Raw genomic sequence first — 72,089 nt, forward strand, 5'->3', positions numbered from 1 at the left:
ATCCTCCATATTGACTGTAGTCTTTATCTATAATGTATGGAGTAAATAAATAATCAGTCAGCTTCCTAGCTGGCAGCATTGTTATGCCAATACTGAAAGTAACAGTTCAAACACAAACATCACTCACCCAACATGTCTCCTCTGTGTTTATTTGAACTTCCTGTGATTCCTCTGTGAACAGGCTCACTGGGTCCTGAACGCACCACGTCAGTGTGATGAGAGTTTAACGGGAGAGAAAGAATTCAAGAAATATAAACATCACTGAGATTACATCTGCACGTTATATCTCTCCCCTGGTTAGGCAGATTTAACCGTTGACTAAAGGGCGCTTTGGAAGCCTGGTGATGGTGGTCGCCCTGCTGAAAAACGCAGTCTAAAACTAACTTTAAGTCAACCTAACATGAAGGTAAGAGCTGGAGCTGAGGCAGGTTTTAAGCCTCCTGACAAAAAGCTACACCGCACCCACCTACCTGTAAGTCAGGTCAGTCACAGGCGTTATTATCAATAATATTTAGCATTTATCAAATCAAAACGGATATGTCATAAAAAAATTACCTGTGCTGATAAATACATGGCAAAAAGCTTTTTTGAATGGGTGTGTGTGTGACTTCTGGTGCTTCTGCAGCCAGCCTCTAGTGGACACCTAATGAACTGCAGATTTTTGCACTTTCGCATTTGCTTAATTTTTCACCACCGGAGGTGGCCGTTTCGGTTTAACCCGACTGATGCAGTTTGTGTAAAAAATTAGACTCCATTAACAGTGACCTTTGCTTGCTCCGCATTCCTTCCTTGCATAACAGTATTGCTCTCAAAAATGACAAAAAAATGTAAGATAAGAAATTGCTCTGAAATCAAAATTTCTGAGACATATTTAAAGGCAGGGTTGGTCATTTTCTCCAGATCCAGTTTTTCAAGATTTTGGTTGAAATTGTCTTTAGGTCCTGACAGAAATTAATAACTTATGTGCTCTGAAAAAGGAATGAAGAAAATATGTCATCTGTAGCAGTAAAAAGTTTGACCAATGTCTGCCACGAGGTACCAATCTGATGACCCAATCACGCCTCCCTGTCTCCCTGCTCTGTTCTCTACCACTTTAGTGCACGAGCCATCACTGAAAGCGTGAGCTGAGGTCCGCTTCTGGACCAACGGCGCTTTTGCATGTAAGTGATGGGCGTGGCTTTTGAGGGAGCACAGAGGGGAGGGGGGGTGGGTGCAGACGTTGCACTGAGGGAATGCTACTTTCAAAATCATGCTAGTTTTCTAAATTTACAAACCCTGCTTTTAATATTAGTGAAACTTATCTGCAGCCATCGCTAAAACTCAGTGTGTCAGAGTAAGTAGAAAGTTTTAAAAAAGGAATAATATGCAACAGACCATGGAGGGGGCAGACGGGTTAATGAGCCTGTGAGTCTGACTGAGGACAGAGCAGAAGGTCTCGGCTCAGGACGTCAGCAGCGTCGCAGGTCTGCAGAGCTGAGCAGCAGTCGGGGGTTGAGCAAGAAGTCTGTTATCTCTGCCTGGTCCAGGCCTTGTGGGATTAATTAATTAAAGTTGTGCATGTTTTGATTCTGACAGAGAGGGATGTGGGGAGTGACAGGCAGAGGAAAAACAAGAGGAAAGCGGAGAGGAATGGAGGGCCGTCTCAGGAGAAAGCCGCCTGCATAATGACATGCATGTCTCTTTGTCTGCCTCCACTCAATCCCCTGGCTGCTTCCCTCAAAGGTGCACAGCACGGGGCAAAGGGAATAATTGATACGGGCTGGGCTGTATTGAGTTGTTGTGTTGCCAGATCATAGCTCATACCCAGACCTCCCGCTTGCCTCGCACACCGCCTCCACGAGCGCCGTCATTAGCAGGAAGCCGTTACAAACGAGTGGGCCGCACGATCACAGTTGGGGAAGGATTTCTAGAAACATTAGTTATCCAGGGATCAATTTTGCGTGTGATTAAACACAGTTAACTAATTATGGCGACAGCATGAGTTATGATTATGGGCAAATGATATAAATTACAACACAGCGCTGTAAAAACCCCGGCCTTGATTTATCTGGAGAGGAGATCATTCTGGGGGGCAAGGAGAGAAAAATGGTTTCAGCAGACATAAAACATATTAATGCACGGCTGATGAACATCTAACGGAGACGTATAAGTCATCGGCATGTTAATGATGCATGGAAGGATGAAGAGTAAAACAGGAGAAAAGAACAGGGACTCAAACTTACCTGACAAACGTATTGCTTGAGTAAAGACGTAGAATCGTCTCTTGAAGCTCTTGATCTCAATAAGTGTCATTCTCCATGAGTTTTCATAAACACACATCTTATTCAGATGTTTGGGGTGATTAAAGCTGAAGTCCCTTTTGAGTTAAAAGCCATTTTCACTAATGCACCTCCTGATCTGGTTGTTCACACATGCACCTTACAGCAGGGGACTAGATCTCGGTCAGACTAGAGGGTGGGAGGTCTGATAAATAAGCAGCTGTGGTCAGAGAGATTCACAACAAGAATCATAAGCCGTTTCCACATATACACTCCTCCTAAAATTATTAAAATTGAGGTAAGACGTGACACAATCTTTACAATCTGAACTAAAGAGTGGAGAAGAACATACTGGAGAACAGGAAACATAATGCAGCCGTTTAATTACATGCACAGAGATTGTAGCGGTCGGGTACATAGACTCTATGCACCATGCAGCAGTCACAGGATATAATCTTCAGTCCTCCTATTGGCTTGAGGGGAATTCTCCGGATAATATCCTGCTGCGTTCTCACATCAGCTCACTCAGACTTACTGCAAGAAAGAATACTAGGGGTCTGGAGTTCTTCAATAGTTTTCTGCTACTTTAATGACTTAGCTACAGGTGTTAACTGTTTAGCAATGAAACTTTTTGCAACCCCTTGTTCCTCTCCAGCTCCACCCTCGCATCCACGTAAGTTGACTTCTGGCTGCAGAAAACCAACATGGCAGCAGCCGGTGAGCCGAGCTCGAGGTTTCATGCAAAAACAATCTCTTGGTCCACTGTTTGTATTCTAGGTCTGTAACGTAGCACCCCAAAACACAACAGAGTTTAACCATCTCGTCTTTGTTCCGCGCCTAATTTGCTGCATGTAATTTCATTTGATGTTCGTGATGAGAGGGAGGTTTTGTAAGCAAACACTGTGATTTGTTTAAAGTTACTTAAAACTCAAGTGACCACATCGCCTAAGAGGCCAGAGGCGTTTCATTCTGCAGGTTCCTCAGGAATTTGTGCATAAATGTGTCCAGCCCTGAATCATTTAAAGATGGATTATTTTATGTTGTACAATGCTTTCAAACATCGTTCACATTTCTTCTCCGCTCTGCTCTCTTTGTAGACGGTCGGATGAAATAAAGGACTGAGCTCAAACAAACCAGCAAAGCCCTCCTCAGCATGTTCCTCCTGTTTCTCCTGTTTTCACTCTGCTGCAGCCTCCGAGGCGCGCACTCTCTCTCTTCTCTCTTTGAAGACGAGTCCCATCAGCTCTATTAGCACATCATAATTGTCACCTGACTAGCTCTGCCAGTCTCCATGGACTGCACAGAGAGTGTCTCCCTGCAGGATTGTATGTACAGTGTGAGCTCGCATGTGAAAAAGTAAAAGTTAAGTTCTCTCACACAGACGGAGGGTGGGGGTGGGGGGTGGGGGGGTGGCCTGTTTCCTTCTTTACAAGCCTTTGAACGCCATTGTTCTCCTTTGCAAATAAAACTTAATGAATGCCTTCACTTCTCGCTGTGATGAATTATTCAGTTTGTGTTGCTACAGCTCTCTGAGGCTGACTGGTGGGACGACTGCTGCCAGAGGAAGTAAACAATGTGAATCCAAGGCCCCTGGAATCTGTTCCCAGGAGACCCAGGGGATGTTTATTTGGAGGGGTGGTGGACTGCTGCCCCTCTGTGTCCCCTCAGATCGGCTGAGTGTTTACAATGGAGCTGGATGCAGAGATGTCACATCTCTAAGGAATATCAGAGGCTCATTCAAAGTGTTTGTCTCCCTTTGAAGTCAGAGCTTGTGAAACAAGCTGAAATCTAGTAAACACACAGTTTATCGACAGGGGCAACACACAGACACAAGACTACAGAGGCCTTCAGCCGCATTATGCATGATCATTAGTGTCAGCTTTTTATATCCATATTCAGATGCCTTTATGCCTTTGAATGAAACTGGAAGATGACCATTCAGAGAAATTATGTTTTTACGCCGTATTAAAGGAATTCATTATTTTCCCGAAGCATTCTAAGACGAGCCCGTCTGTGCTCTAAAGCCTGACATAAATACTTTAGTGCTGAACGTATACAGGACCGGAGCTGCAACTAAAACAAACGGTACCATACCATTTGTGGGACAGTGTGGGACAAGACTAGTTGTTGTTCGTGTTTCTAAGTACTGATGTAATCTGAAATCGCTCTATGGAGAGCTCAGAATCCCTTTATACTTTAGTCCTTTGTGTTTTAAACCTGTGTCTTTGTCTCGTCCTCTGTTACTGCAGGTTTCACTGTATTGCATATCTGCACAGCATGTAGCGCTGGATTCAGTCCCACGTGCAGCTCCAACAGAGATAAAAAAAAACTGTCAGCAGTGACTGAAGATTCTCATTTTCACATTTTCTCATCCAAAAAGTCACATTAAATATTCTTCTTTGGTATAATCAGAGTACCACAGATTCAATCTCCATGTTTCGGACTCAACCAGTTGTGTTTCCATGACAGCAATGAAACCACAAAAAAACAGCTTATTGTCTTTCACCAAGCCAAACATCCATTCAACCCTCCGATATAATTCTGCCTGTTTTTCAGCTTTAACAAAGTTTCTGATTAGCAGAGATGCTCATCTGTTAAAAACTACACAGTCGTGGTCCATGATCCATGAGATGATGCAGACTTGTGTCGGTCATGCAGACAAACCAGCTATAAATAAACCCAGAGGACCTCCGGGGTGTTTCCAACTTTATTCAGACGACGTAACCAGAGGATTAAGTGGCTGTGAATCTTCCTGTTGGCATAGAAAATAACTTGTGAGCTCTTAATTTTTTCCTTTGAAGACAGTTTAGCCAGAGTGAAAAAGTTGCATAAATATGTGTCAAGCATCATGTACTTGTTATGTTATGATGCAGCAGCCAGTATGTCTGCCTTCTAACTTTAGATTCTGGTCCTGAATGCTCTGGATTTGTTTGGACCAGAGAAGGTAGGCAGTTTTAAGGCACCCCCACACAGCCGTTTTGGACGCCCCTCGGTTTGCCAGATATGAGAGTAGTTATCAGGTCAAACCAACAGGTGTTGCAGTGATGGAAGCGGTCAAGAGAAGTGGTTCAGATAGAAGTGATTGTACCCGACCTAAAAAGCCTCTGCATGTTTCTAATAAGCTCCACGAGCAGAAACGTGCTCAAACTAGGATCAATATTGGAGATGCTTTTGAAAAATGGAGAGAGGTTAGAACACAGAAAGGTTTACAGACCGATGCAGAGCTGGATAAACACTGAAGCTTCAGTGTCCACCACATGGCAACCTGTGAGAGCATCGACTCTAGAGAGGAGGGGGCGGGGGAGGCAGCTCTCAATAATGTTTTGAATTTGGACTGCAGTGCCCATTTTAAACACTAGGTGTCAGAGTTACATATTGCTCCTTTAATAGAGATGACGTACGGCCATTGAATGTTCATGAGCTAGTTGGACAGGCTCGTTTCTTCAGCTCTCCCTAGGTGGAGACTGTGATTGTTGTTAAAGGTTGTTATTTACTGAGTTTTTCAGAAACTCAGGAGCCTTTATTCTTTGAAAATATATTCCACTTATGTGAAAAAAGTACACTGGATCAAATCCTATTGAAAAAAAAAACATGTAACTTACATTTCATTTGGGGTTAAAATAGACACATTTTACACATCTTTTCCACAGGCGTCATCACTTAAACCCCATCAGTGCACTAATCCGGACTAAGCTATAAAAAGAGTCGTCCTTCGCTGTAACAGACTGAGCTTTAAATTCAGTCCATTAACACAAACATTAACGCCGTGCTGACTAAGAGGAGAGGAGGAGATGTTCCTTCTGCTCTCCGTTTGGTTCAATTTAAACTCAAACATTCTGAATCAGGTCATCTCTCTCACTGATGAAGAGTTCAGATATGTCAATAAATGCTCTACCTGTCTGAAGTTACTGAGTTGTGATGTGTTTCTGGTCTTGGGCATTAGATTCCAGCGTGCATTCACTTCTCTTCAATTCAAGAGATAGAAGCTTTCGATGGTCATCACAGTCATCAGCTGTGAGGGACGAGGTCAGATTTGAACCCACGACCGCTGAGACAAGGACTATGGCCTCCATACATGGGGTATGTGAGGTAACCTCTAGGCTATCCAGAGGCCCGCTATATTCAAACTTTTTGACATTTGCAATAAAAAGGAAGTCTGGGCCAGAAGACCATTATTGCTACTCGCTGGCTGCATAGAGGGCCCTGAAAAAGAGTCTGAGAGAAAGGCTACTGATGCCCCAGAACAATCATTTATTGCAGGTATCATGTGTGAGAAATGTGGTGCGATGACTTTCACACATTTTGTATTGGTGGGCTTCTTTCTCCTACAGCATGTTAACACCTGTACAGATCTTTATGACGGTTTTGAGTGCAGATGTCAGCGTGTGTTTTCATTGTCTATGTGTGTAGCTACACGCCGATCATACACACACATATCATGAGTCTTTCAGCTTCAGTGACGAAGTGGCCTTTTTACAGTTGGTTTCCATAACAACAGGAGTCCTTTCACTCAGGACTAAATGCCATCTCTCTATTTAGTCACGCTTGAAACATGTCGTCAAGCCCCGTTTATATAATCAGGAATAGATACTGATTATGAGGTGGAGGATATAATGAACACAGACCCAGGGAGCGGGACTTTGTAAAGAGCCACAAACGTGATCCGCACACATTTGAGAGACCGCTTCTTTACCAGTGCACCCAGCAGAAGAAGCTTGGCTGTTACTGGAGACGAGAAAATGCTATCAGAAAGGAGCTGTGTGGCTGCTATGAGACTCCCACAAGGCTGTAAAATGGACAAGGTGTGACCAGCTGGAGACGACTCGATGTGACGTAAACAAAAAAACATCACAACCCTACGAGCGGGCACTACAGCGCTATGGGCCGTCTCTTCTGCTGGCTGTGCAGAACAACGGAGTTCTTCTCCAACGCTGTGCACACCTCGGAGCAGGTGTGGTATTGGACGCAGCTCTCAGAGACACTCCAGTACAGAGAGAGAAAGAGCGAGAGAGAGTGAGGGATGGTTTGAATAAATATCTGAAATAACTCTGGCACTTGAGAACGTCTCGCTCATGAGGAGAACATTTCAGTGTTTATTCTCAGACATTATAGAAATGTTAGAGAACAAGGCCGGGACGCCTTTTGTTCCTCAAGTCTCTCTCGAGATGTTTGCTGACGCTGACAAGGATGTCCATTTATGTAGTCTGAGTACCTGCTAAGTGCTTCTCTTCACTCATCATCCACCTGCTGAAAGGAAACACAGGAGCCAGATTGGAGTGTTTGTAGAACAGTTTTATGGTTTGTGAGTGGAAGAATTGTTAAAGGCAGGGTTGGTAATTTTCCTCCAGATCCACTTTTTAAGATTTTGTTTGACATTGTTTTTAGGTCCTGACAGAAATTAATAACTCATGTGCTCTGAAAAAGGACGCTGAAAGTATAAAAACATTAACCTAACACATGTTGAAGAAACTCATGTTTTGTTGTGTGCGATTTCCCCTTAATTACACACCTGGATAAACACATTTTGAGTTGTGTCTGACATTCAGTACATATTTATTCCTGAAGATTTTGGATTGTACCGAGTGAGTGCACATTCTGTTTTTCCTGCATTGTTCTTTTGTTATCTTACCAAATATTTACCGTCAGAATTTCTCTAAATGATTCCAACATTTAGATTTGGTGGTTACCATAATGCTTCCTCTCCTGTCTTTAAACAACACATTTTGCAGCCCCTGTAGATTTCTTTATCATCACTTCCAGAGCTGTTCCATCTCTGACCTGATAACCTGTAACAGCCTCCCACAGAGCTTCACATGGATCAGCGTCTGTAACTTTCATACATGAACAGCTGATATCTGTGTGTTGGATCTGTGATCAGCAGGAGGAATGTTACATTTCTGGTTCCTCAGGTAAACCTCCTCCGGTGAGCTAATGAGGATGTTCTTCCACCTGGAGGGTGGACACACATGCTTAACGACACACATGCTTAACGTCTTTGCTGTTCTAATTATGAACTGCTGAAAAGTCACACCAGGATTCAGAGCAGCAGGACTTATGCTGAGAGGATCTTTGTTTTAATGAAGCTCACAGCCGGTGATCTGATGGTCAATATGTCTACATTTCACAGGTTGACTGAAAGAAATCCTCCTCCTTCTTATATTTAGATTGCATAGACACACAAATGTTGAACGTAATGAGAGGGGGATCAGATGAAGAACATACTGTATAAATGAAATACACAGATTTATCATTCAAAAAAATGTGGAACACAGAACTTTACTTTACTCTCACGAACAATGCGTAAAGTCATTTTCAGTTTATTGATTTTTTTCATGGTATGATCCTGCAACCGACCAACACCTGAGAACGTAAGTTGGATGTGCATGGGGTATCCTGTTGTTCATATACTTCTTATGTCGTAGCTCATTACAGAACCTTTACATTAATTTTGGGCTTTTTGTGCCTTTATTTGAGAGATAGGACAGTGGATAGAGTTGGAAATCAGAGAGTGAGGAATGACATGCGGGAAAGGAGCCACAGGTCAGATTTGAACCAGGGACGCCCGCTTGGAAGACTACAGCTTCCATACATGGGGCGCCCGCACTAACCACTGTGCTACCAGCGCCCCAGAACCTCTACTTAGTTCACAAAAGTGAAAGTGAAGTGTAAATGAGTTGAAGCCCAATCGCTCAAATTGAACTGCAATGCAACCCATAAACATCCTGACACTAGGATCAGATTGTGGTCTGAAAGAAATAACTTCAGCAAAACGATATGAAACATTATGCTGACTAAATCACAGCCATTTTCACACATGCAATCCTGGATCTTATAGGGACTTTCATCAGAACTGCTCCTTAAATCCTCCTGAGTTCACACATGCACCTCACAGCTGGAGACTGTGAAAAGATCTGCTGCGTTTGGTGGAAATGTGGCTAAAATCATTGATGAAATGTAACTTCAGTATTTGATAAGCTGTGGATGCTTCACTTCTGAGAACATATTTTCCTTCTTAGTGATGAAAACCTCCAGTTCAGTATTTGAACCTAATGTTTAGCCTCAATGTTTGGAATGAAATCTTAACCTGGTCATCTTCTCATACAATGAATCATCTGATCTGCCGTCAGTTCTGCTGGAATTCCCCTTCATACAATCAGAGTCTGTGTGTTGTTCATGCTGCCCTCTGGTTGCCCTGTTGTTCTTTTAGAGAGTGAATCCCCCGAACACACTCCTTCACCACATCACAGTGTGTGAAGAGTCGGGGGGGATTTTCTCTGTCTGCAGACATCACATGGTTCTCAGCTGTGACAGGAGGCTGCGGCAGCGCTCAGATCGCAGAGCTCCCGCGTCCTCAGCTGGCCTCCATCATCATCATCATCATCATCCACATTTCTTCTTTCCTGGTTCTTTTGCAGGCTCTGGAATCTCACCTGTGATCTCATGGCACAGGTCACAACGGGGGGACGAGAAGAACATGCAGGTCGGTGTGGATGAGAAGGCGAGCTCAGAGCTGCAGGGGACTGAGAGGAGGAGGAGGATTCATCAGAGGGAAAGGACTGAGCTCTGAGGTGATCTATCCAAACAGAGGCACAAGCCTCTGTGCAGCTTCCCACCCGGGCTTGTAAAGTTCACAGATTACTTCAAGGAACCAAAAAAAGACGACAAGGCGACTCCAACCCCACACCTGCTGACTGCACTGAGAAGGTAACCAGCTGCTTCATCTTCACTCCTTTCCTTTACTTCTGTCCCACTATTAAATCCTCTTTTTCTTTTAAATCACAGCAGAAAACAATCCTGCCTCTTCCCTTATTAATTGCTAATGTGTGAATAATCAGGATTAATCAGATAAGGCAGCAGACGTTAAGTAAAGATTTTTTTTTAAAAGGAGAATTATTTATTTAACGGTTAGTGATGGAATTATTTGAAAGAAATTAGCTTTTTATTTTAACTAGTGTTTAATCATTAAAAAAGGAAGCATAATGTATGCAAACACATTTGAGGGAAAAAAATGTTCTCATAGTTTCATGGTTGTATCGTGACTTCAAGAAACAGCTTTAAAAAAAATAAAATAGTCTCAGTGAATGATTGTCAGTCGAATCCAAAATTTCATATTTGTATTCTTTAAGATTTATTTTAAGGCTTTTAAACTTTTGTTAGGACAGTGGACAGAGTAGGAAATCAGGAGAGAGAGTGGGGAATGACATGCGTTAAAGGACCAGCAGGTCCAACGCCCACTTGGAGGGCTTAAGCCTCCGTACACATAACCGCGAGGTCATCTGTGCCCCCAAATCTGGCTTTTGGCTGTTCAAATCTTAAATTCTGGGACCAAATTTTCTAAGTTTTAAAATAATTATGCAAAGAAACAAAACACAGCCTTTGCAGAAAATGGAACTGCCTGTACTCAATGCTGAGTTCCAGTGATGCAGCAGTACAGATCTGTTCTCATGAGCGAGGAACCTCGGTTATCACCAGATACCAGCTTTCAGACAGGAGGAAGATTCTCTGGACAGGGTGTGTGTTTTCTGCTTCATCACACTCCTGATAATGAGGAGTACAGACTCGAGCTGTAACCACACATATTGTTTTTCTTTTCTAACCTGAGCCCAGCAGTTTTATTCACAGACATTTATTGATTACTCAATAAAAGGCGACTTGTACCGGCATTCACTGCTCGTTTTAGAGAAGCCGCTTGTATTGAGTAAAAATCGAAGGCAGTTCATGTGTGTATGTGTATTCATAACACATATTTCTGCACATTTTCTCAGATTTGAGGGAGAGTGTTTCTTCACTAAACAATGGGCAGTTTACTTCTGAAAAACTTCTGTAGTCGGTGCTGTGAGACGATTACACGTCGGGCTGCATCCAAATGATTTCTTTGAAGCTGAAGTTTATCTGCAGTTTGTTTGGAGGCTGACGGTGAGCGTGCACAAAGTCACTGCTGACTACTGACGAGGAGCTCACCATTTGTTTCTCATAGTGTTAAATTTATTCTTGCAATGGAAATCAAATTTTGCACAATAAAAACAAACACACTGAGCCTCAAATATACTGCCAACGAATGAACATATTGAAATAATGAGATATCTGGATTCAAAGAGTATTTGTCTGCTATTTACATGAAACCTCCAAAAGGCTCCAACAGCACAAACCCTTCCCAGAGGTTAAAGGTCAGTGACTCAACTAGCTGAGGTGACACCTAGCAGACAGCTAGCTGCTCCCACCTGTCACTCAAAGAGGCCCCGCCCTCAGTTTAAGCTTTAATATAATCTAAACAGGTGAGTTGTATAAAAATTTGCCTGTACACTTTTCATAAATAGAGACCAAAACTGTTTTTGTACCAGGCTGTTTCATGTTTATTTCTGCTCTACAGTTGGACATTTTAACATGGGGCTCTATGGGGATTGACTCACTTTTGCAGCCAGCCCCTGGTGGACACTTGAGGAACTGCAGCTTTATTGCCCCAACGCATACTCTTCATTTTTAACACCTCTTAGTTTGATCACTTAACAAGGTTTTCTTAACTATACACAGGCTTTTATGTTGATCTATTGTAATTCTGGTAAAGACTTGACTTAGGCTGAAACATGAGGTAGAGTGTGCAAAAAAATATATTTAAACGGCCATTATGTTTATTCATTTATGTTTCAGGTTAGGTTAGGGCTAAATAACAGGACATTCAGCTTTGCAGGGCCACCATGGATGTGACTTTTATTCTTGTGTCAGAATGGGTTCTCTCTGCCGTTTGACGTGGTGCTGTTGGGGATACCACACATCCCAGGCCGACAGCAGACACACTCTTTTTTTTTTACGTCTGACAGGACGGTTTGGGGCATCTAATGAGCAAAAGATGAGCACAAGTATGCAGACAGATCTGCTCTCCGTGGGGCACTTGTCTTGGCTGGTGAGGCCGTTTAAAGTGGGTTCTGGCCCAAGGGCAGAGCTGAAAAATGCACGAGGAACACAGTGAAGGAAATGAAGAAGAGAGCGAGTTCTGGATCCTTCCTGGGGTATTCTCTTACATAAATGAGGCGAGACGGATTGAGGCTAAGCCGTAACTTTCTTTTTACAGTTCTTTTTTAAGTTGCAGACTGTAGACACAGCAGGGGCGGTGAAATGTACCTCAATGTACTTTTTCATCTGCTCACTGCCTCACTTTAGTCTGTTTATGCCTTTGTATAGTTTTCACACCTGGAAGGAGAATGCATGCCAGAGATAAAAAATTAGCATAGATTGACAAAATGGAGAAACCTGGACTACTTAGTCTACACTCTGTCTCCCTCCTGGCTGCATCTCTTTTTCACCAGAAGATGTTTGCACACATACGCATACACAATCACATCAATAGTCCTCAGGTTAAATTGTAAATGGACTTGAGCACGTATAGTTCTAGTCTTCTGACCACTTAAAGTGCTTTTACACCACAGGTCACACCGACACATTCACACACTGATGGCAGAGGCTGCTATGTAAAGTAACCATCAGTATTAACTAATCCATTCATACACATTCACACGTTGATGAAGCAGCGAGAGCAACTTGGGGTCAAGTGAGTTGCCCAAGGACACATCGGACATGTAGCTGCAGGAGCTGAGGATCGAGCCACAGACCTTTTGGTTGAGAGACGACCGACTCTACCAACTGAGCCACAGCAGCGCCCCAGTTAGACTTAGTTTCACTCATTAACTCACTGTCTCTCTGACTCTTGTGAACAATCAGTAAAGAAAGCTTTTATCCTATAGTATCACTTTATCCTAAACTGCAGAAAGTGTTGTGCTACCTATCTGTCCAGAAAGCTTGAAGGAGAACTAATGCTAACAATAGTTAGCTTGATACTAAAGCAATGTTTGTATAGTTTTTGCATAGTATGTGTTTATCAAAATAGGGGTTGAAAGTTCAGACCTGCAAAAAAACAAAAGTTCTCCAGCAGTTTTGGTTGTTTTGGTGAAACTGAACCTCAGCACTGAGCCAGCTTTGGTCCATTGGCTCTTTAACTGGTGCAGAAATGGACAGTGAAGCCCAGATTTTCGACGTCTCTTTGGCATTCCTAGCTGGCGTTTCACTCGACATTTTGTAGCACATCTTGTTTCTCGAACAATGACTCATTAACACAATTTGTCATATATCGATTGACGATTTCTTTGGAAGAATTTCCTGCCAATCCACTCCATGGAGTGTAAAACGTCTAGATCTGTCTGCTGAAAGTCGGGCCATTGTAGGAGGGGCGTCTCCACCTTACATTGAGAATATTTGTTTGTTTTAGAAATGTTCAATCTGTTAAAGAATTGAATCATGAGGGGGAGAGATGAATGGAGATCCTCGTAATAGAAAGCACAATTTCCTCTCACACTTTACAAGTATTTCCCTGTTTGAGCAGAGGTTCATGTTGTTTTTCTGTGAGAGTACACGCTGCAGACTTTATGTGCTCTTACACAATGTTTCCTGCCAGGCTGTTAAACCATATTATCACCAAGAGAGCGTGGGATGAGGTGAAAACACTGGAACGGTACTGAACTCTGTATAATTGCCATTTTTTGGAGGTTTTCTGGAAGAGCACTGCAGGCAACTGGTGGTTTGTGTTTTGAGAAGACGCTGCCAAGACCCAAAGCAGAAACAGAGGAAGTGGCAAGGTCTGCCAACGGCTGCGATGCATCGAATCTTTAATGAAAGCTTAGAGTCCCAATCAGAGAGGCATGTGTTGTGCCAGCTGAATTATTTCCCTGTATTAGCAGGCATGCAGTCAGCCACTACCTTAGATATAGATGCCAAAACGCTCATTTATGGCTCATCTGTGGGAATAAACAAAATCATACAATGAGTCATAAACAGCTCCTTTCTTGCTTTGCTTTTTCCCCTCAGCCGAGGAGACAAAAGGCTTTTATTGGATCATAACTCACATTGTATTGTTTTATAATGAAATGACAGTCAGGAGAGTTTAATTATCCTCCCATATAAAACACATTCACATTCTGGTGCAGAGGGAGAAAACACAGGCGTGTTTGTGAAACCAGACTCAGTCTATTATTGGGCCAAAACCCACCGCTGAGTTCACTGTCCTTTGGAAAAATGAAAGTCTAATCAGGGCAAAATCTGGTCTTGTGGGGTTTTTTTAGATGCCGTTGATTTGTTCATAACATCTTTGTTTCGTTAAGCTTACAGTTTTTCCCATTTTTTGTTCAGTTTTTTTTGTTTTTTTACATTTCTGCGGTTGATTTCTGTAAGTAGGATGGACTTTTTGGGTATTAAATATGGAGTCAGAAGCATTTTCTGTTTCAGCTTTTAAACACAAAGGTTAAACCAGGCCCCTCCTCCTGAGCTCATGACCCCCTAAGAGTGCTCACTCACTGCAGGACGTAGTGTGTACGCAAGCTACCGCACGCTAGCACAAGCTAACCGGCGGTGTTTGTCACCTGCTTGTCCAACAGGAAGCAGACCAACTCCACGTCCACGGGTAAAAGCCAACAAGGTTCATCCTCGTTTTTAGATCAAGTTTTATCCACTTGGCGTTTCACCTCACTGTGATTGCGACTTCTCATTTTTGTGCCAAGTCGGTGTCCCTCACAAAGCAGCAGTCTGAATCACGTCCAATCGCTGAATTGTATCCACTCCCAAACTCACCTGCTGCGCTGTCATTGGCTGGAGGAAACACACCAGCTCCCCGCCCAGAAACTTCCAGAGTCAACCAAAACAAACCAGAACAGTCCAGAGGACAGGGTCTCTGCAGACACAGTCACCACCACACATGTACGGAGGCCCAGAAGGGATGATAAAGCTGCACTACTAGTCTATATTTTATTTTTCTGGAAAAATCTACTGACTCTGCTTTTGATAAATAGTGACCATCTATGCCTGAGACATTGTTTTTTTTACCTGCACGTATGACGGTTGCAACGTATTCTCTGTGTCTGTTTGGAGCGTAGGCAGTGCAAGTCCTCGTGTGTCATCACCACTCAGAGACAAACAAGTCCTGGGACTGTAACGTCCGTGCATGGAGTAAAAATGTTGGAGAAACGGAGTGGGGGTATTATTTTGGGGCACCTCCAGTACCCCTAAATATATTATCTACTCACAACATCATGCTCTCTGCTCTCCTAGGATGCCGAGGTGTTTTGCAGATGTAGATGTGACACCGAGTTGTTATTAATGCAGGGATCTCCGCATCATTTGTGTTTGCAGGATTTGTCTCTCTCCTCATTGCTTTTTCATTTAATAGAGGATCTCAATAATGATAGGATGAGACATCTTTTGAAAGATTAATATGGATTCTGCAGGATTTACTGAGGGAGTGATATAAATATTATATGAGTCAGTTTTCCAGAAAAGATTCTAAAGAGCCGGTGTCATCAAAGCCGAGGTTGGATTTACAGGAGTCACAAGAAAGGAACTGTGGTGAATTCTGATTAAACTATAATATACTGTGAATACAAAGTTGATGATTTTACCTGGTTTAACCCACAGACTGTATCAGTGATGCTAGTCATTGATATATGAACCGCCTCTCTGGAGCGTCAGCCTCCTCATATCAAAACCTGAACTAAATGTAGATGTGATGTCATCGCACTCGTCTTGGTCTATAGCAGCAGCAGCAGCTCATATATCATGTGATAAACATACATGTGATGTGATGTGGAGAGAGTCACAGAGGAGGAGGCGTCCGTCTGTTTGTTCAGCCGCTCACACTGCATGAAGACACAGAAACACACAGACATCCACACATGCACCATGGTGATGTTTCCTTTCAGCCACATTTAGAAATGTAACAAATAAAAAAGTATGTATAGTTTCAAACACAAAAACAATCTTGCATTTAAAACATATTGCAATATACGGAAGACTTTTAAACCAACGAGCTGTACAGTAATCTTTTTAAATTTGTCCTCTCATGAAAATACTCTCCCTGCATGTATACGGTGGAATATTTATTTTCTCATAAGAAACTAGAGTATAAAACAATCTATTGTAAAGCAGACTTTTTATGTAATTAAAGTCATTAAAACCTGTTTGAAGCCAGAGAAAATGCTGAGCTGCAAAAAAGTATTTATCATTGTTTTATTATTCTCTTTAGAATATCATCTTTTCTTTTCTTAAATATTTTAACATATAAATAGGTAGACATTGTCAAGGATATGTGGGTGCACACAGAGCTGCAGGATCCTCATTCGTCAACAGAGCTGTCAACCATGACATGTCACGCCTTTTTATGGCATCAAAATAAATAATTGAATTTGAACTTCAAAATGAACACGTCTTGGACATGAATCAGAATGATAAGATCTTTAATGACAGACACCATGTTAGTTTGACCCATGTCCAATCTGTTAACATAGAGGAGGCGGAGCTTGTTGTCCATACTGCAGCCTGTCATGTAGCTGTCGTGTCATCTGTCATCTTTTTATACGGTCTTTGATCGCAACTCACCGGATGTCCGAGCTGCGTCTGTCGGTGTGCTCGGCGAGAGCGACAGCATCCTGACTTATGGCATCCATCTCCTGCTTTAATGGAGATTGTTTTAGTGCTCTGTTTGCTTAGGAAGGCTTATCCTGGCTTAAGTTAATATGAGGAAGTGTGTGTGTGTGTGTGTGTGTGTGTGTGTGTGTGTGTGTGTGTGTGTGTGTGTGTGTGTGTGTGTGTGTGTGTGTGTGGGTGTGTGTGTATGTGTGTGTGTATGTGTGTGTGTGAGAGTTGGGGGGGAAGGGGGCTGGGGGGGCGGCTGACCTGCGGGCTGGAGCTGAGCTGTGCCAACACAAACTGACTCACTTCTTGGAATCTTTTTAATTTACGTCAATAAATCAGAGGACGGAGGAGAGGCCAGCCAATCTGCTGAAACACTATACACACCACATATGGCTTTATGTGTGTGTTTGTGTGGGTGTTTTTATTTGGTAAAGTCACTTTATATGTACAAACTAAGTGTGTGTGTGTTGATTTTTATAGGTGAAAGCAGCCTCACTTCAGCTTTATGTGTGAGTATATTCTCCTGTCACCTCTGCAACACTGCAGTAAAGCTTTCAAAGCATGTTTGACCTCTTGTGCATGTTCATGTAAACAGCCTTAAAGGTCACATATAACACAAAATACATTTCTAACACTAATATGTGTCTCTAGTCTGTCTACAAACCCCCCAATGATGAGAAAAGTCCATCCTCTCAGTCTTTTGCCTGCTCCATTTTTCAGAAAATATGTGCTCAAACAGGCCGTTTGGAGATTTTCCCTTCATGACATCACAAAGGGCAGTAACCCCTCCCCCAGGTGGGTGACACTCCCACAGCTAGGTGTTTGTTCTGCCCTCTGAGTCTGCCTTCTCACCGTAAACAATAGGACATGGAGCGAGAAAGCCCGAGCCATCCATGTCCTTCCAGAGAGGGGCGTGGTCAGACACAGCTCATTTACATATTTAAAGGTACAGACACAGGAACAGCCTGTTCTGAGCAGGGCTGAAATAGAGGGGTTTATAGACATGATCAAATACAGGATCAGAGTGGATTTAGAACAAGAAACTTCACAGACATGTTTTGAGGAGCTCTGAGACTTATTTACACTGGTTGAAGAGGAGGAGAATATGTGACCTTTAAAGAAACATTGATTAAGCACAGGATGACGATGTAAGAAGTGTCTGTATGCTGGAACATCTTTGGCATTTTCTTAGCTGGGCACAGAAACAGTATCACATTGTGTCAATAATCACAGTACCAGAGGTATTTACCAAAAATAACTTTAAATTGTATATTTCACCCTTTTTTTGTAAAACTAGATACAGACACTTTACCTCAACAGATAATTTATCTATTTTTCTGAACTTCCTGAGTCTGTAAAACCTACATGTTTGTTCTCACTTCTGATCGTCCATCTGCCAAATATTCTTGACTGGGTGAAGTTTTTTAAGCAATGTCGCAGCGTTTTCTAATCTCAACTGAGATGAGTGTTATTATTATCATGGCAAAGAAAGGTGACCATTGTAATATGGGTCTGATATAATTTGGGGTAATTTGCAGTGGGTGTGGTTTTACTTCTTTTAACCTGTGCATTTGTGTGGCAGGAGGCTAGACAAAGCTGAGTGTGTTTGAATATTTTCTGTTGACCGGTATCATCATCGTTATCCTTATCGTCACTGTCATAATTATTATCATATTTTGGACTTTGAATTTTATTTTGATACGAACGAGTCAGAGCTACAGTAAGTCACAAAGTCTCTGTGCGGCATTCTTCAGTCTTAGCCGCCACAATGACCCCAATGCTCACTTTTAAAGTCAAATGTTCAACTTCATCTGTGCAATGACCCACACAGAGGTGATTTTTCAGAACAAAGTTGGAGCTTTGTTTGTGCTGTTGGATTTGAATGAAACTCCGTCATCCATATTTGAAAAACCTGCCTGTGCACAGACTGAAACTGAGCCTGCAGTCAATGTGAACCTGAATGTGACGGCTCCCGCAGGAACACGATCATTATCACAACTTACAGCATGGCAGAGGAGCTGAAACTTTCTGGCATTATTTTGTCAAGTTTCTCCAGTTGTTCCATTTCTAATGTAATGTAACCCTCGGACTGGGAGTGTACGAGCACAGCTGCAGGGTAGGGTTGCATGTTTTGGCTGCAGGCGGTGCAGGATCTAGCCTTTGGCCTGGAAGCCACACATCCTGAGTTGCAAGCGTCTGTCATCCGTGTTCAGGTTCACTTTAAAGTCTGAGGAGAGGAAAATACAGCAAACCACGTTTTACCACTGGAGGAAAGTGCTGGTGTTAATGACAGCTGGGAGTGTGTGGCACTTTACAGAGTGTGTGTGTGTGTGTGTGTGGGGGGGGGGGGGTGTTTGTAAGTACAGAACTGTAAGACAACAGAATGATGTATGGGTGTCAGTGTTAGGAGGTCTTTTCCATTAAAAAGGTCTTAAACGCTACATGACCTTGAGAGATGTGAGTTCCAGGATGTGAAACAAGCAGACGGGATGGAGGGTTCGCCTGTAAAATACTTTACACTCTGCTGAGAGGGTTTGTTTTGTTTTGTCTTATTCATCATTAAGCTTTGTCTTTAAAGGACATAACTGCTGTAAAGACAAAGAGCATCTTTCAATCATCAAAGCAGCTGAAATCATGTTCTTAAAGATCTCATTAAATGTGTCCTAGCTTTCATTTTTCTTACATAAAAAAATCTAAAAAAAGGAGTAAACTGATGTTATATATATATTGTTGAGTACTTACAATAGCAACAGGTAAGTAAGCCAGAGAAATCCCTAATTTTATAGTTGTTATGGGACGTGTCTTGTCACGGACACCAACATGACAGAGCCGCTGTGACAGACACGACATGTTTATCGTTGCCGTGGAAACACCGCATGTTAAGTCAAAGACTGCTACATAAGGAAGCGGGAGCTGCTAATAATAAGCTGCCGTTTTGTTGCTGTGTGTGCTGCTGTGATAAAAACATCATGTAATTTATACTCAGATACATTAGCTCGTCTGTAAACATATTCTCTTCCTCAGGTCGGTTTCACCTGGTCGTCATGACTACAGTCAACTCGGGAGCTTGTTTTCATCTGGGGTGAGGGGCAGGGAGTAGTATAATGAACTTAACCTCCCCATTAACACAGACAGCCTACACTTCTTTAACCTTTTCTACAACATGTCCCCTCCTTGAACAAGCTGTGTCCAAGTGTGTGTCTGTGCATGACGCCTCAGACTATTATTGAAAGAAACCTGGGCAAAAAACATTAAGTGTAGAAAGTGGAAAGACCTGGAAATTCATCAAAAAACGAATCTAAATCTTCTCAGTTTTGTGTTAAAACTCATCACACTTTCAACCCTTTTCCAACTTTTCTCTCATGGAACAGAAAAATTAAACGACACCATTAAATCAGAACTTAAAGCCCGCGGTTGTTCAGGTCACCCATCAGTCTCAAACTCACACACTCTCCTGCCTGACTTGTTGGAAGCAGGCAAGCAGTTATTTCTATTCCAGCAGCTCACATCGTTTCACTCGGTCTTTTTGAGCTCCTCATCATCTGTGACAGCGGTAATTCTCCACTTCTTGACAGATGATTCAGCTCTGAGTATTTTTTCTGCAGAAATAACTGTGGGATTCAGGAGTTGTTTTGGATTTAGTTCACTTGACATGAGTTGATTTCCCCAGTTGGCAGCAGGAACACGTTTCACCTGCCTTCAGACTTTATTGTGGGTCAAACTGGACTCAGAAATCCCACTCCATCAGGGTGGAACAAACTCTAAAGAAACAGACCATAAGCACAGCAACAGATGGCCGACAAACAACCCATAATGCATCACTCTGTAGGTACCAGTGTTTCAGTGGAGCTCTCTCCATTGAAAAGGAAATATGGTCTTTTGAACACGTAATTTTATGATTTATTTGAAATATAGATATAGATCTGAAGCGTTGTGTCTATAGCGTGTGAGTGCCAGTTAAACAAAGTGGTTAGTTAGTAGTAGTTAGTGCAAAGTGTTTGGATAAGGTCCCTTGATTATACATAGGTGTGTTTTGGACGCGAACATGAATACATCCAATCAGAGTGCAGAGCAGATTTCTTTATTTTTAAATAGATGAACTCTGGTCCGCTCATTTCACTTCTCTCCTTTCATTTTGATTCAAGTTTAGTTCAGGTATCATGTCGACTGAATATAGGTTGATTTACGAATGCTTAGTTTCAGTGCCAATCTTGTATGTTGTGATTCAACGCAGAAAGCACACATCTGGTGCACTTCTCCTGTTTTATACCCTCTGAAGACATGAACTTCCCTTTTATATGTTTTTTATTTGACTCAAGTCAGTGTAATCCATAAAAACATCCACTCTGTAACGTATACTGTTGTGTTCATGCTTAGATGTTCTGTTTCTTCACAAATGCTGGAGGACTTACAGAGTACACATCCTCTCCCAGAATCAATATGTCATCCTGGTCATTAAGATGAAGGCGGCGGTCCATTCTGCCGAGCCCAGGCCTTCACAGCACTCTAATGAAGCTCTGGGCCTCGGCCATGAGCTCTCACACAGCGTGAAGACTCTGTGAGTTTGAATAGAACTCCAGTTAGAAATCCAGCCGCTAGCTTCACTCTGTAAACGGTACAATAATCAGTCTTTTACCAGAGGCCGGGAACACTCTGAAACACGGTCTGCATGTGCAATGAGTGTGGAAGTGAGAGCGCTGTAATGTATGTGTGGAGCTGCAGGCGCGGTGTGTGGGTATTTCTCTCCATGCTGTTTGCTTTAGAGTGGCTAATGTGGTCGTCAATCTCAGGGCCCCGGCCAAAAACAAGTGTGGGCGGGCTATAAATTACTTTTTAGAACTTCCTGGGCAGCAGAGGCTGCAGACTCAGAAAATAAGCAGCACATTCTTCTGAATGTGAATCATTTTCAAGTCACCCCAGCAGTCTCACACATGGGGAGATTCAACCTCAGGGCAGAGATGTGATGAGCTGACATGTTGGTTAAAGTTTCAGCTTAATATGTGCAGCACTGAAGTCAAGACACATTTTCCCAAGTGGACAATAAGTGTATCGTATCATATCGTATCCTACTGTAGCCTATCGCATCTCGTTGTATTCTATCATGTTGTATCGGCAGTTTAAAGCAGCAGTAGCTCAGTCTTTAGGGGCTTTGGTTGGGAACTGGAGGGTCGCTGGTTCAAGTCCAGGCAAGTACCAAATCTGGAAGTTGGTCTAATAGAAATAACTCTCCATGCCAGCAGGCAGCGATCATCCGTTGTTATGATACGCAAAGACCATTTTCACACCGCTGTCGCTCACCACTCGTATTATATGTAGTCTACTTATGGAGAATAATGTCTTATAAAAAGTTAAAAATGGCGCTGGTGTTGTCAGCTCTTGGTCTTTCAGTGGAAAAAGAAAAGAAGAGGCGGAGCTGACTAATAAGGAGAAACCACACTAATGGGTGAAAGCATGAATACTACAGTGGCATGCTCAAGGGGCTTTACTGAACCTGTGACGAGATCTGGAGAGAAATGAAACCTCCCAACAGCCAATCAGAGAGATTGCTCTCACTGACCGCCGGCGCCGATTCAACATGTCAAATCGACTGGAAAAAGGCAGACGGGGGGGGGGGGGGGGGGGGGGCGAACACACCGCAAAAACTAGGGCAACGACTGCTCACCGACGGTCCACCTAAGCTCGACGACCAACGATCTCCTTGGTGTGTCAGGGCCTTAATGTATCACAACGTATTGCATCGTGTGTCTATGAAACTTTTACATTCATTGATTTTTATTTTGTCAGTTGTGTTAGTTTTTCTTTAGTGTTCATGTATTTTTCAGAACTCAGAACATCTAGATTGATGTTTGTAAAGTCCTTCATGAAGTGGGCTGTTCAGTCAACAAATGTCTGATGAGTCCCAGGTGTTGGCAATTACTTGTTGATATTACAGACAGGAAGATCAAACGAGGAAGAGAAAATCATGGCACCGGGAACGAAATTGATAAACTTAATCAGTCTATTTTTTTCAACTCTTATTATTATTAATCTTTTCCAAATCACAGAACTGATATACAGTCTTTTCTAGCTCTTTACTTCCTGCTAAATATTTCTGCACTATAGATTTTGATTCATTTCCTCCTTAGGAATAATTTGCAGCCATCACATAAGAGGAGCAAACAGTTAAATAGCGCGCAGCTTTGAGCAAATCTTAATAAGTCTGGTCTTGACACTTTCCTCCTGCAGCTCATGAGGTGTTTGAACTTCACGTCTAATCCCACTGCCGTCTGAGATCTTTATGAATCATCAGAGGGCTGTAGTGTAGAGCTGCTGGGCGAGGGTTGCCACCAGACTCACCTCGTGTTTACCATCCTGAGCAGGGAGCAGATACAGAGGTGCAGAGTGCTGACAGCTGCTGGGTCCACAGGGCTCTCTGTGATAAGAGCACTCAGCGTGGGAGGGAGGCAGCGATGTACTGTACCGAGCACCGACAACCTGCACGGGGAGCACTGAGGGGATTAGAAACTATGCACGGAGAGAGAGTCTCATCCTAACAGGAGAGAACAGCTGCTGTGTTTGATTCAAGGAGACTGAATCATCGGAGATCTTTAGGCTTTCATCTAAAATATTTCTCTTTGACAGGAAGAGCCACTGACAAACACTGAACTGAAACAGGTATTTGAAATAAAAAACAAGATATCTCTGCCCAATCAAAGGACAAACGCCCAGTAAAGAAATCACCTATCCCAACAACGGAAAAGAGAACAGCTAAAACAGAAAGGAGAGTCTGCAGAGCGATGTCAGAAAGAGAACAGGAAGGGCAGAGTCGGGGCGAGAAGCCAGTTCAGGCTAGAGCTCACCCCTGCCAGGTTTGGCTGCACAGTCTAATGTAAATAATTAAGGATTTTCAAGGGCGTTACAAGGCAAAAAGGTCTGAGTCCTTTTGAAAAATCATCTTTAAATGTAAGCTCATTGCATCGAGAGTTATCTCTATTTATGGATTCTGCATTAAGAGAACCTGCAGGCACAGGACTGGATTCTGGTCTGTGAGCCTCAAGTGTTGAGGCTCACGTTTGTGGTCTGAGTGTCGTCCACGAGGGTGTCAGTGGGCGTCGGCTGCACGCAGGAAATCAGTCCATGTCAAAATCAAAGGAGACATGATGACGTGATGCAATCCTGGAATGCATCATGTCATCAGTCATATTTCAATGACTTGGCTTTTACTAAATGTCTGTAAACAAAGATCTGAATACAACATCTCAACACATCTCCATTCTTGCTGCTTAAATTGCTCACCGGATTGTAAACAAAGAAAGGATTGTCCTGAAGTCCTTTATCTCTAACTGTTGGCTTCACCAGGAGCTCTGGAAAGTCGGCTGTCGTTCCCAGAGGACACTTCACTGGCAGACGATAGTTGAAGAATTCAGAGATTGCTGTCGGAAACATGTTCAAGCCTCTGGTTAAGTTTTGTAAAGATATTTTTTTGGAAATGTTTTGCCTTTTATTGGACAGTGCAGCTGAAGAGAAAGAGAGGAAACGTTTGAAGGAGAGAGTGGGGCATGTGTCATATCTGATAGGCTATCAGCGGCCCAACTCTTCATTTTTTGATTCAGCGATTTTTATGGATAGTTAAATCCAAGAAAAGAACATCAAGACCCCAACAGGAGATGTTATTGTGGATATATTCACATATGCAGAAGTTGATGAAATAAATGTAAACAAAAACAAGGAGAAGTCACCCCATGGTAACTAAAGAAAAATACATCTGCTCATGCTTTCCTCCAGAGTTAACTACATCAGTCCATTAGCGACAGTAGATTATTAAAGTGAGTTACATGACAGTTCAAGCGGTCAAAGGGCGAGTGGAGGCATACGTTTTACAAGCTTGTTCATCAAAGACTGTCACCTTGAGGATGCAGACATGGCTGCACACTTGCTAAAATGCCACACAAAAAAAACCTTTTGATTTTGATGGAATAAAAACCTTTTTTATGGCGCGTTTGAGCAAATGTGCGTACATGTCTTCTTCCTCAGTCTGCTGTTTTTGCACTGCCCTGCACCTACACGATGTTCGTATATCTACCTCCTTTTTCTAATTCAACCTCTTCTAAGCAGAGGCACAGCTTGTCAACATGGCTGGCAACTGCTTGGGGCCCCAGACTAGTAGATGGCCCCTGAGGGCTCACAAACTAAAACCAAAGCAGTGAGCCAAAATTTGCAACAGTAGGAAACCTCCTTAACTCTCGTTGTCCTCCTAAGCATTGCAGTGCAAGTTTGTAAATGAAAGCAAACAAAGAACAATGAACAGGAATTATCTTTGTATAGGAGAGATAAAAGAAACAGGGAAAAAGAGGAAGAGGAGTTAGCATTGGCATACCGGCAGATGAACGCTCGCGGGAGGGCCCCCCCGAATGATTTCTGCCTCGGACCCCCCACCAGACTCTAGAATCACCACTGCTTCTCAGAAACCATTTAAGTCATAGCTGTCGTCCACTCTTCACGAGTGGGCAGGTCGGCAGCATCTCTTTCATCAATGACCTGGTTACTATGGTTATTGACATCTCTATTAACACTGTGACAATAAGCACATGCTCCATAATGTTTCTGTGAGGAACCTCAGGCTCAGGTCATGAAGATGCCTATAGGAGATGAAAATCATTTTTGAATCAATCTGAATCTTTTTTTTTTTCAGACAAAATAATCCGTCAACAAGCGAAGCTCTGATAAAAACAGGAGTCTTGGAAAACTCCCTTTAATGTTGAGTTATTGTAGTTTGAAAAACTTGACGCACATTTGGCGTATGTCTTGAAAAGTGTACCTCTGAAAGCTGCACTGTATTTGAAGAAGATGTGTGTAAAGATGGCAGGGGGTTCAATAAACAGGACGTGTTCTCTGACCTGCAGCTGTTCAGATGGGAGCGCCGTCATGTAAAGACTCTTCATTAGTGGAAGCTGCTGAGAGACGGACACACCGCTCAGACACAAGAGTTACTTTACTCTGCTGCCAGCCGGGGCCTCTGATGGGAAATACCTCTGTGTTATTTTTACCTCCAACCTCCTCACCCGTCCTACTCACCCCTCCAGGCCTCCACACACACACACACACACACACACACACACACACACACTCTTATATGTCAGTACATTACTCCGCCATCCACTCTAAATTCTGTAAACACAATACCTGGTCTTTTTTTAAGGGTTAAACAATCCTGTGGGGAGGGGGATAATAAGCAAAACAATAGTAGTCCCCCCCCCAGACTAGGATCATGAAGGAGGCCGAGCTGCTGGTTCCCCTCACACACGTGAAAGAAGTCTTTCATTAAAACAAGTCTTTCTTTTATTGACTCTATCAGTACTGGACCCGAGCAGAGCCCTGACCCGGTGAGGAGCCGGGCTGCCTGCTCTGGAATGTGTGTGTGTGTGTGTGTGTGTGTGTGTGTGTGTGTGTGTGTGTGTGTGTGTGTGTGTGTGTATTCAGGTGTATTATATGTGTACAGAGAGCATACCTGCTGATAAGAGTGTACATATAATGCCTGTGGATTTCTGTTGAAGCTGTTTCTGGTAAAAGAGAGTTCATACTGCTGTTGTTAAAATGCCCGATGTTCGATTGGACGAAAGCAAAGTTGCGGGATTGTGTACAACGTTTAATTGTTGACATCATTGGATGAATAACTAAGTTACTTTTTTTCCTCTGGCTTGTTCCTAATTTTTAAAAACTGCTTTTTTGTCGCATTTTAGCCCAATCGATGGATGTGCGGGTCCACGCACCCAGGAGTCACTTTTTTGATGCCCAGAGTATAGGCGCAGCTTCACAGCACCCTGACATGTCTAGCAGGTCAGGTCACTTCAGTAGAAAACAGAAACTTCTCCTGAGGACTCGAGCACTTGTTTTTTTTAGAGACTGAGCTGTCTTAGAAACACACCTCTCACACACTGGTAACAAGCATCAATGTGAGCTCAGCCGGGCAGATTTTTTTAGTTTATGCAGAAAAAAAAACTTGTGAGAGAAGACTGTACAAAAGTTGCAAAATGTGGTGCGCTGGTTGACATGCACATCTGAGGCCGTCCTCTTGAAATCCCCTCTAAAGTAGATCGGAGGGGATGTAGATCATAAAAACCTAAGGAATGCTAAAAAGGATTGGATTGTGGGTGGGGAATAGGATTAGAATAAAAAGCAGGGAATAAGCTGATGTGGAGATCAATGGGCCGGATTAGGTTTTTTGGTTGAGAGATGACGGCTCTACCTGCTGAGCTACAGCCGTTAGTCAATGGTGAGTTCGTTGTTTCTTTTTGTACACGTTAGGTGTGGACCCTGTCCCTCGTCCCCTGCAACAGCAAAGAAAATAATGAAATGATGCAAATCATGCGAAATGTAGTGCGCAGGTTGGCTTAGCTGTTTTGTCGTTTCCCATGTATGAAGGCTACAGTCAAGCTACTCCAAGCTAACGGCCCGGGTTTGAGTCCGACCTGTGGCTCCATGTCATTCCCCACTCTCTCCCCCTGACTTCCACACTGTCCTGTCCAAATAAAGGCAAAGGTCCAAAGATGAATCCGTGCACACCAAATAAGGAGTGTTGAAACCCTTCAGCAGAGGCAGATAAATAATGAGCGCAGAGGGGCTGATCGTCTTAATGCTGATGTACGAGCGTGACGCTGCAGGTGCTGCCTCCACAGCTTCACAGCTCCTCTGTCATGATGGAGCAGACAGAAGGGGGGCAACGCTTTACAGCACCGGCTACAAACTGCTGATTACACACACACACACACACACAGTCTCCTCTGGCTGGATTCATGGTGTTATATGAACCTGGATATGGGATAACTAACGCAGCTTATCCAGCAAATTTGACTCTTACACACACAGACAAACACACAAACACACAAACACACACACACACACACACACACACACACACACACACACACACACACACACACACACACACACACTCTGAAACATCCATTCTGAGACAACGAGGGAAAGATAAAAGATACTGAAAGAGCCCGTCTCTGCAGCTCTGGATTCAAGTAGTAACTTTGCTTTAAACATCATGTATTCTTAATTGTGCACTGATGTGATGATTTCTCTTTAGCTTCAAAGCTGGGCCTGAAAACTGTAATTTCATTACAGAGAAGAAATATTTCATAAATCTATTACAACAATATTCATACGCTTAAAAAAGCTTCGAAGTGGGGTGTTTTTAGCCTCGTGGTTGGTGTGCGCATCCATGTATGGGGTTCAAATCCGACCTGTTGCTCCTGTCCCTCATGTCATTCCCTACTCTCTCTCCCTCTCCCTAATTTCTGACTCTATCCGCTGTCCTGTCTCTACAATAAAGGCACAAAAATCTCCCCAAATAAATCTAAAAAAAGAAGAGAAAAAAAAGGCTTAGAAAATGAACTTTGACCTGTGCTTATTAAATTAGGGTTAGATGTGGAGAAACGTCAAACAGCACGGAGCTGTTCTTCAGAGTGTGAGCGCAGAAAAGAGTATTTGTACCTTTTCCTCTAAAAACAGACGGTTGAGGCTAAAAGTGACACAATGAGAACGGTGAAGGTTGATGACCGACATCTCACTGACAGACGTCTAACTACTTTGACAAGTTTAATACGAACGTGATTGACTGACAGAAGTGACCGCCACAGAAATAAACACACTTTTTCCAAGTAGAGCGAACAAGGTTTTTATAATGAATGCGTCCAAACACTCATTGGAAAGATTGTCAGACCTTGAATTAGAATGAGAGTTTAAAGGGCCCTTCAGATATGATGCAGTGGGCGTGTTTTCTGTGTGTTGCATGGTGTGTGAGCAAATCGCCCAATCAAGCTGAGTGCAGTGCAAGGCTGCACTTTGCCATCCATTTGCTACGTTCGTCTCCTCCTCCACAGCAGGTGAAAGGTCAGGGCTCAACTGAATTGTGGACAGATACATTCACACTGTGCACCCAAAAAGTGTTTCCCCACCTATCGCTTCAGGCATCTAGCAACTAGCGTCTTTGCTTTTTGTGCGCGCGCTCTTCTTCTGCTCTGCACCCTCCCCCGCGGTGAGCGCAGCGCACACCACATCTGATCTGAAAGGCCGTTAAATCCCACATCTTCCCCGTCTGCAAATCTAACAGGAACTTGAGCAGACCGTTCTCCTGATTTGACTTCCAAAATATCACATGCACGCTCGTAAAACAGGCGGATTCATTGGTCCAGGTCGGATTGTTTTTGCAGCACCTGAGACTTTTCTCGATGTCCTCTCTCATCCATATTTCTCCAACATGTTTTAAACTTCATGAGCACATCTGTTGCATGTCTGTCAGTGCACGTTTGAGTGTGTCTAATGTGAACAGATTGTAAAACCCTGTGAGGTAAAGTTATGATTTATTATTCCGTGTTGAATAAATAAAATGAAAAACTGATTAAAAAAAAAAAAAAAAAGATAGACATTTGCAGTGATAAATGTTCAGTTTCCTCTTTAAACTCTGACTCTTCCCGTGTGAGTGTGAAACAACATTCCCCTGATTCTAACTTCTCCCCCGCTCTGCGTGTCACAGCAGCTGATCCCAACCATATGTGATTCATCGGACGCAGCGCAGCCTCCATTAATCTCTTCACTCGGCCCTGAGCCACCTGACCAAGAATTATCTCCCCGGGTCCAACCCGCTAGTAAATAATTGGAGCAGAAAGTGATCCTAGCTCATTAATAAAGCTGGGATTAGCATCAGTCACTGGCCTACTTACTGTAGAGACCACGCAGCCTGCAGCGAGGCAGAGGTGTGAAAAAAACAGACGGACAGAGAGAGAGAGCTGCTGAGGAGGGAAGAGGAAAGATTCAACATGTGTGACAAACAGGGGGATTTTCTCTTCAGACCGCTCTGAGCAGAAAGTTCTGCTCTGATTTCTTTAAATCTGAATATTTCATGTGACTGTGTCTGGAGATTTTTAACCCATGTGACCTTTGTCCAGTGTAACCATGAGGCCCGTTTTTTTTTATTTTTTACTTGAAAGAAGAAAACGTTAGTGATGTATTTCAAACAGACTAGGCTAACCTTCAGCCACCTGTTTGCAGTGTTTATGCAAAGCTAAGCTAACCACAGCCTGAAGACGTCAGATCCAAACAAGAAGCAAACAAGTTAACTTCCTGTACTAGTTTCAGTGATAACATCCTCATCTTTACCTGCCTGAGTTTTGATTTATACACATCAGGAGATTTCTGCACGATGTCTGGAATCAAATGTGTGTCCTCTTGTCTCAGCTTTTCTGAACAAATGTCATCAAGTTGAGTCAAATAGTTATCCTGAGGGAAATCTGAGAGGGCTCTAGACAGCAACAAACACTTTCCTTTTTATTTGTTTCAGTTTGTGTAAAATACATTTTCACCCAAAGTGATTAAATGGAGGAGGTAAGGTTGGGATTTCACTCAAAATTCAAGCACTGAATTATCTATGAACGGAACGATGCTGCTTTATTGTGACAGCTCTGGTGAATGGTAAATGGACTTGAGCTTGTATAGTATAGCGCTTTTACACCACAGGTCACACCTACACATTCACACACTGATGGTAGAGGCTGCTGTGTAAAGAGTCCATCAGAACTAACTAATCCCTTTCATGCACATGCATATGAAGCAGGGGGAGCAACTTGGGGTTAGGTGCCTTGCTCAAGGACACATTGGACATGTAGGTGCAGGAGCTGGGGATTGAACCCCCGACCTTCCAGTTGAGAGACTCTACCAACTGAGTCACAGCCTTGAAATTATGAAATTGGGTGTCTAGGACTCTATTTTTGGTATCAAAACAGGTGTTGAGATTTTTCCATTTGTCCTATGATAATATCAGTGTTTAACATTCTGGTATGGTGACAACCCTAACTGTGACTCTGTGATTGTGTTTGTTGATTGAACGGACAGTTGAACAGTCTGCACTGCTCCGTCAGTCCATGCTGCTCACCTGTGTGTGTGTGTGTGTGTGTGTGTGTGTGTGTGTGTGTGTGTGTGTGTGTGTGTGTGTGTGTGTGTGTGTGTTTAGATGTTGTATTAAAACCTGTTTTGTTCTGACTCTGATGTGTGAAGTGGATGTTTGTCCTCTGGCACACAGCTGAACCGAACAATAGGTGTCGGCCTCCACACAGACAGACATGTAGCAGAAGATGTGTCACTCTGCATAAACACACCTGATTGTTGTGCTGTCATCAGACAGGAGGACAGTTTGTGCAGGAGAAAACCGAGAGCTCTTCGACTCAAACAGCTGCAGCTCCTCTGTTCTCTCTTCTTCCTGTTAGATATTCCACTTCCTCCAGTCCTCCCCCCTCTGAGCTCTCCATCTGTCCACGCCTCCAGTCTCACTTTCTTCTCCTCCTCTCTCTTCTTGATTCTTCTCTCCTGCACACCTGTCTGGTTGTAGCCAACTTCTTAAACTCTGCTGGATGTCAGATCAGGAAAGTTTCTCTGACCCAGACCTGCAGGTCCTGTTGACGTCCTTTATTTTCTCCCCGTCTTGTCTTTCCCTCTGTGTTTCATTTCCTCCTCAGAGAAGATGGAGTGTCTTCATTCATCTGTCCTCATTTTCATTTCACAGTCATTAAGCAGTACACTTCATTTGCTCCAGTCTGTCTTCATTATTCTGCCTCTGAGGCCACTTTTACAAGCCTGAATCTTATCTTCTGTGTGTTCATCGAGCCAATCATGTGCAGGTTATGGAGGAGTCAACTAAAAGCTCGAAGAGTGTAAAGTCAAAAAGCCATATCGTACGCCTGGTGCAAAGGTGGGTGGAAGAGTGGAAGGTGAGAACACTCTCCACTTCAACCTCTGCAGGACTGATGTGTTTACACAGGAGCACAGTCACATTCAGGAACATTAACATTAGCACTACAGACCGGTGGATTCAGTGTCACTCCAAATGATTTGTTTTTTCATGTAAGTTCTAGTTTAAGAATATAATCTTTATGAAAGGTTACATTACTGAGATGCTACACAACTGCAACAGTATGTTGTTGCTAAAACCAGGAGGGTTGGGAACTTACTTTGAAAGATACCAAAGACAAATCAACAACTGATCCATGAAATTTGATTATTTTTTACATCAGACACACCTAAGCATATTCAAGTTTATAAATACAACCCTTCTGTGTCTTACTTTATGCAAAGATTATGCACTGTTTCAGTAGGTTGGAGACACCCTAAATGCACTTAATACATGCACTTTATACCATTAATATACCTTTCTGTAGTTGCCAACCCCTCTGCTTTGGATGCATTTCAGTGTTTTGCAGAATTACTGAACATCAACAGGCTTTTAGTCTTTAACTTTAGTCTTGACAAACAAGTGTAAGATCTTGGTTTGACAACAATTTGTACAAACTACTTAAGTGTTAATTGATTCTTTTGGTTTCCACTCTGTTTGCTGGGAAGCAGCAGTGAGGTTCAGGCGCAGAAGTGTCATCGACTGAAATCCAGCAGTTTATGTATGGAAGAGATGGATTATAAAGGGTGAGAATGTGTTTCTGTTATAGAGATGTAGTTTAAGATGCATAAGAGGAGCATCCAGCTCCCACATTTAAATTGCTCTGAGGATATATGTGTGCGGTGAATAGCAATGCGGCGCAGTGTGCAGCTGAAATGAGAAATGTGCGGCTGGATTTACAAATTGCTGGAGGCAAAGCAATCGTGAGATAATGCTGTGGGAAATGTCGTTTCTGTTTTTCTCAGCCAGTTTTAGAGTTATTTGTTGGACAGAAAACTGGTCAAACTTTAGAATAACAGGAAGTCGTACCAAGTGGGGTAAAGTGTGTGTTTTTGTGAAACACTTCTGAGGTAAAGTGTGGGGAAAAACAGCCAGGGAGACAGAGACACCCTCTGAGCCCTCTGTTGCCAATTTCACCCTCCGACAAGCATCCATCATGTTTTCCAGGTTCAGATAGTGTCATTGAGTTGTTGACATCAGCAGCAGACAAGATGACACTCAGATTGGGGTGAGGGAGTTTGTATGCCGCTGTGCACCCAGGGCTAAGCCTAAAGCTATGAGTAAATTGGATCATGCTTCGACAGCTGGCTCTGCTGCTGTCTCCTCAACAAAAGAAATACGTATTTGTTTTTCAGTCACTGATAGTGGTCATCTGTGTCATTTTGTAATAAAAATGTAATTTAATTTTAGGACAGTCACAAAGTTTAAATGCAAAGCGGGCAATCATTTGAATACAGCAGCTCGCTCATCTGTCCAAAGCTTCAAAACGTATGACCATCATCCCTGGATGCTGTTTTCTAGCTTATTGTTTTTCTAGGACATTGAAGGTCATGACATGGTAAAAAGCATGTGAATGACCGCTTGGTTGGGGTTATAGGTCATCTAAACATTGGACATACATCAAAGAAACTTAGGTTCAATTCACATGTGAAACCAGAAGTTGATGCTGACGTCTTGTGAAGTTGAGTTTCATTTTTTAGGTATCTAACTTATGTTTGTTGTATGCTGTTTTTTCAGTTATGGTTTGAGTTCAATACAAACGGGGGTGTTACCAAGGGGACAGTGCTACCTTAGAAAACTGATTGGCTCCTTCTGAACAACACTAGCAATGAGTTCAGGTGATCGCCTGCCTCATTCACTCATTCTGTCTTTCTTGTACTTGTTCTGTGAATTTAATGGATTTGGAAATGAAGCTTATGTTCAGTAAAATAATTCTATATTTTGCAAAAGTGCCGTATCTAAGATTCACCGAAATTCCATGACACCGTAATATTGGTGTCCAAATCTATGAATTCACATTGCGTGCACAGCTGGAGCTCCACAGACACACATTCAGACATGCATGCACATACAACATTGCACTCCCCCACTGCCTCCCCTGAAACCATCTCGCCTCTGCTCCTACCTCCAAAGACGGTACAGAGGGGAGATCACTTCCCTCATTACACCTCTGCGACATTCAGATTCAGTGAAACGTCATGGGGCGTAAATATCCCAGCTTGAAAAGGCAGTCTGGGCTAAAGATGGTGTGTATAATTTTTTAATAAGCAGAGGACCAAGTCAGCTTCCCTGAGCAACCCCAAAAGGTTAATCGCTTTCCACTCAAACATGATCTCTCATAATTAATCACATAGTTTAATTAACAGCTTTACACCGGCCAAAATTAGAAAAAATTATCTAACATCTATCATAGTTAAGATGAACTGAACTGTGAGATATATTACGTACAAGGGAAAAACAAACTTTTTTAGTTAGCTTACAATCACCCAACTCTCTCAAGTCTCTGTTCTCTAATAGACTAGAACCCATGTAGTTTCACATACATTTGTATTCTACGTATGGTTTATTGTGTTTTGTGGTGCGTTCTAATGATTTTGACATGATAACAAACTCGGGTTGGATGGTCTGCCTTGTCTGCCCGTGGACTAAACCACTGGATTATCTCGGTCTGTCCATCTCACCTACAGAGCAAAGTGCTGGAAGTCACAACCTTTGCTCCCAGAATTTATACCTTTAACTATCCCTAAAGCCTGTTCTGAATCGGGGGAAAGGGCGTTTAAGTATGCTGCTCCTTCTAATTGGAATCGGTTGCAAAATTCTCTAAATCTTCGGGAACTGCTTTCCTTTGATGTTTTTAAAGGAGACCGGCATATCTGGCTGTAGAAGTTTTAACTGGCTCGTATTGCCCCTTTTTGATCCCTTGTTGTTAATGACTTATGACAAATCTTGATGAATGTTTCTTATATTTTGTGATTCCTTTATTTATGTTTATTATTTTTATGTGTTTTATGTCTGAAGCCCTGTAAATCGTGCTGCTGCCTGTCTTTGCCAGGACTCTCTTGTAAAAGAGATTCTTAATCTGAATGAGACTTTTTCTGGTTAAGTTAAAGCTAATAATGTAACAAAATTTCAACATGAATAAATACTATATGCACTGAGGTGAGCTTGTTATAAAAGTCTGTCTGGCTGATCAAAGATCTGATTTGCCAGCGTTCAATAAATGAATGGTAGAGAGGATAAAAACTAAGCGGCTGTAAATGGGAGCTTTCACTGAGAGTGACCTTCACCGAGCATCTTAAAGATCTCTGCAGGGAAACCCCTTTGAAGCCTGCTGAGGACGGAAAAATGCTGAAAACAATATCGGGCCGGGAGTCGCTGCAGATGACAGCTGCTCGAATGTCAGGAGTGATGTGCTGATGCAATTTCATTTCAAATTTTAAGAATACAAATTTCACAGAAGAGTGAGGGGAGGATGGAATAATACTGTCATTAATGAGAAAAATAAAACATAAAAGAGACAGTGCCCTTGCACTTGTGCTGTTTGTAAGTATTTAAATGATCCATTATGCATTCATTTGGGGGATAATTGTCTCTTTTCAATGCAAATTAATCTTGTTGCAAAAACTGTTTCACTCCAGAGTTAACAGCCCCACGCTATTAGAGTAGAAGTTACAGTCTGTTGAGAGTTCCTAGTAACTGGGCTGCAGTACATACAGTATAAGTGATGTCATGCAAAAACTTATCAGTGATGAGGAAAACAAGAACGCCTCTGTATAATTTAAAGGTCACATATCCTCCTCCTCTTCAACCAGTTTAAATAAGTCTCAGAGCTCCACAAAACATGTCTGTGAAGTGTCTTGTTCTAAATCCACTCTGATCCTGTATTTGATCATGCCTATAAACCCCTCTATTTTAGCCCTGCTCAGAACAGGCTGTTTCTGTGTCTGTACCTTTAAATATGTAAATGAGCTGTGTCTGACCACGCCCCCTCTCTGAATGGGCTTGGGTGTCTCGGGCTTTCTCGCTCCATGTCCTATTGTTTACGGTGAGAAGGCAGACTCAGAGGGCAGAACAAATACCTAGCTGTGGGGGTGTCACTCACCTGGGGGAGGGGTTACTGCCCTTTGTGATGTCATGAAGGGAAAATCTCCAAACGGCCTGTTTGAGCACACATTTTCTGAAAAGTGGAACAGGATGGAGAGGATGGACTTTTCTCATTATTGGGGGGTTTGTAGACGGACTAGAGACACATATTGAGAAAACCAGCATTGTTATCCCAAAAGTGAGCTCTTGAGAAAACAACAACAATGTACGTGTTATCGCAAGAAAACGGAATAAAATAAAATATGAATGAATGTCCCCTCAGGGCTTCCGTATTTCACAGATTCAAACCTCTTGAAAAAAATTCGACTTCATTCTCAGAGTCTCCGATTTCAATTTCTAATTCTCATGAGGAGCTTTAGTACCAAACACACACATAGGTACATACAGAACGCTACCTTCATGAAGTATTCAACCATTTTGGCTTTTGAAGAATCATTTTGTGGAGCTGAAACCTCAAATATCAACTCAAATTAATTAAATTAGTTTTTTTTGGGGTCTTCAACAAAGCCAACGTTCTGAAGCCAACAGATTTATACAGATACACACAACAGGGAATCATTAAATTATTCAAACAAGTAACAGAGAAAGTCTAATTGTATTTTCAGCTCCAACTTATTTTCCTTTTTGTAATCAAATTAACTTTTTATCAGAGGGTCAGTGTCTCGAACGTATTAATTAAATTGTATTAAATTTAGTCTGAAATCACAGAGGGAGAATTTTCTGCAGGCGTCGTCTTCCTCTCCTCCGTCTGCTCCTCCCTGAAAATAAAATTGCCCAAACAGATGGAAGATTGAGGGCTTTTTTTTCTGTGATTGCTAATCCACCCCTGACTGAGCGTTAGCCTCATTAACGGAACCTGACACTGATGGAACCGCCCGTCAACCCCCCTGGCCCACACAGAAAACCTCTTTGTTATCATTTCATGTCTGTCTCTCCCTCTCTACCTCTCTGACTCTCTCTCTGTCTGTCTGTCTGTGTGTTCCATTATTAATAAGTTGTAAAAAAAATAAAATTAAAAAAAAAAGGTCCCCGCTGAGATTATATTGAGTAAATTATGTTGTATGTTTTCCGGGTGCACCCTGACGTCAAAGTCATGTCCCCGTTCAGGGCAAAAACTGAACACTCAGGTGCTTTGGTCCCCCTGTCCAAACAGCAGAAATGGCCAAAGGCTTCTTTTTGTGCCTCTCAGGGTCAGCGTGTTGTGTTTAACTGATGTATCACACTCAGAGGGGTCAGCAGGAGGGTCAGAGGCCTCCGACGCTGTGTGAGATGAAATTATATAATCAGTGAATTTCCTCTTACACAATCATTTTCACTTCTGGCATTTAAAACCAAAATGGTACACATAACCAGGATGCCAAAAGAACACATGTTGATGCTGCCAACATGTGAAAATGTCAAGTACAGTGGCTTGACCTTTGGCCCTACTTGACCTTTGGCCCTACTCGGTCAAGATGTCCATCATAAATATAAATTACAATTTGGACTTCCAAATAAAGCACTACCATCCATCCATCCTCGTATATATATCCCATTTAAAATCAGTTCTGACACCTTGTTGTGTGTCGGGGGAAGCCTGAGGACAGCAGAGCATGCTCTCTGCGGATTGTCACATGAACTAAATGAAGGCCAACTGGGAATCGAGCTGACTGAAAAAGGAAGCACAACAACCAACGCAAATCAATTTTTTAACCGCCTCAAGCTCCTGCTCTGACATGAGCACGAGCAGCATGTTCAAGTCGTCTCCACAACTTCATTCATAGTTTTTTCTTTTCTTTGTGACTTTTCAGTAAAAACAAGTCCAACAGCTGGTCCGGCTTTGGTTTATCGGTAGAATCTCAATCAGGAGTTTGTGGGTTTGATCCCCAGCCCCTGCAGCCACATGTCGACGTGTCCTTGGACGAGACACTTATGTTATGGCTCCTCTGCTTTAGACGAGGATCGAGCTGGAGCACTGAACTCGGAGCTTGATGGGCAAATACCCACTGAAAAGTGAGGTTTTTCTGAAAGATTTATTTTGGGGCTTTTTGTGCCTTTAATGGAGAGACAGGACAGTGGATAGAGTCGGAAATCAGGGAGAGAGAGAGAGTGGGGAGTGACATGCAGGAAAGGAGCCTCAGGCTGGATTCAAACCTGGGCCGCCCGCTTGGAGGACCACAGCCTCCATACATGGGGCGCGCAAACTAAGCAATGCACCACCAGCGCCCCCAGAAAAGTGAGCTTGTTCCGATTTTCTCCTGGACCTCTCCACCCACTCTTGATAGCCACTCTTGATAGCCACTTTATTTTCGCTGTCTGTAACGCAACAGGTGAAGCAGCCTCAATGAATGCACCTGATTGGATAGATATGCAGCTAGTACGGGTGAGCCCTGGACTCATTTGCATAGAATAGAGCTCTGGTCTATTCTTGTCCGGCAAGCACGCTGGAGCCCCTCTCGGAACTCACTGCAACGATCCCAACATGCACTGTGTGACTGGCCTCAGGAAATATATAGAAAGCGTTGAGACGCTGTCTTTCATTGGAACCAGTGGAGCTGTACGGTTAACCCCAAATTGCTCCCGCTGTTGCATCAGAGGTGTGTGAGTTCAAACTGATGGCCCCTGTCATCAGTGTGTGAATGAGTCAGTTTGACCTTTGAGTAGTCAGAAGATTAAAAAAAGCTTTAGAAGCTCAAGTCCATTTACCATTTAACAACTTTGATCGCCCGTCGTCCTCCATGTTTACTCTAAAGTCACGTTCGACCGTGTGGGATTTGGAAGTGGAGATTTCGACCTTTCTGAGTCCAGACTCTGCTTGTTGGTGAATGAATCTGTTAAGTGTGTGATGTTCTGTTTTGGTCATGTCGTTGCTCTCTCTCCTCACACTATAGGAACAAAACTGTTTAACCTATCACGCTCTTTCACATTTCCAACATCTGTTGAGATTTTAAAGATCTTTTCCTGCGGGCCCTAGCACAAGTAGATATTTCTTGTCCATTTTCTGTGATGTAATCTGATCCGTGTGATCCGCTCGCATATCCAGGTAATTCATTACTTCCAAACCGCTGCGCTAAACCGTCCGAGCAGCTGTCCAGGTCGCTCAAGTTTACACACACACGCAGCCGGATTACAGCGACACGGCACAAACACGAGGCCTGAACCCACATTGTCATGCTATGCACGGACTCTGCATGCACGCACACACACACGCACACACGCACACACACACACACGCACACACACACCAGATTTAGTCTGAATTTTAATTTAATGGATTGGAGAGGCGAGAGGCAGAAGCAGATGTGAGGTTTTGGCAGCGAGTTTTCGAACACTGAGAGATGTGGATGGAGGATATGAATAAACCACAGAGTGTGTGTGTGTGTGGGTGTGTGTGTGTGTGTGTGTGTGTGTGTGTGTGTGTGTGTGTGTGTGTGTATGTGTATGTAGCCAACCATAGGAATGGTGGTGGAATCCTGGCAGTTATTTGAACACTACACGTTACAGATTATGTTTTATGTGAAGATTTCAGCTGACTGTGGAGAGCAAACTGAAGCAAAGATGTCATCATCACTGCTCGTATTTCATCTATACTTTCTGTGGGTATGTGTGAGGATGTGTGTGTTGGTTTGTGTGTGTGTGCGTCTGCATGTCTGAAGGCAGAGGAACAGTGACAGGTGAAAGGTCATATGTGAAACACGAGATTGTTGTAAATCAAACGGCTCTGTGCAGAATGCGTTCCGACGTCTCGACTGTGTTTCATCATGGTGCTGCAGTCTGAGTCTCTTTGTCTCAAAGAATCCTCCTACGCAAACATAAATCCTTCATTAGTGTTTTCATTACAAGACAAAAGCTCCTCACATGAGTTTTAAGGAGTTTTAGCCATGTTTTGCTGAAACTGAGACAAAACAGATTCTTGCTGATGCATAAAGGAAATGTCTTTAAACGCCTACAGTTGGTCCAAATTGCTGCTGCTCATCTTTTAACAGGCGAGAGAGCACACCTCCCCCATGCCGACCTCCCTCCTCTGGCTCCCTGTTCGTTTCATGGTTCAGTTTAAAAATGTAACATTTATTGTTTTAAAATCTTAATGTGGCTCAGCGCCGCAATATATCAGAACTTTTGCAGCCCTACAACCCCGCTAAGATCACTCAGATCTGACGACCAGTTGCTTTTAACCCCTCCAAAAACGAGGACCAGAGGAGACCGATCTTGTTCAGCTTTATGGCTTCAAAACTCTGGAAAGAGTTGGAGGGTTTAAATTGGGATGGGGGCGCTGGTGGCCAAGTGGTTAGTGGGTGCAAACCATGTATGGAGGCTCTAGTCCTCCAAGTAGGAACCCAGGGTATGAATCCGACCTGTGGCTCCCTGTAAGTCGTTCCCCACTCTCTCTCTCTCTCTCTCTCTCTCTCTCTCTCTCTCCCCCCCCCCCCCCTTTGTCTGTTTTCTGTAAAAGCATGTAAACACTGTGTCAAATTTTACTTTAATTGAGATCATCTCAGTCTGCAGAATGTCATGCTTTATTTTATTTTAATTTATATATATAAATTCACTTTGTTTCCAATAGTAATGTGTTAATTAGTTTCGATTGTTCTTTTTAATTAATTAGATGTGCTTGTGTTTCTCTTGTTTTAATCTGCGACTTTTACAGTTAATAACGGTTTGAAATTAAATAAAATAAATATTTGTTTTGATTTAATACATTTTGCATAACTGTTTACACATTTGTAGGCTTTGGAAAATGTGTCCATGTGTGTATAATTGTATAAATGTCTTTCATGCATTAATACGGTTCATTTTAAAGTCAAACACAAGATAATGAGAATTTACGAAGGTGACTGAAAGGAGACAGATATGATGGAGCCCTCAAAGGCTTTGACTACCCCTCACTAAAAATATCTTGTTTAATCACTCCAGCATTTAAACATGTTGCCTTTTAATTGGTTAAATGAATGAACAGATTTTGAATTCGGTTAAAAAACATGCAAACATCTTTCACTTCATGAGAGAGAGAGAGAGAGAGAGGGAGGGGAAGTAAAAAAGCCTCTGAGAGACAAAATGAGAAAGTGGGGGATAGAAAGAGAGAGAGAGAGAGGGAGAGAGAGAGAGAGAGGGGAGAGAGAGAGAGAAAGAGAGAGAGAGAGAGAGAGAGAGACCCTTTGTGCAGTCAGAGGGAGTCTCGAGGCTCCAGCAGGGACAAGGCAGTCTCTGGAACACTTTACCCAGACTATGGACTTTATATTCCGGGTATCTGTCTGCGGAGCGGCGGGGGGTCACAATGGGAGCCTCTAACTATCTTCCTTTCTCTTCTTCATGTCCTTTTCTCCTCTTGTGAAGGCTGCGGGGGAACTTCACCGGCGGCTCCGGAGCAGCGCGGCCGGCAGGGGGACTCGGGCTGCAGGAGTGTGTTTGAGGCGGGAGGCGGGGGGAAGATGCGCAGCAGCAGCGGCGGACCGCTCTTCACCTGAACTTCCCTCTCTTCCTGGCCGTGTCGGTCAGGAGCATACATATTCACCGTAATGCATCCGTTCAGCACCAGCAGAAAACAGAGAGAGAGAAAGAGCAGTTTGGAGCCGCAGCGGGAACGGGACCTGGGAGCGGACGCAGCGGTCAGGATGCGGACTTTGTGCCCGGTGTGAGCGCAGCAGTGTGCGGGGAAACGATCTGACCGGCTGGATGTGCAGCTGCAGGACTTTCTTATCTACTGAAGGTAAGAAAACGGGGATTTAATGCGTAATTACTTTTTACTACAGCCTATATTATGTCTAAAGACGAATTTTATTCCCCTGCCCAAAATATTCCTTCATAAACGAACTTCTTGTCTGTCCAGAATAAACTGGATATTTTCCAGTCGGATAAACTGGACATTTTCTTCATGTTTCCAACGTATACGACTCTTTTAGTAAAAAAATAAATAACATCCTCTTAGGCTATTCTTAATTAGGTTTGACTCAAACTAACCCAAGGGAAATGTGAAATAAACGCCCTCTTGAATGATTCCTCAAATCTTCTGCACTCTTTCTGAGCCACCAGTTCATTTTGCAAACTGGGACGCTGCTGCTGAACAACAAAGCCAGTCTTCTTTAATTCTTTCTGCGGGAGGTGGAGATGAATATAGGCTGTGCTGCAGGAAGGATGCCAAAGAGCCTGCTGATAATAACCATGGTGAGGTCGGGTCACCATAATTGGACTCAGTTTGATGCCTTGTTTGCCCCCCAAGGAACATTACATAACTATTGAAGTGCCTTGGCCACAAATCAATGCAATCTGTCAATTGGCTGCTGCTGCTGCCTCCTTGTGCCATTTTATTAATCATCAGTAGCACCCAGCTAACAAGCACTAATAATACATGATGATCGCTTCCTGTGCAGGGGTTGTATTGAATTATAGATTCATAAAAGCAGCAGTTAATTGACATTTTTCTTGGAGGGTTTTTGGTTTCAATGCAGATTATGTTGACTTCCAAATCTCCCCACTTTGTTTTAATCTCATGACCTTGCCAGCACTGTTGCACCTTCCCTTACTACGAGAAGCCCACATCGATCTTAGTTTTGTCCCCGTGCAACAAATTTGTCTCATCTTATCTCTGCTGACAGGCTGCGTTCATCACCATCCAGCTCTGCTCCTCTTCCTTCAGCACAGCTACATTTAATGACTGAGGGATGCAAAGTCTACATTTTCCACATATTTGGAGTTTTTGCAGGACTGCCAAGCAAATATTTAAACCCACTTTAACCTCTTAATGATTCCTGAGGGCTGTGTGGCAGGACATTGTTCAGATACAGACATCAAATTGCAAAAAAGCAACCAACTTAGCTTAACCTATTTTATTAGCCCTTTATGTAAACTTCTGTAACCCATAGACTGTATAAAACATGGACGTGGTCTCAGTGACGTCACCTATTGGTTTCGGAAGAGGTGTTTTGAAGCCGGATTGGAGGTCGACATATTGGAATTGATGACTACATAAATTTTGATCAATCTAGAAACACACAAAAAGGTGGAGCTGAGGTGGGCCTTTAATCTCATGGCACACAACTCATTAAGTCCACCTGTCAGTCGAGATCAACCATGATCTTATTTACATGATACAGGGATAATTCAGCCTTAAAGAGGACATATTATCCCCCTTTTCTACCTTTTCAAACAGTCCCCTGTGGTCTAAATGAAACATCTGTGATGTGCTTTGTTCAAAATATAACATGAATCAAGCACCAGAGGAGGTTTGTGACCCTGTATAAACCAGCTCTCTCAGAACGCTCCATTTTTGTGTGTGTGTCTCTTTAAATGCAATGAGCCCCCCCTGAGTTTTCCCGTTAGACATCACTCCTTCGCTAACTAGAAAAAAAATGGCGGACCTGTGCAAAAGTCATCTCAAGGAGAGCACATATGAAACGGAGCATTTTTCTCTGTGTTGTAAGACTTATGCAGACCACAAACAAAGAACTGGATGGGTTTATTTCACATTTTGTGGGTTGGTAGACACTCCGGTTGCCCAAATATATGTTCAAAAACAATAACATGTTTTTTCATAATATATCCCCCTTAATATTATGAAAAGAATCGAGCATGTACAGTTTTTACCAATGAGAAATAAGCTATTGACACTAAAACCATTTTTTGCACCAGCCTGTAAACATGTTTATTTTTGTAAAAATGGGAGAGACAGCCTCAAATGGACGCATGAGGAACTGCAGCTTTGTTTAATTTCCATTGTATTGGCTTCATTTTTAAAAACCCAACATTGTTGATTGCTTTCACCAGAAATCAACTCTTCTGTCAAGAGAGTCAAATCAGTCTCCTACACAGAAAGTTGTTCATGGCAGCCGCCACCGATAGCTACTGATTTAAGCTAGCACAGAAGGAACCATTTTATAAAATGTATCCCACAAGGATAGCGAACATAAGCAGTGCAGTGTTAAGAGATTGTAATGTTCATCAAAATACACCAAATAACAGTTCTAGGTAAAGACTCTGTTTCAACAACACTCTTGGGCATACGATGTAGCCTAAGGAACTGCTGCTAACGTTAGCTTAGCTTGTTTGGAGTTTTTTTTTTTTTTTTTTTTTAGAAAGGATTCCTTCAGTGTGTATGGAATTGTGTTTAACAGGTGCTGAGATATCTGGAGATGTCCTTTCCTCTTCTAAATTAACTTCAATTAAAAATGTTTTAATTTCTGAATTAGGCTAAGTAGGGATGTTTTAGTAGTGACTTTCTTCACTGTAGTGTAAGGAAAATTTAGATTAAGATTAGTTAAGTAGTCTAAAGTTAAGAAAACTGAAAACAGTCAAAATAGAACAAAATTTATTCCACACGGCTAAACACAGTATCACAGCATCTGTGGGTAAACGATGTCAGATGGGTTTGCTAAGTGTGGCTAACATGAACAGTGCTATTACCGCCAGCACTGCTTAGGTCCTCCTTGAAGGTTAACATCCACATTCTATTGATTGTTTATTTATGGATCAAATACGGCCAAATTAGCTTCAGGCTATAAAATGTAATCTGTACACTTTGCTGGTTTACATCTAACCATTGAGGGTCTGAATGGATTAATATGATAAAGACATATGTTTATTATTTCAAACAACAGAGATGAACCAAATTCCTCTAATTTATCTTAGAATTGTTTAGCATTTCAGTCTAGTCTGTGAAACTAGACGACAAATAAATCTTTACATATTTGTTGATGGTTAGAAATGGTTAAACCTTGAATAAAAATAGAAATGTAAAAACATATAGTAGAAGTAGAAACCAGCAGATAATTTCCAGTCCTGCACAGATGTCAGAATGTTATTTGTTGTGATCATTTATCAAATTCAGGTATCAGAATCTCTGTTATTAAGGAACATCTCTAACTACCCTTCAAAGCTGCACTGGGTAACAGATTCCTGCTCTTTGTCGGAGAGACAGTCGTCTCCTTCACCAGCTCACCTCACACCTCAGTGCTCTCCAAAAGCTTCTGGCTGCTGTGTTTTAATCCTTTGAATTCGGCAGTTTTTTAAATGCTCTTGTTGTCAGTTTGTTCACGTTCACAGTTATCACCTGGGGAAAGAGAAAAAGTTTGTTTTCATTTTAGATTAGGCCTCACGTTAGTCACATAAGTGTTCCACCATTTTACCACACCTCTGCCCTCAGTATCTTTTTCAACAATCGCTTTTTTTTTTCTCTAGCAGTGTGCTGGAGGAATATGTAACAAATCTGTAAGTCATTTGTATGCACACTGCTCTGCTCTCCCAATTTATAATGCACCGCTTTAGCTTTGTGAGAGAGAAATCTTTGGCTTTTACTGGAAAGCTTTAGAATGCATTTTGAGGACTGATTTTTTTCCCCCTTTATTCTTGTTTTGCAACAGGTTTCTGGATGCAAATGTCAAGTATGAGGAACCAGCAGTGCGTGACATGAGGGAGCAAAAGGACACCCAATGATAACCCTGCGGTGTTTGGTACATGGATGTGTCTGCATCGAGAGCTCTACCCAGTGTAGAAGAGGAGAGACTCTGAAAATGTGATGAAATGTCACCCAGCTTTATCATGGACCGTAGCCGGAGAAGGAATCATATTTCTCAGTGAGACCATTTTGCTTTTGTAATGGGAAGCTTAGGACAACTAATTACCATGGGATTACTCAAGACATTCTTCATCACCAGCCTGGACATGGTGGTGTTATCTAAGGACTGTTCTATTGGATGTTTAATGTCCTATAACTCTATATAATTTTTTTTCTGGGTTGTATTTTTACGATCTGTTTGAAATGGAGATACAGCTGCGTTTATGGAATAAGGACTGGGCCTCCTTTATCAGGCCGTGGATACCAATACTGTTGGGCCTTCACCTCCAGTTCTCCCGGGCCTCCAACTGTCCCGAGGAGTGCCGCTGTGATCGCACCTTTGTTTACTGCAATGAGCGGAGCTTGACCTCAGTGCCTCTGGGAATCGGTGAGGGTTATAAGATCCTCTTTCTCCACAACAACCAAATCAACAATGCTGGGTTCCCATTGGAGCTGCACCACGTGGCATCCGTGGAAACTGTGTATCTCTATGGCAACCAGCTTGATGAGTTCCCCATAAACCTGCCCAAAAATGTAAGAGTTCTCCACCTGCAGGAGAACAACATTCAGACCATCTCCAGAGCAGCTCTGGCTCAGCTCCTCTGGCTGGAGGAGCTACATTTGGATGATAACTCTATTTCTACTGTAGGGGTAGAGGAAGGGGCTTTTCGTGAAGCAGTGAGCCTAAAGATGCTCTTTCTCACCAAAAACCACCTGAGCAGTGTGCCTATTGGTCTTCCTGATGATCTGAAAGAGCTTCGATTGGACGAGAACCGGATCGCAGTCATCTCGGAAGAAGCTTTTAGAAATGTAACCCGCTTGCAGCGCCTCCTATTGGATGGGAATCTGCTAACAGATGAAGGTATAGCACCTGGGACCTTTCAGGACCTGATTACCCTGAGGGAGCTGTCCCTCGCCCGAAACTCACTCACCTACCCTCCTCCGTTCCTCCCAGCTGAGGTCCTAATCAAGTTAAACTTTCAGGATAATCAGATGAACCAGATCCCTGTTAAGGCGTTTGCAGGGTTGCACAAGTTGGAGAGGTTGGATATTTCAAACAACCAGCTGCAGACTCTGACACAGGGGGTCTTTGACGGCCTCGTCAGTCTCAGACAGCTCACAGTTCGGAACAACCTGTGGCTGTGCGACTGCAGCATCACATGGGTGGTGTCATGGCTGAAATCCCTGCCGTCTTCGCTGAATGTGCGTGGCTTCATGTGCCATAAACCTGAGAAGTTTCGGGGCATGGTAATCAGGGAGCTAAGCGCTGAGCTGCTCCAGTGTCCAAAGAGCACAGGGAAGACGCCCCTGTACACCTCACCAAGTGAATCTGCTTTGATCCCTTCCCTGTCTTCTTTCACAGACTCCCCCCTGGTTACTCAGTATGTCTCACCCTCTTCCCCCAGGCAACCCTTAGCCACATCACCCTCCCTCCATCCAACCTTTTCAACCAGAGGGGTGGGGTTGAGGACTAAGAAACCTCATTCCCCCAGGAGTGAGAATTTGCAGGTGACATTTGCGATCTTGAATGGCTCAGCGATCCATGTCAGCTGGGTGGCAGCCTTTCCCGTCACTGCCTACAAGGTGACCTGGGCGAGGATGGGCCCCAGTCTGACAGGGGACACTGTCAGAGAGAGGATAGTGGGTGGGGACCACCGGGGGATCCGACTGGCTAATCTTGAGCCAAAGTCCACCTATCGGATCTGTGTTATTCCGTTGGATGCGTTTAATAACTACCGACCCAAAGATGACACAGTGTGCACGGAGGCCCTGACCACGCCAACATCTTTCAGCCCTGACACTAACAAACGACCATCAGGGCCTGAGCAGGCCACCCAGCCAGAAACCAGCTCGCCTTTCCTGCTGGCTGGTCTGATTGGGGGGGCGGTCATTGTGGTTCTGGTGGTCTTCCTCAGCGTCTTCTGCTGGCACATGCACAAGAAGAGCCGCTCCAAGTCCTCCACCGAGTGGAAATACAACCGGGGTCGGAGAAAAGATGACTACTGCGAGGCAGGCACCAAGAAAGATAATTCCATCCTGGAAATGACTGAGACTAGCTTCCAGATTGTCTCGCTCAACAACGAGCAGCTCCTCAAGGGAGATTTCCGCATTCAGCCTATTTACACCCCTAATGGGGGCATCGGCTTCAGAGACTGCCCCCTTGGGAACAACAGCACAGTCTACTGCAAGAACAATGTTCAGGATGCAGACTATTGTCACACATGATGATTTTGAAGAACATCAGGAGCATTTTTACTGACATTTAGCCCCTCTTTGATGGACACTGTACAGTGTTGATATTATTTGAAACACCCACGTCTTCAAGAAATGTAATTTGTAACTGGACAATATCTTTTGTATAACATTTGAGTCATAAGTTATTGGTTTCTGGAGTTGTGCTGTTTGAGTTGTGTGCACACCGACATGTACTATCAGGATACATTTATTTTAAGCATAAATACTGGGTTTGATTTTCAGTGGTTGTGAATGATTTTGAAGTCATTGTATACTGTAACCATAACAGAATCCACACTGTAGCATCATCAGGGTGCTGAAACCAGGGTGTAGAATGAGAGGAGAAAAGAGACTAGTCTGCCACACTCACCACTAGAGGGCGTAGTTTTCTGGAGTCCAACACACTTTTCCTGTGACAGTTTTTTTATCAAGTCATCACAGTAATACGGCACATTTGTTTGATTGCCACTACAGTCAACAGAGATGCAAATTATTCGATTCCTGCTCGAGGAAGATGACACATTTTTATGCAAATAACATTTCTCTGCTTCAAAATGAAATTTAAAGGTCACACTCATTAAACATCCCCAGAAAGTGGCAGGCTGCAGCGCTTTTTCACCTGCTATTCAAGATGAATACATTATCACAGTAGAGGGATCTTGTTATTAGTGCTAGCTGTGTTTTATGGTGGGTGTCACAGAGGGGAGCGGCAAAAAAGCACATCTACCATCGATTGTAAACCATTAAAAAACAACTCTTCTCTCTTTGTTTAGCAAAAACAATGTTATGGTAAACAGTATATATATGTGCCTTGAAGTAATCAGCTTACAATGTCTTTTGGATCCATGTTTTTTGCACAAAAAGTGTACTGTATATACATTCAACTGGATCATTGTTGAGGGGGGACTTCTTGCTCTGGGTTATTTATTTACCTTACTACACATTTAATTAAAAACATATCTCCAAAAGTGAATGTATTCCTCATGGTGTGTCCCAGATGGATCACTGACTTGGACTCTTAAGAGTGCACTCATGTCGGAGAGCTCGGTGATAGATGTAGAGGTCTGTTTGAAGAGGGATGGTTCCTCTGAGGATAAATACTGTGAGTATAAAAGTCAAAGAGACTGCACTTAAAGTCAGCTCAACACGACAGCTTTTTAAAAACAGCTTCAGTGCTGAAATGTGTGCAGCTGGGGGCGTGTGCACATGAGAACTACAGTAGTCTGAATATGTCGAGTAACAGGCTATTTTGTATTTCAAGGAATTTTCAATTATCTGCTATATGATATGTTGAAGGTCACAGCTTCAAATCATTTATCGCATAAAACACTATAACCTTCGAAAACCAAGTTAGGCTTTTCCACTTTTTTTCCACATTGACTGGATCTAGATGTTATCATAACTTGTAACTTTAAGAATCCAAACATGTTTGTGTTTAAGTTTCTGACCTTTTTTATGACCACACAGATCACTGCCCTGGCTGGAGGCACTGTTTTAGATCCATCCATCCATCATCTATCCAGCCATCAAGCGATCCATCCCTCCATCCGTCCACCTATCCATCCATCCATCCATCCACCATGCCTTTTTTAAATCTGCCCCCTGTTTGAGAATCTTGAAAGGTTCTTTAGACTTTTTGGTTCGATTTCTGAAGGTTCATAAAAGTAGGCCCGCACACTTGCTTAAATGCCACAAAAAGTTTGAATTAATTGAAACTTTTTGTTGCATTTGAGCAATGTGGGGGCTTATCTTTTTCTCAAGTCTGCTGATTTTGCACTTCCCTGCACCTCTATGTGAGGTGCGTATAACTACTTTCTTTTTCAAGGTTCATAAATGTATAAGATTTAAGGTATAAGATGTGTTCCTCCACTCAGCACCATGATCTACATTTAATTGAATGCTTCTCTCAACACCAAGAGCTACAACTAAAAAATCTTGGTAACACCTCCTTCATTAAACAACGTCTCTACTACATTAGATAAAAACTACACAAACATGTTAGCGCTTATATATATATATTTTTTTAAATTTTGGTAATCCAGCATCAGTGATTTAAAGTAAAAGTTTGTAGGCTTAAATGATCATCTTAAAGCACAGCTCTAACAGTGTCAGTGTGATACCATCTGTCTGTTTGTGTTTGGTTTCCTCTGCATTGAGTCTTTGAACTGTGACCTGTGTAGTACCTCTAGCAGATTGAAATCCTTTGAGTCCAGCTTTTCTCTCATTTTATCGTCTCTGATTAGACCTTAAAATGAATCTTTAAATGATGAATCAGTTGGAAGAGAGGATATTATACCTCCTCAGACATCAGGGACAAAAGGAGCGTATCCATCAGACTGCTTCTCTTACTGTGTTGGACTGTATTCAATCTAACTGATGGCCACAGATTGAGGTTTCCTGCCAGCCCAGCAGACATGAGATATTTCTAATTTGTCTGAGTAGATCCACACAGAGAAAGACGGCAGAAATGGTTGTAAAAAAAACACTGAGAAATGCCTTCTTAAGATTGTCACAGAGCCAAACAATAATTCTGGTTTATTATAACTTTGGTACAACCTTCAATAACAGGAATGATGTGAATTCTCTCAGCATTTTAAAAGAGGAGAGAAGAAGAAGAAAATAAATCCGTCCTGATGGGACCTCTGGCTCTTCTTAGTGATCCAGATCATTTGGCTCAGCTCAGCAATAAGAGACTGCTTTTTTCGACTCTTAAATGGTCAGGGGCGTGTCTATTCTTTTTTGAGTGGGGTGGCCCAACTGGATCTTTGATTTAGATCCACATTAGCTTTTGCATAGCAGCTGCTTTTCTCCAGGGGTCAACATGATTTCCAAAATGGTGATACAACACCAAACACACATAAGGTCACAGTACATCCAACAACAATACAGCAACGTCATGACAACACCAAACAAACATCGTAGTACAACCAGGGGAGAAAGTAGTTTTTAATTCTAGTCGGTACTCAGTACTGCTAACACAACCTTCATGGCGTCATAGTGTTCACCTCTCCTGCGCTTCATGCATCCTTTAAAAAATGCTTCAATATTTTATTCCCTGTATGGAGTAGAAAGAAGAAACCCTCGACATTGTGTATAGCAGCGGTTCTCTGAAGCGTGCAGCTCTCTCTTCAAGCTCCGCTGTTAATTTCAGGTTGTTATCATCGATGCAGCAATTATTGTGAGAATAATAAAGATTTTTGCACAAGCAACTGCTTCAGTAACTAGCACCAAAATAGATGTCACTGTTGACTTTAACTTCATGTTAGTTAGCCAGAAATAAGATGTTTACAGTACGGGATACAGGGCAGTGGTCTTAACTTCTACATCCTGAAAATCACCTTTTGTTTTTTATTGTAGATATAAAGGCGTCTGATCCAACCTTCACAACAGGGTCCTAAGTCTCTAACTATTCTCCTCTATTGCCCCCTGGGGGTAGAACAACTCCATTGGATCTGCAGAGTCCCTTTGCACCTTTAAGAAAAAGCTTCAGACCCAGCTCTTTATGATTACCTTCAACCTTAATGATATTAATGATGACGATAGTGATGATGATGAGGATGGTTTTGTTTGATTATGACGATTTTTGAATGTTTGTGATGCTGATTAGAACTTTCCATAACTGCAGTCGATGTTGTACTTTGCCTCTGGTCACTTCCTGTCAGCACCTCTAGTCACTTCCTGTCAGCACCTGTGTGTCCGATCAGGCAGGAATCTGTTTGTTTGCACTTCCTGACGTTGTTTCCTCCTCTTTAGATTCTTGCTTAGGTTGTTCTTACTCTCTGATGTAAGTCACTTTGGATGAAAGCGTCTGCTAAGTGAATTGTTGAATATCTGACGGACACATCAGAATGAGGATTATTGATTAAATTGGATGTTAAATTACCACTCTTCCATCCGCTCTTTGGATCTGTTTCAACCATCTGCTGCTGTCTGGAGCCACTATGATGTGTTTGTGTATAACAGAGTGAAAAAAACTGATTTTGACTGAATGCAATGATATCAATAATTATCAATATCATTATCATTCTTCTTCTGAAGTAGAACTGAAATACAGAAATGACAAGTAAATGTTTACCAGCAGACATGGTTAGATGCATTTAGATTTGTTCATCATATTTTCCTGCAGTCTGAGTTATGTCTGCTACTACAGCTGCTTCGGTACATCTATTAAAAGATGGATGTTGTGCAGTAAAGGTGGAGAAAGTTAATGTAATCAGTGAGGTAAATCAGCTGAGAAGATGTACTCTCAAACTGTTCAGATTATGAGATCACGGTGAAAAGATGCAAGTAGACGGCGGGTGTGATGGTGCCGCTGCTGTTTGGTCATCCGTGAAGAACGAGCTGTTGTGTTCAGGTTGTGATTTGTCATGTTCTTGAACTTCTACAGCAGAAACAGACAAACTGAACTTCACTGAGAGAGCAACATGGAGCTTGTCATGAAACTTTCTCAGGGACTAAAACACAACTGATGTCAGATTGTGTCGTATGCAGCATCAGAAATCCAAATTATCTGGGAAAATACATAAGTTTAAAACATATTTTGAATTTGAAATGGAAAGAAAGACAGAAAAAGTCAAGGTGTTACACTATTAGACATATTATCAATGTATTTCTGAATATTTTTTAAAGTCAGTCTGTTCAGAGAGACTTTCTGCATGCGCCCTGATGGTTACTTCATCCTTCTTTTGCAGCCAACACATGCACAAAACACTTATCACCCACTCACTTTATATGCTGCATTCAGGTGCTCCTCGGATGGTGCCAGTTTCCCAGTTGGGAAGTCAGTCTTCCTGCTTCAGTGTGTTCACTTGATTTCAGTTTGGAAAGTAAGAGTATTGTTTCAACAGTAACAAACAGCATGGACGCTACCAAGAAGATGTGTGAATCTCTGCTACAAGTTATATTTCAGCAAATAGTTTATGTACAATATGTGAATTAAGTATGTTAACATTAACTAAAAATATTTTGCTCCCCATGTAATGAGGATTATGACGTCTAGTTGGGCACCTTATTTTTTGTTAGTTTCCCAGTTGTTATTCCGACTTGTGCATTTTACAACCGATGTGTCCGACACCACATGAATGCACCATTACACTACTTCACTCTACAGTCATCCAAACTGCATGTCTTTTGTAATTTACTTCATATTTTCTTTTTTTAAATAAATTAGCTTAATCACGTGTTATTGGGGGTGCCTTAAAACCGTCTACCTTCTCTGGTCCAAACAAATCCAGATCATTCAGGACCAGAATCTAAAGTTAGAAGGAGGACATACTGGCTGCTGCATTGTTGTCAGAGAAGCCAGCACTTCAACATATCATGTTTCATTAATGTCTGATCATAGAGTAAGGTCACTTTAATGATTTAATTCAGGAGATATCTTACTGATTGGTCCTTTAAGCGAAATGGTTTCAATATCTTAACAAGGCCTTTATTTATTTTTTATTGAAAAGCAGTGGAGCTAAAATTGGAAACCTGATATTTTAACCGACCTGATGCACTTCAGAAGCAGGTTTTCAGCCTGTATAATGTAGTAAAGAGTTTTAAACTGATCGCAGCGGTGGACTGAATCAAGTGTCTTTTCCTCTTTAATTCATATCGGACAGATAAAACAGCTCGGTGATCCTCAGGAGCGTTTGGCTTCCATTTCTGCTGCTCATTACGGTGGTCAGCTCGCATTAAATTGCATTAGAGAGCCACTAACAGCTTCTATTCCCACTTCACACACACACACAAATCTACTCCACACTCCTCCACACACACTAGTATTGATCTGTGGAGCTCCACTGGATTATGAAAAATGGCTAGAAGCCTTAATGACACTTCACCTGAGATAGACTGCCGCTCTTCACGGCTTTGCTGGGGAGGTGAAAATGCGAGCACGGGGAAATCAGAGGTAAAATGTTGTCCCGCTCTCTCCCTGTATCCTCTTTCATTGATTAACTGTAGAGACAGAGCTATAAAGGAATAATTTATGCTCTAAATGAAGGATGGATTTCATAATGGAGGGTCATTTGTTGCCCTTCATCTTGACTCACAGGACACTCATTGCAGAGTTATCATTTGTACAAAAACATTATATCCATTTCAGCTCCAGAGCTTCGTCAGTGTCACTGTGCTGTGTGCTCTCAGCGGGACAGAAAAATAATCATACATATACATGTACCGGCATTAAAATATATCATATAAAATAAAATCCAGAGTTGCAGCCTGGGACATCAGAACCTGAGGCATCACCTGAAACCAAACACAGAGTCATGGATATAAAAAAAAACAAAGCAGCTTTGCAAAACACCTTTTAAACTGCAATTCTTTTGTATAATTATTCATAACAACACATGGTTAAATTTGACAGATGTGAAACTATCCAACAGAGCACATGTCACTCCGCTGTTCTCCCTCCAGTGGCTCCAAATTACTGCTCGCATCAAATTTAAAACTCTTCTGCTCGCTTACAAAACCGTCTCCTCCTTACTTTAACTCTCTCATCCAGGTCTACACTCCCTCCCGCCCACTACGCTCTGCCAATGAAAGGCGTCTGATCCAACCTTCACAACAGGGTCCTAAGTCTCTGACTAGACTCTTCTCCTCTGTCGCCCCCCGGTGGTGGAATGAACGTCCAAACCCCATTCGATCTGCAGAGTCCCTCTGCACCTTTAAGAACACCTACGACCTTAATGACGATATTGATGATGATGATGATGATATTTAGGATGGATTTGATGCTGATTTGATCTCATAAGAACAGTTGTCGATATAGTTGTTGATGACGTTATATATGATTTTTTTAAAGTGCTCTGCCTCTGGTCACTTCCTGTCAGCACCTGTGTGTCTGATCAGACTTAATGCTGAGTTCCATTTAATCTCTGAAGTCGGATATTCCGAGTTGCCAGTCTGATACGTCATCAGGAACGACCCCCAAAAGTTGGAATTCCGACTCGGAAACACAGAGAATCTTTGGTAGCCCGAGTTCAAATCCAATATGGCTGCTACGTGCATCTACAGGGATATTTAAGCTGTAACTGTTGTGTTTATTAGCAGCTTAGTCATTTTTTTGTGTAATTAAATCCATCAAACCGATGGTATCGTGTAAGTTCACTCTGTGGAGGTGTTGTCATGTTATTTTCGGTCAGAAACTATTGCGTAGTGTGTTGTTATCATCAGGTGTTAGCCAACAAAACAAAGGTACTCCATTAGGCGTCCATGTTGCTTGTCTGATTTGCAACTGGAACGCAGTTTACTCGGGTGTGACGTCATTCCCAGCTCCGAGATCTGAGTTCCGAGTTAAATGGAACGCAGCATGAAGCTGATCATTTGCACTTCCTGACGCTGTTTCCTCCTCTCCTGATCCTTGCTTGTGTTGTTCTTACTCTCTGATGTTCACTCCTTTGGATAAAAGCGTCTGCTAAATGATTTGTAGAATTGTAAACATAGGAGAATACAAGAAAGTGTTACAGCACCCCCTACTGGTAATGATGATGGTATCTAGAGTTTAGCTCGAGTTGGTTGGATACCTTGTTTTCTGTATAATTTCTACAAGAGACTGTAGACATCACAGTGAATCACAATATTAATATAAATGTATTCAAAATTATTTTGATGCAAGAATGTTTTGACAGCATCTTAAAGCTGAATATCATGTGAATTATTACATTCATTATCAGGGTCCATGTTTAATATTACTGATCCATTACGCTTATTAACACCATATGTCACACTACTTTTAATGTTAAACTCAATAGGCAATACTCCTCTTTTATCATGATTATGCATTATTAATAATAGTGTACTTAATATTCCCCCTCATCCCGGAGCCATAACACATAACATGCAGCTTCCTGAAAATCCTCCGATGCAATTTGCGATAAACAGATCTGGTATTCTGAGAGATACACTATCGGAACCGTATGTAGACATTATTATGAAAGCATCTGTGACAGATCAGATCTCCCTGCATCCTGTCTGTGAGTAAAAACTTGTTTACTGCTCGATACAGGAGCCGACGGAGAGCAGATCCTGCAGCTGTTAAAAGTTGTTGCTCTGGCTCACTTTGTTTCTTCTTCTTTCAACCTTGACACAGCTCTGTGGAGTCCAGCTCGCTTCTCTAATCAGCTTCCTGTGTATGTGTGTGTGTGTGTGTGTGTGTGTGTGTGTGTGTGTGTGTGTGTGTGTTTGTGTTTTTTGCCAGTGTGTGTGTGTTTGCAAGTGTGTGTGCCTGCAGTGGTGTGAGCCCTGGTGCACACAAAAGGTTAGTTATAGGATGCAGCTCTCCGGCTCACACAGTGTGTCCTATTATCAGCAGCGTGTTGGACTGTTGGTCACATTACTCAGAGTGCTGGCTCCACACCAGCACCCTCAGCTCTCCTTCATCATCATCATCATCATGTGCAGCGCTGCAGAGCTTTAATGAAGTCAGGCGGAGAGTATAAAGACTAAAAAAAAAACAGGATCAGTCAGCATTGTCAGATTTCGATCGTCCACTGACAGGAGGTGTAACCTGCACAGCAGAGCAGTGGGGCCCAAGGTTACGTCAGTGTTTATGGTCAGACTAATCTGCTTTCACATCATGTCACCCTATACTGTACATATGAGCAGCAAAAAGTAGAAAATATCCAGCCTTCTGCAGTGCATTTATTTTCTTTATTAAAGTTTAAACTCCAGCCGTAAACTCGGCTAAAGTTGAAAAGTTTGTTAGAAGATTCAGGCGATAATCAATAAATCAGTCGTAGAAAAATTCATCACATAGTTGCAGCTTGAGTCTTAATTTAACGTGGAGTTAACTCCCCCTATCCTCTGCTGTGAAGATGAAAAGATGACGAGGCTGTAGGAACTAATGTTCCTCAGATAAAAACATGAAGTCAGTAAGAAGTGTGAAAAAATCAGAGGGATGTTTAAATTAAGATTCATCACAAGACATGTGGGGCTACAAACACCATGAATCTGTGTGAATGAGCCTACAGTAACAATTTTTTATCAGTTTTCCATTTAGTAGTAGTATAATTTGACTGTGATGGACACCTTGTCATGTAGAAACACACAGTAGATGGTGAAACACAACAAAACAAGCTCAGTTCATATCTGATGCTAATTTAACCTCACAGAAACCTGCAGGAGCATGAATGACCACTAGTTCAAACACTGAAAGACATTCATCCATCCATTATCTATACCGCAGTGGGCTAGAGCCGATCCCAGCAGTCATTGGGCGAGAGGCGGGGTTACACCCTGGACTGTTCTCCAGCCAATCACAGGGCTGACATATAGAGCCAGACAACCAGCCACACTCACATTCACACCTATGGGCAATGTAGAGTCAGCAGTTAACCTAACGAGCATGTCTTTGGACTGTGGGAGGAAGCCGGAGAACCCGGAGAGAACCCACACATGCACTGGGAGAACATGCAAACTCCACACAGAGAGGCTCCTGTCAGACGGGGATTCAAACCAGGAACCTCCTCGCTGTGAGGAAACAGGAACCACAGAGCAGCCCCACTGAAAGACAAAAACTCTAATATATCATAGACAATTGTCAGGATGTGATGTAGCATTGCATGCTGTCATTGTTGAAACTGAGTATGTCTACATTTCAGACAGTTTAGTGTTTTAAAACAGACTCTTGTATTTCTGCTCTCTTGTGGGCGGGGCAGTGACGGAGGTAACACCTGTCACAGATCATTCTCAATATGGAGTCGCTCGTTCACAAAGATTAGATGCTTAGATCCTTTCGCTTTTCACACTCAACAGAGCTGGTTAGCTTGTTTGGCAAAGTGGAGAAAATGGTGCATCATTAATATCCACATGTGTATTGAAATGTTGAGCTTTGACTTGTGTTATCAGCGGAGAAAAAGTTTAATCGGCTCACTGCGAGTCGTTACCTGACGAGTCTGAGTGATGTGAATTGAGTCAATATCTCGTCAATACAAAGCGGCGCACTTCCATTTACACTCCTTCAAAACAAAAGCTCCACATGTTTTAATGTTGGTGAGAGGAAACTGAAATTCACAGAGCAAAGAAGTTAATTTAGACTTAGACTTAGACTTTCTTTATTGTCATTCAAACTTGTACTTTACAGTGCAGATAAGAACGAAATTTCGTTGCATTTGGCTCGTTGTAGTGCAGGATAAAAACAGCAGCATGTATTTACATATAAAAAATAAAAATAAGGTGCAGATATAAATAGATATAAAAAGAAAAACTATGAGTAAAAATACTATACAGATAAATATATTGCACGTTATATTGTGTTTTACAGTCCAGTGAGGTAGTCCTGTGTGGGGGTTTGAGGGGGAATGGAGGGATTATTTTTTCCTGTTCAAAAGTCTTATGGCCTGTGGGAAGAAGCTGTTACAGAACCTGGAAGTTCTGCTTCGGAGGCTGCGGAACCTCTTTCCAGAGTCCAGCAGTGAAAACAGTCCTTGGTGGGGGTGGGAAGTGTCTCTGCTGATTTTCTGAGCCCTGGTCAGACAGCGGATCTTTGCGATCTCCTGGATGGGAGGAAGTGGGGTCTTAATGATCTTTTCTGCCGTCCTCACCACTCTCTGCAGGGACTTCCAGTCGGAGGCACTGCAGGCTCCGGACCAGACAGAGATGCAGTTTGTTATGATGCTCTCTATAGTGCCTCTGTAAAAGGTGGTGAGAATAGGAGGCGGGAGGTGTGCTCTCTTCATCCGACGCAGAAAGAGCGCCGGTGTGAAGGGACCAGGTCAGAGTGTCTGTTATCTGCACCCCCAGGAACTTTGTGCTGCTAACTCTCTCCACTGCTGTGTCATTGATGAGGAGTGGTGTGTGGCTGGGCTGGCGCCTCCTGAAGTCGACGATGATCTCTTTGGTTTTATCGACGTTCAGGGTCAGGTTGTTGGTTCTGCACCAGTCAACCAGATGTTTCACCTCCTCTCTGTAGTCCATGTCGTTGTTGTCACGGATGAGGCCCACTACTGTTGTGTCGTCTGCAAACTTCACGATGTGGTTAGTAGTGGACCTGGCGCAGCAGTCATGGGTCATCAGGGTGAACAGCAGCGGACTCAGGACGCAGCCCTGAGGAGAACCGGTGCTCAGGGAGATGACACTGGAGGTGTTGTTGCCCACCCGCACAGACTGGGGTCTGTTTGTGAGGAAGATGTAATATTAAAGGACGCAGCTTGGACAGATCGTCTGACTGTTACAGCGTCCGATTGTGCAGGATGCGAGGCAACGCTTGTGTGCTGACCAAGTGTTAGAAAAATAACTGGACCCTGTCTCTGACAACAACAACAACTTTTAGTGGATGCATGTTCATAAAGACGTTTGCATGTTGCAGCCAGTACAGCGTATTACTGGAAACATTTCAAATGCAAAATTTGTTAAAAGCTAAGATTTCAAAATGTCAGAATTCCCTGGTGGGCACAGCAGGTTTTTTGGAGATTGATTCATTTTCTGTGTTGGCTTGTGAAGTGGAGAGGAAACAAGGACGGCAGAGATGGACGAGTGCTTCTCTGATTCTGATGTTTTAATAAGATGTGGAGTGTTTAACCCTGGACTTTCACACTCTACACAAATGATGTTTGAGAGAATCCATCTCGGCCATTCATCTGTCTGCAACATTTTCTTGTATGTCTCTCTCAGTCTTGGCTGGGTGGCAGGTGTGATACAGATGTGCTTCATGATGGATACCACCTGTGCACCGCAGTGAGACCACACACATCACACACAAACTGCTGTGTGAGCACCCATTGATTCCCAATACGCTGTGCGTCCAGAGGGCCTTGATGGATAAGTGACAGAGCGGCACGTTTTTTTGATTCATCCGCTCCATCGAGGCAGACTAATTGCTGAAATCTGCTCTGATGTCAGAGTGTCATCCTCCGCCTCTCTCAGGTTTAATATGCAGCTGACACTCCTTGATTGCCTAATGACGACACTCGGACACGAGGGAGAGATCGGCACAATTTACTTTATTGACTGAGGGGAGAGAGAAACCTATTGTCTCTCCACGCTCATCGATAAAAACACTGATTGGGGCTAGCTGGTTTGCTAAAGGGCTTTGAGATCTTGCAGTTGGTTGTTTAATTCATGCAGATGCTGATCACTTTTTGTTACATTTTGACCCCATGTAGAGTCTATAAACCTCTCAAAGGTTTCACCAGAGGGTCATTTGACTTTTTTTTCTTTTTGGCTAAAAGCAACCTGTGGATATTCTTCCTTCCGAACTTTCTGTCTGTATTCGTATATCTACTCCTGGTGCAGAAATAACAGATGCAGCGTGCAGCCTCTCAGCACGGAGGGAACGAGGTGAAGTTAAGTGAGAGAGGGAGGAACACGTCCGATTCACTGCTGAGAGAGAACAAGAGCTGCAGCACAATCACCTCTTCTCCATCTCTACCTCTTACAGGATGAGACTCTCTCTGAATATTCACACAGCGATGATGTCCTTTCAAATCTGCTGCTCAGTAATGACCCCCCCCCCCCAATCTCCCCTCCTCCCCTCCTCCCCTCCCCTTCAACCCAGCCTCTGTTGCCCGCATATCATTCATCACTGCTGGGACACTTAATGAGAAACCTTAGCGGGGCAGAATGAGCAGGAAAGTCATTTAGTTTCAATCAATACTCAATGAAGATATTAGAACATGTGTTACGTAGCCTGTGCAAAAAGAGAAGAAGTGAGAGTGCTTCATGTACGACAGATCAGATAATTAAATCTGCGTCTTTTTTTTTTCTGTCCCTTTTGACACGTTATCGATGAAAGGAAAAATGAACAAACACACAATATGATAAAACGGATAACAATGAAGTTACTTTTATGACATATGGAGGGCCATGGTAGAGTTTCTCGTGCTATGCTAATATTGCTAATGTACTTTAGTGTTACACCATTAAACATTTTTGATTTAACTCAAGGGTTTGCTAATTATAGATGACGTCATAAACTCATAAAACACTGAATGCGAACCATGACAGTGGTGGATTGGGATAAAAAATGTTAATATGGATCTATGCTGATGAATGTTTGCACTTTGAATTCATTACACTTAGTTTGTTTTGGTCATTTAAAGGTCATTATTGAAAACTAGCAGGATTTTGAAAGTAGCACTCCCTCAGTGCTCCCTCTAAAGCCACGCCCCTCGAACACATGCACGAGCGCCGTTGCTCCAGAAGCGGACCTCAGCTCATCTCTTGCATTGTGTAGAAACTACGCCGTCTCATGTCTCCGTCTCTGCTCTGCTCTGGAGTCCTCCGCAGCAGATACACGAGGACTATTTTTTTGCCCGATGCCGGAGCACGACGCATTCATTGATCATAGAAAAGATCGAGGGGGTACAGGAAGTCAAGACACCGAAACAACATTGCAAAATCCGGTTTATTTTTAGAATGAAGCACTCGGTTCTGACGGTTCAGAACAACGATCATCGCGTGCTGTGCACTAAGAAGTCAGCCTGTGGGCATTGACGGACGAGGGTGCATGGAGCCATAGAGGAGCGGATCTGGTTCTGAGTAACACTTGTTTCCACGCTCACAGCACTCCTGGTCGTTTTTTGTCGATTAGTTTCACGACCTGTAGATTGTCAATTTGTTAAGTTAGTGATTAAATAACTCCTTCCCGCCTGATCAACATGTTTAATAGATGCAGCTCTGAAAGGAAGTCAGAGAAAGCTTCTCTGATTGGATGATAAAGGCTAAACAAACCTTTGCTGTGCCCTCAGGAGCAGAGGGGGATAAATGTGTAGATGTTTCGTTCTGACTGCACCCCTCTGACTCTGCACTAACACTCTTCTTTATATGATGAGAGTAATGAAGGCCATGGGCACAGTCCTCCTTTGACGAGTGAAGCTTGTAAAACTTCATCATCGAATCAGGACATCTATGCACTCAAACTGAGGACAGTAAAGACGTTCATAAAGGATGCCAAAGAGTGTAGCTGGACGCTCCTTATAATCTATTTAATCCAGCCAACTTTACAGAGTCAAGAAAGGGGGCGGGGGATTAATTTAAACGACGGCTATTGATTAAGGCATTGGACCTTCAAACTGTCTGAGAGGAATTAAAATGTTTGGGAGTATGCCTGAAATACTGAGCGGGTCTCTGCAGCAGTGCATGCACAGGGAGGACGGGGAGGAAGGGTGAGGGTGCATTTCAGGAAAACCGAACCTGGTATTGGACGCCTGAAGCGATGCCACAGCTCACAGCTCACACAGAAAAACCTCCGAGCTTCAATCAGAGGCAAAACAGACCGACGAGCGGAGCAGAGCTGGAGACGCACGAGAGGCTTTACTCTGAGGTGTGGGATGTTTGATGTCAAGGTTAAGCTCCTGAATTTGCATAAACTCAAGTTGATTAAAGTAGGAGAAAACAGAAGAAGCCAATAGATGAGCAAGTCTTAAATGGAAATGTGTTTTTCTCCTGCAGGTTTACTTGATGCTAAATCCTTTTAGCATGCATTCCAAAAAACCTTCCAACAAGCGGACTTCTGCAAAAAACCCAGAATACAGTGTCTTTGTCCCTCCTTGTTGCAGGTAGATGTGGGTGGAGTCTGGGAGGACTCTAACACACTTGAGCAGGCTGATTTCAGGAGGCCATAAAACAGACCTGCTCAGTCCTTTCACTCTCTTCCCTTGTATACGGTTGTAGCCATATACTCATTCACCCACACACACACGCGCACGCACGCACACACACACACACACACACCAGCTTTAAATGGAAGGATAATGTAATCTCTTTTCATACCACGGACGTCATCACTCTGTTCCACGCACAGTCCGAGGTGCATTGAGAGCAACCACCCTTCACAATTTCTGCAGGAATTGTCAAGCAAAAAAACCTTGGAACTTCATAATTTGTGTGCAAATATGTGTGGTCTCCCTCTTTTGTCTCATACTGTTAAGGCAGGTTGTGACAATGTGAGTTTCAAAAGGAGGATCAGCAGAATAGGTCAAGTGCAAGTAAAACTCTGATGAACATGTCTTTCAGTTAAACTCTGTTATGCAACCTTGTAAAGGTGTTTTGGATGGTTTGCAAAGAGCTAAAGATTTAATTACGAAATCCCTCCAACAGACCGAACTTTGAGTCAGGGGAAGTCACGGTCACTAAGATGCAGTGATGGGAATAACGGCATTATAAATAACGGCGTTACTAACAGCGTTACTTTTTTCAGTAACGAGTAATCTAATTGATTACTCTTCCCATCATTATAACGCCGTTACCGTTACTGCCAAAAAATTCGGTGCGTTACTATGACTGGAGCTGTTTTTCATCAGACCAACTAGATCTCTAAGCCGAGCGGCAAAGATATTTCTTACTGTTCTTCCTCTTTGCGGACACGAGACAACCGCATAAATGATGACGATTGGCTGAGGTAGAGTAAAAATTTCATGGTGAGCCAATCAGAGGTAGAGTTGGGCGGGTGTTGTTTACACAAATTCGAAAGCATGGATAGTCAGACACACAACAACACAAATAAGTCAACGAGAAACAGGAATGGTGAGCCCAAATAATCCAAAAGTAGCCTTCTTTAAGTGGAAGTATAGCCATTACTTTTTCTTCCAAGAAATTAAAGGAACGAGTGTAATCGTGAAATGCACATTATGCCCTGGAGTCAAAAGCCTCTCCACGTCGGTGTCGAGCGATTCAAACTTATTGAAACATCTTTCAACGCTACATGCTTCCATGAAATTAGTGGCCAAGAAGACCCCCGAAGGAGAAGGAGACAGTGCCACAAAACCGAAGCAACCGAAGCTTGATTTTACGGCCCCACCACCACCACACGTTTTGTCTCAGGCCGAGCTAAACAAACTGATAGCCAGGTATGTTGTGGAGGATATGCTGCCATTATCGATGGTTGAGTCGGAGTCATTCAGAGCACTAGTTGCCAAAATACCGGTCAGAGCAGGGGTCGGCCTGCCATGTAGAAAGACGTTCGCGAACTATGTAGACGCCCAACATGCTCAAATGAATGTCGAGCTCAAACAGACATTTGAGAAATTAGAATATTTGTCTACCACAGCAGACAAAACATCTATTATGTCATTTTTACGGATCTACTATACAAACATAGTAATTATAATATCTACAATAATACATGACATTTGATTGGAGGCTAGTCTCACTTTGTCCCACAGCAACATTAAAATAGTTTAGATTTGTGTACACTGTTTCTGTTAATTATTGATTGTATTAAGTGTCCATTTCATTATAATATTCAGATTTATCATAAATAATTGAACATGCACATGTATTTTAAGTTCTGTTAGAGGGGTGGAGGTGGGGTCCAAATTCGTTGACACATCTGAGCATTTAAACATTTACTTGAAAGTAACGCAGTAGTTACTTTCCAAAGTAACTAGTTACTTTTATAATTTGTTACTCAGTAACTACTTTAGTTACTTTTGGGGGGAAGTAACTAGTAGCTGTAACTAATTACTTTTTTAAAGTAACTTGCCCAACACTGCTAAGATGTTATCGGCTGTTTTGAAGAGATTTAGTGAAATGGTCAATTAGTGTGTATGAGCTGTAAGTTCTCATTAAAAAGATAAACACTGAAACGGCTTTTTGGTTTCCTTCATAATGAAAGAAATGTCCTCTTACCAGCTGAAAGATGACCGGATCAGATAAAGATGATTTTTCTTTTACTCGCTGATTAAAGGAAAACTTGTTCACATTTTGGATTTGTTTGAATATTCAGAAGAACCACAAGAGGCTCATTATGATGAAAAGTTTGACATCAAAGAGTAGACAAGCTTTTAAATGAGACTAAAGGGAATTAAAAGATACAACATGAGCTGTAATGAAGAGACCAGTGTGTTGTGCTTTTACGATCCTGACGTCACACGAGCTCTCCCGGGTTAACGCGCCGTGGAGAAAGCGGCGTCCTATGCATGCATACATTCATGCCTCTCCCTGCGTGCATAACAACCACCCCAACGCTGCCGTGACCTTTCCTTTTCCCCGAGCCACGCAGGGAGAGCGCAGAGAAGGCGAAACCTGCAGATTAATCACAATGCCTCCTTGACACAGAGCTTTGTATCACCCTGAATAGAAGAAAGAAAAAAAAGCAGAATGGAGGAATGTTCCCGCAACACCACCAATCGGATTAAGTTTCCAGCCGTCCCTGAAAATGTGCAGATTGGAGATCAAAGATTGTCTTGGCTCAGTTCTGCTTCAGCTCCACTTCCTGCTCCCTCCCAGATAATAAATTTTTTTTATATATGTGCTCCGTGTCCTGTGTATGTGTGTGTGTGTGCGTGCGTGTGTGTGGGTGGGTGTGTGTGTGTGTGTGAGAGATTCTGTTTGACTGCACTGAAAGTGAACACCTTCAAGAACATCCCATAAAGCCACCAAAAACGATGACGTTCAAATGTAATGTCCCCGAGATGACATTTCTTTGTAGTTCCACTGAGGATGTCAGTCAGAGCTCCAGTTTAACCTTGTCAAACATAAATAACTGTGTTTGTGTGCGTGTGTGTGTGTGTGTGTGTGTGTGTGTGTGTGTGTGTGTGTGTGTGTGTGTGTGTGTGTGTGTGTGTGTGTGTGTGTCAGCTTGTCCAATATGGCCGCTTGTTCAGTGGCTCAGTGCTTCCTTTAAATTTGCCGGTGTAATCAGTGTTATACGGTGTTTGGGCAGACACCAATTACTATCCAATTAGTCCGATAATGGACGTTACAATTACAAAGGGAAAGTTTCGGCTCCCTGCAGCAGCAGAGGCAGCCACACTGCTCACAGGAGGAGTCACACATAACAAGTTACAAAGTGCTTGTTTAGTCAAAGGGCTACTTAAATAAAGTTTCCATTATCACCCTCTGTGTTACAAGAATAAAGAGATTGACTCAGAGCTGAGGCAACAGACAATATAGTCATGCTGCTGCAGGAGGAAGGCAAGCAGACAACACCTTCAGTCCTGCATAAAGCAGAAAGTCCAACAAAGATGGAAAAATATCAGTTTGTCACCGTCTAGATCAACAAAGTTTTCTTACAGTGAGAGGGACATTTGTAAATGTTATCATGAGGCCAGGGAGCACTTTGAATTTTTTCTTTATCCGTGTAAAGCGGTGCGTGCAGACAGTCCATGCACAGACTCTAGTCACAGGATATAAACGTCACCACGCCCTCCCACTAGCTCAAGGTGAATTCTCCTGATTATATCCTGCTGTGTTCTCACATCAGCTCACTCTGACCAGCAGCAGAAAAATTCAAAAGAAATTCACATTCAGCTTCTCCTGGAAATATCAGCAGTTTTTTCAAGAGTTTTCTGCAAGTGTGAAAGCGTTAGTATCCATGTGTATTTGTTTAACATGACTTCAGTGTCATAAACAATCAAAACTGACACCAAAGGTCTACCAACAAACCATGACAGATATTTTCGAGATGCTGAGAGGGCCACCGTGTTGATGTGTCTTGACTGAAAGATGCATCCCCCCACATTGCTCATCTCATTTACATGAAGAGAAGGTCAACTGCAGGCTCAGTGGGTGGACGCGGTCTCTGATGAAGATTTGAATTATTCACAACTCACTCCCCTCTCGGGACAAAGGCTCACTGTGCTTTTAAGAAGCTAAAGATATCACACAGAAGGTCACAATATGTGATTTTTATTTTACTGTACTAATACATTACCACAGGGACAATCAGACAATCTTTTCATACTATACTTGCAGCTGTGGCTCAGTCGGTAGAGTCTGTTATCTCTCAACTGAAGATTGAGGGTTCAAGCCCTCAGCTCCTGCAGCCACATGTCTGAAGTGTCCCTGGATCAAGACACCTAACCCCAAGTTGCTCCTGCTGCTTCGTCAGCAGCGTGTGAATGGATTAGCTTTGAGTAGTCAGAAGACTAGAAAAGCACGATACAAGATCAAGTCTCTTTACCAATAAATTAACAAATTTGACTCTTTAGTCTGATGTTTGCAAACTGTTAGCATGTGGAGTCTGTGTATGTGTTTTCAATTGTTACCATGACGACTATAAGCCATGACCAGATTTCAAAATCGTTTTTTGTTGCATCACTCTTTGAAGCTAAAACTTTTTTTTTATTCATCCCCTTTCAGTGAACACAACCTTTTTATCTCACATTGAATTAAAAGCAAACATGTTGATATCTGCTTTCTCTAAATTTCAGTTCTCCGTTTTGACCCCCCTTCTTCCTCCAAATTATTTCACCACGGGCCGTCTGCTCTCCGACAGAGATCAGCCCCTTACAGGGATTGAATTGATCTGAACAGCTCTTTCATTCTGCTGCTGCACCCTGAGCTTCACAAACGAAAGATAGCTTCTGTGCTCGAAGACAATGTCAAATAAGTTCCCGGATCAAAAAATCGACTGATGTCACTGTCTAAGTGTCTCCGTGTCCTCGTATCAAGGTGCATCAGACAGCTTCAAGAGCACACTCTGAACACTTTGCAGAGAGTTTGTTCTCTTATCTCACAGCTATTATGTTACATGTTTAACTCTGAAGAGGGAGTCTGGCAATCTTCTCTTGTCTCTGAACAACCTCAAAAGAAGGCAGTATAGGTATCTAGTTCCTGAGTGGGTATAAAAGCCCGATTTGTTGCATTACTTTGTTGCATGGTTGTTCAAAACTATTAAACCCATGAGGCACATGTTACACCAGGCGACGAGCTGCAATCACAATGCGTTCACAAACAATCGTTAAAAGCTCCTTTTAATCCTTGATTGATCAAAGTCCGTCCACTAAACTGTCAGGCTCTAAATATGACTTCAAGTAAAGATGGATGAGTGAGTCCATATATTGTGTTTTATTTTGAAATTCACCGGATGCTCTGTGCGTTTCCTTGTCTGACTTCCTGTCAGGGTTGTCATATTCTGTCCAGCTTGACTCGTGCCTGCAGCTTACACCTTATAAAATAGACTCGCAGCATATTTGAAACGGAGCAGTGAATTGTGGCGCTGGTGGCACGCTCCGGAGACGGACTGCGGCGCCCACTGTGGAAACACAATCATTGACTAGAGTGGCAGTGAACTACGCCGTAGTTTGTTAAAGAGGACATATCATCCCCCTTTTCCACCTTTTCCACCTTTTCAAACAGTCCCCCTGTGGTCTAAATGAAACATCTGTGCTGAGCTTTGGTCAAAATATAACATGAATCAAACACCAGAGGAGGTTTGTGACCCTGTATAAACCAGCTCTCTCAGAACGCTCCGTTTTGGTGTGTGTGTCTCTTTAAATGTAATGAGCCCCCCTGAGATTTCCCCGTAGACATCACTCCTCTGTAGCGAGAATAAAAATGGCGGACCTGCGCAAAAGTTTTGCTCTAGGCTGGGGGTGGAGTCCATGGGTGGAGATATCAGAGGAGACGAGGGGATTTCTTTTACCAGAATCTCACTGTGATGTCACAAGGAGAGCAAATTAGAAACAGAGCATTTTTCTCTGTGTTGTAAAACTTATGCAGACCACAAACAAAGGACTGGATGGGTTTATTTCACGTTTTGTGGGTCAGTAGACACTCAGGTTACCCAAATATATATGTTCAGAAACACTGTCAAAGTTAATTACATTGAAGCCATTGCGCTGTTTTGAACCTTAAAGTTATCTTGACTTTTCAATACCTAAAATCTAAGCTACTGGAATAACATTACATTGCCTTATTTCCCTTGAGGTTCATTCATACGCATATTCATACTTTTCATCTTTGGAGTTCTATTACACAAGCAGTAAAAGGCGTAACCCATCCACCCATAAAAAGCAGGTGTTTACGTATTTGAAAGTGACATTGCTCAGTGTAAACTTCTCGCCTCTGGAGAACGCAGAAAACAAAAGTTCAGAGCAGAGCGAGTTAATTGCTCCCATCAGAATATCAAGCAACCCGTTTTTCACAATGACTGTGTTGCTAGGAGTTATTCAAACATCACAAATAAACGCTCTGTCTTTGTGGAGTACATTTCAAACAAATGTCGTCTGCAGCAAGATAATCTGAGTGAACACAGAGAGAGAAAACACACAGAGGAGGAGTGAAGCCCTCAGAGATCAAACAGCAGAGAGAAAGTCATCTGAAGGTAGACGCGCTCCCCTGCTCTCTGTGTCTGTTTAACTTCTGATAATCACACTGATATGCACTGTGATCATTGCAGATAGACGCTGAATGCCCATCGCCCTGTTTGCTCAGGGCTCCTCTCCTTGGCAGGCCGATCGCTGATGAATATTTAACACTCTCACTCACAGAAATAGATAGGCGGGGTGGTGTGAGGTGTCTGCACAAAGTGTCCCTCATCCTGTTCAGAGCTGAAGGGCGCTGAAAAGCTCATCAAAGACCTGAAGGCTGACACGCTGATCTGAGGCCAGCCCTCACAGGAAGCAATCATTTTTCCAAGCAATGAAAGTCCAACAGCAGGAGCAACAAGTCGGCGAACCTTCATTCATGTCCTGAAGAGTTAATGCAACTCGGCCAAGTGTGGACGGTCAACAAAGCTGAGAGGTCTCTGGTAAAGACTGCGATTCAACAGGCTAAAAGGAATGACCTACTGGAGCTGGTTACACGTACAACGAGAAGTTATTTTATCCACTAAAACTATTTTATTTCATGTAGGCTAGTGTCAATTAAGAGTCTGTTACAAGCTCGCCATTCAGCGTGTGAATCAAGTCGACCTTTACCTTCTGGTTTATGGAACCATTTACTGTCTGTTTAACGACTCATATCTTCCTCTCTGCAAAAACTTAAACCTCAATAAATGTTGCCTTTGTCTCATTTATGTCAAAAATCATTAAACAGATTATCAGCCACATACATAACTTTATGGGTGTGTTTGAGTCTAAATATCATCAGTGTTATACGCTTTGTGAAATAGATCTTGAGAAGGAGCAGATAGTGGGAGCAAATGATGCACAATCAGGCGCTGAGAGACTTACACACAAGCACTGAATGATTACTCATCTGTTGAAGTAATGTATGTTTCCATATTAATGCTAAATGTATGTTTAATTACCCTGTAAACATGTGAGGAAAGGCATACCCAGTATCAACATGGCATTGCATCTTCCCCCACAACGTCTCAGAGCAGAGGCTGCAGCAGTGAGCTCACCTGAAGGATTAGCAGGCGAGCTGTCAAACACCTGCAGGAGCAGAGATTGCATCGTCATGACAACACCGAGTCTTTATCACAACTTTTCAAAAAAGCGTCCTGAGCGTCCACCGAGCCGCTTCTGCCCACTCTGAGTGAGAAGGAATCAGGTTAGCAGTGGATTAGGCTCAGGCAACCTTGTTCGTGTGATGTGCTTTCTTTTCCCAGAAAGCCTTCAGCAGTGTCAGGAGGCATTAAAGAACAACTGTCAATCTCTAACCTTCTCCCCCGTCAGACTCCCTCCTGGGAGATCTGGAGCAGCTGCAGGATCGTAGCTACTTCAAGCGTTTACGGGCAGATATGGTTAAAAAACAAACGCTATGACAGGGAAGAAATCTGATCTGTTTATAATCCGTCGGTAAGTTCTCTGCTCTGACAAAGTGTCAGGAGCGGCTTTTCCACCTTCAGCTTGTTGTCTGAAAATACAGACAACACATGTTCATGTTTCTGGAAGATTTTAGGAACAAATAAAAGATTGAGCAGCTGTTTCATTTGAGCATTTCAGAATTGGAACATCTCTGTTTTAAAAGGTGTTTTGTCTTTTCTAAACTGCAGCAGATGTAAATGAGGTTTACTCTGGCTCTCACACTGTTTACCTAATGACTTCATGTGAGGCAGAAATGATCCTTTTTCTGCCAAAGTCTCTGTCACTTCATGCCAACCCAACAATAAAGATACTCTCCCAATAATCCGTATCCAGCTTCACCAGGTCATGAACACTGAGATGTTTGCTTTGGTGAGTGAAGCTGTGAAATCATCTTAATTATGGCCCTTATAATAATCTGGGTTTTAAATGGCTGAAATAAAGTGAAGTCATGTACTCTTCCTTTCTATGCCGTAATAGCTCACAGGGGGGGCGAGCTTGTTGTGAGTAAAAACTGATTTGCTGTGGTTGTTGGGCTTCCCCCTTTTTCAATTGGTTATCATTTCATTCACATTATGCATCCAACGTTTGGACGAGTACAGGTAAAGGTTGAAGTGAAGCCCTGCTGTTAAACTGAGCTGTCAGAGACACCATCTTTCACTCCTCTTGGTGACACTCCCTCTGTCTCTCTGTCAGCTGAATACAGTCGACCTGAATGGATTAAATGAGCTCTGACCTGCAGTGAATGCCGGGTACATTGGATCAGATCTTTAGTAGGACGGAGCGGGGACGTCATGAGACAGTTTGACAGATTCCTGGCGTCGGACTCTCGATGTTTGCATCCCAGCTCACACGGGTAGGAGGGAACGTTAAATATCGTTAAGCTGTCTGCAGCCTGAAGAATGGGATAAGCTGTGATTGTACCTGAAGTCAACCATGTGAAACGTTTCTGCACAGATTTATTCCAAAGTCTTACAGTGTAGTTGTATATGAATTAACTTGACTGACACAATGGATGAGTGCCTTGACCGTAGTATTTTGAAACTCTATAAAGGAGAGTGAGACACCTTGAAATATATCTAGCCAAGCTACCTCCAGCCTGCAGAAATGTCTGAAACTGGCCTTGAATTGAAAGTCAAGTTAACTCCCACCAAACATAAACATGATTTAATATTCTGGATTATTTTGACAGCACTGTTTGTCTGCAGTGTCAAACTCAAGGGAACACCAGGAAACAGACAAGATTGATGTTTCTAATCAAGCTGAGGTGGATGTCTTCTTGGTGACGATGCTGTCAGAGGATGGAGGACGAGCCTGCGAGGACTCCGGAGGGAGGCGGCGGTTTTTCCCTGGACGGAGAGGATACTGGCTGCCTGACAAGGATGCCGTAACGCTCCCGGGAGAACGCACGGGAAATGAAATATGGATTCACCAAATCTATTTACTGTCAGTCCACTTTAACAGAGTGAGATATCAAAGCTGCAGGTAATGGTGGTTAGCTTGGAGCAGAAAGCGTTCAGAATGATGCTTCTCAGCAGCGGTGACAGAGAGCGACACTGATCTCAGGCACAGGAGCGAGTAGATGAGTGGGACGCGCTGAATGACCATGTGGGCGGAGCTAACAGAGTGTGGAGACATCAGGTATTGATCTGTTTTCCTTTCACCAGCCCATCGTCGTCTGGTCTTCTTGGCTGATCAGGTTAAGAGTTCAGTTTGTACGCTGCTGTGTGTGAACGACTGCAGACCGTTCACACCTCAGTTTTAAAATGAAAGGTGTCTTAAAACATATGCAAACTTGATACCACCTGCAAAAAATGTGCTATCTGATCTACTAACAGGAAGTGAGGATTGGGTCTTTCATATGAGCAAAACAAGACACAATGTCCATTTAGTACATTTGCCTAAATGAATATGCAATAGAGGCGTTTCTGCCCTAGCGTGCAAAAAAACTGAGAAGAGAACATGCTTAAATACTACCACCTCCACAAGGTTTGCAGCTGTTATAATTCAAGCAAATTTTCCCGCATATTGCACACTTACCAAATGTGCAATTTTATGGAGTGAACATACATTTTAGTACTTTTTACTTTTACTGTCGCAGCAGACAGTATTAAAAATAGGCCACAGCTTTTCCACTCAGCCCAGGTTTTGTATTTCTTACATAGTCTCTTAAAGCGCTTTTACGCCGCAGGTCACACCTACACACTCACACGAGACGACCGACTCTACCGACTCTGAGTCACAGCCAAATAGAAATATAAGGATATAAAACTCTCTGAAATGTCAGAGCTTTCTGGTTGATTTTTATCAGGAGTAATATAAACAAATATGAGACGAAAATGAGAAACTAGTCAGTCGTCTCTTTTCTGTTTTTCATTTGTTTACTTTGTAAAAGTTGCAGA

General features: G+C 42.7%; 1 protein-coding gene across 1 annotated transcript; it reads left to right on the plus strand.

The window, feature by feature from the left end:
- Positions 1 to 9,835: 9,835 nt before the first annotated feature.
- si:dkey-87k14.1 (leucine-rich repeat transmembrane protein FLRT2) lies at positions 9,836 to 48,257 on the plus strand. The gene is made up of 3 exons (XM_020653104.3): positions 9,836 to 9,962; positions 40,837 to 41,209; positions 44,856 to 48,257. The coding sequence occupies exon 3, from the start codon at positions 45,254 to 45,256 to the stop codon at positions 47,273 to 47,275; it is 2,022 nt and encodes a 673-aa protein (XP_020508760.3). The 5' UTR covers positions 9,836 to 9,962; positions 40,837 to 41,209; positions 44,856 to 45,253; the 3' UTR covers positions 47,276 to 48,257.
- The last annotated feature ends 23,832 nt before the right edge of the window (positions 48,258 to 72,089 follow it).

The sequence above is a fragment of the Labrus bergylta genome, chromosome 18 (assembly GCF_963930695.1).
Source record: "Labrus bergylta chromosome 18, fLabBer1.1, whole genome shotgun sequence".
NCBI classification, from domain to species: Eukaryota; Metazoa; Chordata; class Actinopteri; order Labriformes; family Labridae; genus Labrus; species Labrus bergylta.

Bases quoted from the DNA above. Each gene is read 5' to 3' on its own strand.
- si:dkey-87k14.1 (XM_020653104.3), top strand. From the start codon at position 45,254: ATGGAGATACAGCTGCGTTTATGGAATAAGGACTGGGCCTCCTTTATC.